Source organism: Peromyscus maniculatus, chromosome 17, assembly GCF_049852395.1.
Source record: "Peromyscus maniculatus bairdii isolate BWxNUB_F1_BW_parent chromosome 17, HU_Pman_BW_mat_3.1, whole genome shotgun sequence".
Taxonomy (NCBI): Eukaryota; Metazoa; Chordata; class Mammalia; order Rodentia; family Cricetidae; genus Peromyscus; species Peromyscus maniculatus.
This window is the reverse complement of record NC_134868.1, coordinates 17,241,070-17,308,205: the sequence shown is the minus strand read 5'-3', so window position 1 is coordinate 17,308,205 and position 67,136 is coordinate 17,241,070. Positions and strand designations below refer to the sequence as shown.

The window sequence follows — 67,136 nt, the reverse complement described above, 5'->3', positions numbered from 1 at the left end:
AAGTTACTGAAAATTATATGCTTCATTATTGTGGTAGGAAATAACATCCAGAACAATACCGAATACAATAGAAGTGCCGGGGAAAACACGATGTATAATGTAGTACAACTTGTGCTAAGAACACAAGTACTTGGTTGGGGAAGGAGCTCAATTGTAGACTTTGTCTCTCCCTCATCCAGCCCTGGGTCTAATCCACAGCACTGTATAAACTAGACGTGGTAGTACATACAAGAAATGTTAGCAGGAGGTGCAGAAAATGGGATCAAACAGTCATGGGGCATTACATGGGAGCATGAGGCCAATCTGAGCTAGAGACTTGAAGCAGAAGGTTGGGGGAGGGAGATGTACTTTCTGGAACTGGATCTTGATCTGATAGTTCTGACACAGACTTACCTATGATAATTTGTGAACTTCACCTACTAGCAATTTCAGTCCATCTCTATGTAAAAACTGGATTCACAATAGTGAACGACTGGGGAAAATATAAGAGATAACCCTTGCAAGAACTTATCACAGCATTTGGCAGACAGTAAATTCTCACTAAATCCTTGCTATTGTTTCTATCTTGAACTTCAATGAGATAATTGCCTTTATCAAAAACATATTTTGTTAAACACAAGTCTTTAATCAGCGTTGCTAATGTATTGACCAAGGCCCCCACACAGCACCATTGCAGCAATAAATACGTGTTAATATTGCTGATATTAGTCCGCCTTAGTCAGTTCCCTAGAAACAGAGATCTGGGCACCAGCGCATGTGCCAACAACATATTTTAACGGTGCAGTCCAGGCACAGAGGAAAAAGTGGGGGGAGCGAGAAGATGGGGGGGTGTCTGTTATTGGACAGAAAGCTTCATGATGAGCTCATCTCATTTTCACACAGTAGCTCCAGGGCACATTTATGAAACAACTGACCTTCTGATCTAGTGTTTTCAGGGTCAGGAGAAGAAAGCAGAACTTCTTAGCAGACAATTATTCCAAGTTGGTTCCAAGGACCTTAAGGCTTAAGGCGTACGGACACATGCATGGGCACCCATTGGATGCCTTAGGATCATGCTTCACAGTGAAGCAAGGAAGCGACAGGGCCAGAACAAGAGGTGTTTGCTGTGTGATGTTCCGTATGTTAAATGTGTTGCTCTGATTGGTTAATAAATAAAACACTGACTGGCCAGTAGCCAGGCAAAAAGTACAGGTGGGACAAGGAGAGAGGAGAATTCTGGGAACAGGAAGGCTGAGCCAGAGAGACACTGCCAGCCACCGCCATGACAAGTGAGATGTAAGGTACCAGTAAGCCACAAGCCATGTGGCAACTTATAGACTAATAGAATTTAATTTAATTCTATTTAATTTAATTTAATTCTATGGGTTAATTTAAGATATAAGAACTAGATAACAAGAAGCCTGCTGAGGCCATACAGTTTGTAAGCAGTATAAGTCTCTGTGTGTTTACTTGGTTGGGTCTAAGTGGCTGCAGGACTGGCAGGTGAGAGATTTGTCCTGACTGTGGGCCAGGCAGGACCAGAAAAACTCCAGCTACAGGTGTTCACTGAGGAGGCTGAGCTGATGCATTAGGACCACACTCATGAACAACATAAGGGAAACAGAGCAACTGCCCTAGAAGCCCCCTTGACTACAGGAGAAGGAACACTTCCTGCTAGGACATTTCCATGCCAGAGAGGCATGGACCAAGGAAGGTGGACAAGTTCACACACACACACACACACACACACACACACACACACACACACACACACAGAGAGAGAGAGAGAGAGAGAGGGGGGGGAGGAGAAGGGGGAGGGAGAGAGAGAGAGGCAGTCAGAGGCACACATGCCCCCCTTATGAGTGATAAGGAAGCTAAGAGTTGAGAGAAAGAGGCTTCCAAGATTAACCAAACCATGTTTCATTCACTTGTAAATTAGCTGAACATTGTGGGCACTCTGAATGGATTTTCTGTGAGCATCTCCATCGTATGCTAAGAACTTTACTGCTAAAACTGATCTTCAGGCTTGAAACCTCAGCTTATCATCTGACAAGTGAAGGAGCAAAATGGAAAATAAGTAAACAAACAAAAACATTTTGCTCCACCACACTATCACAGTGCAGTAACAAAGTATATATATAACCTATGGCAAAAGGACCTCATCCATTACTGTTTTCCAAAGCTCTGCTAAAACAGCACTCATGATGAATAATATTTAGACAGAGGGATCTGTGGCTTCTGTGAGAGTTAGCATTTGACATATGTTTTATCAAGGTGCCACAATCGCTAGACACTAAGCAGAGCTACTTTTGAGTGTATCACACCACTGAAAAATAACTTCCTTATCTCAAAGAAAGTGCAAAATAATTTTACAAAGATTTCAGATGTATTTTAATTAAGATGAATTGGAAGAGAGGTGAAGAGGATTTGAAAACATGGTGGCCCTTTTTAAAAGATAATTCCTACAGAATTCTGCTTCCGCCTATTAGACAAGCTTTAATCAAAAGTGTACAAGTGGCTATTGCAATGAAGTAAGTTTGATCATAAAATGGACAAATGAAATATCAATTTTAGGAAGCAGAGAACTGAAGGGAGTTGGGGGGAGCAGATATTTTGGAGCATTTCTCTGTACTACACAAAAGCTGAGAGATATCTCTTTAAGACATAGAGGCCCTAAAGCAGTAATGGGACTTGGTTCTGGATCTTGGGGTATGCCAGAACCACCAAGGTGACCCCAGTACCGTGACTCCTTTTTCCCACTCTCTAAGTGTGGGTGCACAGGAAGTGAGGGGGTCCTTCATTGTGTGGACAAGGGTGAGAGTGAGCAAGCAGCACTTCTGATTGAGAACAGGAGCCTGACAAAGGGGTCCCTAGTTGAGCCCGCCTTCTAGGTTGACATACTAAGGGACTAGGCAAACTTTCAGACAGTAAGAACGATGGGTAAGCCAAGCGTGTAGTAGAGGACAGCACTTTCTTTTTTTTTTTTTTTTGCTAACTGTCCTGCTCTGGGCTGTCTTGTTTATTTGCATTTTTTTTAAGTAAATTTATTTTACAACATCATTTAGTTCAACATAATAGCCACAGATTCCCCTGTTCTCCCACTCTCGCCCCCCTCCCCCTCCCCCCACCCCACCCCCCATTCCCACCTCCTCCAGATCAAGGTCTCCCCCGAGGACCGGGATCGACCTGGTAGACTCAGTCCAGCCAGGTCCAGTCCCACCCTCCCAGACCGAGCCAAGCGGAGGACAGCACTTTCAGGGACTGCAGATCAGAGTAAAACCATCTAGCATCTCACATTGCATTCAGTCATTCCCCATCTTGCTAACAATCCCATGGAAAGTATGCCTGCAAACTGAAACATCAACGAGGTTTCGTTAGAGATTGAACCTAGGGCCTCATGCATGCAGGGCAAGAACTCTATTAGAGAGCCACATCCCTATTTATTTGTGTGTGTGTGTGTGTGTGTGTGTGTGTGCGTGTGCGCACGCTCCATGGGACACTTGTGGAGATCAGAGGACAATTTGTGGGAGACCATTCCGTCCTCACACCATGTGGGTCCCAAGTATTGATCTTAGGTCACCAGTCTTGATGACAAGGATCTTTACCCAGTGAGCCTTCTCACCTCCTTCCCCCATTCCTTTTTTACTTTTACTTTTTTTTTTTTTTTTGGTTTTTTTGAGACAAGGTTTCTCTGTGTAGTTTTGCGCCTTTCCTGGGACTCACTTGGTAGTCCAGGCTGGCCTCAAACACACAGCGATCTGCCTGGCTCTGCCTCTCGAGTGCTGGGATTAGAGGCGTGCGCCACCACCGCCCGGCTACTTTTAATTTTGAAACAAACTCTAACCAGCCTAGTCAGGCCTTAATCTTGTGATCCTTTGTAGCTGGTACTACATGCCTGAGAAAAAGTGTTACCTCTCAGAGCAAATGGATTATTTCCAAAAAAAAAAAAAAAAAAGATAACGCCTCCCTCTAGTGGGACAATCAGACAGGCTCACAGTCTAAACAAAAACAAAACAAAACAATAACAACACAAAGGCATGGGAAAAGGAGTTGTAATGAGGAGGTGGGTGTAACAGGGGTTGGGGCAAGATTAGAGAGGGTAGGGAGGGGTTACAGGAACCAGAATTTGTTCACATGTGTAAATAAGAATTTGGGTTCCCTAGAACTTAGGGTTCATATCATGCAAACCTTACCACGTGGCCTTCTGCACGTGGTAAGGTTTGCGTGGTGTAGCCTTGGGAACAGTGCAGCTGGGTACTTTGATGCCTCTTGCTGAAAGTACAGAAGTTCTTTGGCATTGACCAGGGAGCATTGTGTCTTCAGTTGGCATCCATGAAAACTCTCAGGTTAACTTCTCAGTTTGCACACATGGGAAGTTCTCAGACCCCTCCAAATTCTCGCTACCAACTTCTTCTTTCCCTAAACTTGGGTCATTGGCTGAAATTTTACATGTTAGACTTTTATTTTCTCTTTATTTTTTCTCTTCTCCAGCGGGGGATTTTCTCTAGTTACAGTTCTTGCTGTGGGATGTTCTGTGTGCTGTGAATGTGTTGCTCTCTGATTGGTTGATAAATAAAACTCTTGATTGGCCAGTAGCCAGGCAGGAAGTATAGGCAGGATAAGGAGACAAGGAGAATTCTGGGAAAAGGAAGGCTGAGTCAGGAGATGCCAGCCAGCCATCCAGGGAGCAGCATGTAATGGCACACAGGTAAAGCCACAGAAAATGTGGCGACATATAGATTAACAGAAACAGGCTGAGTTTAAGTGTAAGAGCTAGTCAGTAGTTAGCTTGAGCTAGTGGCTGAGCAGTTTTAATTAATATTAAGCCTCTGTGTTCATTTGGGTCTGAGCAACTGCAGGACTGCAGGACCGCAGGACCGCAGGAGCCGGGTGGGACCAGGAAAACTTCAGCTACAAGCTCCACTGACCATGACAGTGATGAATCCACAGTAAAAAGCTTACAAGAATCTATTATTTTGAGACAGAGTCTCGTGATGTAGCAGTGGTTGACCTCCACATTGGGAGTCTTCTTGCTTATGGAATACTGGGATTATGGACATGAGACACTGCACCCAACACCTGGTCCGTATGTGTTTTGTACAGGTGAATATGCTGGCATTCATTCAGCACCCCTGCAAATGAGAAGCAGTTAGATCAGTGCTTCTCAACCTTTCTGATGCTGTGACCCTTTAATATGGTTCTTCGTGTTTGTGGTGACCCCCAACCCATAAAATTATTTTCTTTGCTACTTCATACCTGCAGTTTAGCTACTGTTATGATTTATAATGTATATTTTTGGAGGCAGAGGTTTGCCAAAGGAGTTGTAACCCGCAGGTTGAGAATTGCTGACTTAAGTGGATTGGGATCTAGGCTCAAGGTAAATAATGATAACATTAGCACATGGACAGAATGGAGTACATGGGCATGTGCAACAGGAGTTCCTTTGTGTTCTATCCTTCTAGATCACTCATCCATGTGGCACTTGCCTTCTATTTCTTTCTTCCTTTCTTTCTTTCTTTCTTTCTTTCTTTCTTTCTTTCTTTCTTTCTTTCTTTCTTTCTTTCTTTCTTTCTCTCTTTTTCCTCTTTCTTTCTTTCTTTCTTTCTTTCTTTCTTTCTTTCTTTCTTTCTTTCTTTCTTTCTTCCTTCCTTCCTTCCTTCCTTCCTTCCTTCCTTCCTTCCTTCCTTCCTTCCTTTCTTTTAGATTTATTTATTATGTATACAACATGTATGACTGCAGGCCAGAAGAGGGCACCAGATCTCTTTACAGATGGTTGTGAGCCACCCTGTGGTTGCTGGGAATTGAACTCAGGACCTCTGGAAGAGTAGTCAGTGCTCTTAACCTCTGAGACATCTCTCCAGCCCTTGCCTTCTATTTCTTATTATTTTAGAGAAATGAATTTGAGGACTAGTTGAAACTGTTTTAAATGTGCTGTTGTTACCAGATGCTCTTGTGTAGGTCGGAGGACAGTCTTAATCCTGATCCTTCCCCCCTGTTTGACACAGGGTCTCTGTGACTTGGGAGCTGTGCACGACAGGCTAGTTGGCCCATAAGCTGTTAGGGACTCTCTTGTCTCTATCTCCAAGCTCACCAGAGAAATACAGAGATCACAGCACACTACCGTGCCTGACTTGAGGAGAGGTTGGAGGTTTGACTTCAGATCCTCATGTGGCAAGGTAGGCACTTTACCCACGGCGTCTTCTCTCCAGCCCCATGTCTTCTTTAGTGTATTTTCCCCTGCATCCTGCCAAATGACCATTTCCTCTTCTTTTAAAATAATTTATATATCGTTTCTCCTCCTTCCTTCTGCTTAATGCCCCTTTTTCTGTCTGTGTTATTCGACTACTGAATTCTTCAGAAGGGAGCCAGCCCTATTCTGGATGCAGTCCCGCCCTCATAGTGATTTACCTCCAACCACTTCTTATCTGACTTCCTCGCTCACCATTGTAGAAACTGTGCTGCAGTTATCAATGATCTTTGTTTATTGCACCCAGAAGCTTCTTATTAGGTTCCTCTCACCTCAACTTGTTCCTAACTATGTCAACTTCTACTTAACTGAAATGAGTTTATTGACTTTACTGGATGACTTTGGTTTTATTTTCCTATCTGACGTTGTCTATAGTCCTTCTTCTCTTATGAAGCACTTGGAATCTAGTTAATTATTCAGTAATTAAATAAATACTTATGTATTGTTTCTTGTGTTCTGTGCTTGGGCTACATTTTTCTAGTAGAATGTTCACACATTCTGATCTGCATGAACTTACATTCTAGCAAGGGGAGTTGAACATGTAATAAAAATCATACAGTAGATTAAAAGTCCATCTAAGAGAAGAATTGGCAGCATGAGGAGCATCCTGACTTGGAGGAATGTGTAAAGGGTGGCATCAATGCCAATGACAGCAGCCCTCTTGGGAGTACCCAGTGGGAAGAAGGTCTACCCAGGGCCCATCTATTTTTCTGTTATATATTTTGGGGGAAATAATGCATTTTAAATTCTGCAAGCAGCTTTCCACACACAGCCTTTCTTCTAAGGTGAAGTCCTGTTTACATCTTAATGTTATTTATTGATATGCCTGATTCTGAGCATCTATCCTGTGACGGCAAAAGGGATGCAAAAACAAATAATGGCCTTGAGCTGTATGCACTCATGTAGTGAGAGGTACTGTGATTTGGTCCTGCCATCTGGAACCACCAGGAAGGGAATCTGATGATATAGGGGGCTAATAAGAGTGGATATAGTGCCCAGACTACAGAGAGTCACAGAAAGGTTCCTGGAAAAGCGGCTACTTTATTTCGACTTAGCAATCATAATGCAGGCAAAGAAGCTCTGTTCCAAAGCCTAGCCAAAACTTCACAATTCTATTTTAAAAATATTTTTTATTGCACTTACTTATCTATTTATTTTGTGTGTATGCACACAGGCGTGTGCATGCTAGACCACATGTGGAAGTCAGAGGACAAGTTGTAGCAGCTCGCTCTTTCCTTCCACTGAGGGGATCCTGGATTTTACTCAGATTGTCAGGCTTAACTGCAAGCATCTTTGCCCACTGAGCCATCTCACTGGTCACAGGATGTCATGCTTTTAATAAATTTCATCCCCATTTGGCACTATCAGTCTTTCCATTGATTTGCAACGTCGGCCCAATAAAATTGCTTATATTTCTTTCATCTCATTCAAGAAACATCATATATGACAATGTATCATAGCCAGTGTTCTTATCTCTCTAGCAGATAATAAGGACAAGTCTGACTTACTCATATTGGAATTCACTGGGTACATGGACAGTGCTTGGAATACACATGAAATTGTGTCATGAAGATGTTGGCTAGTGAACCAAATGGAAAGTGAAAAATTACCATGAGTTTTTGACTGGTTTGTGTGATTATCCAAATATGCTGGAAGAGTAGAAGATTGATTTAATATAAGCAAAGATAGAAGCATAAGATTATAAACCCTAAGAAATGAATTTGCAAGTTTTCTTACACTCAGCACAGACTCCAGACACTCACTCAGCACATATGCAAGGAAATCACTCCTTCTGCCAAAAGTCTGAAGTGCGTCAAGATTCTGCCTCTATGTCAAATATACCTATGATTGCTTGATTGGTTTCTGTAGGCAATAGTGGATGTCTAGGATGCTTTGCATATGAGTGACTGTTGTTAGGCCGCTCTGTTTGAACTGAGAAATTCTTCGTCATGAGGCAGTTGCCATTACTCATGTAAGTTGAACATGAGAGTAATTCCATGCTGGGTTTATAAGCAGTCTGGGGGAGTGTCTTACCTAAGAGAAAAATTATTATTCTGGAAGTTATATTTCATTTGGATATGGGATTTTTTGTTTGTTTTAGTCAAACAGAATGTATTTCTTTATCACAAACAGATAAATGACCTACTAATGCTTCCCTTTTCATCTTTGCGTAGTTAATCATCCAGAAACAAGTGAAAAAGAATCAGGTAAATTCTGAATATCTGAATCATAGTAACAACACAAATCACCTGCAAAATTTTAATGAAAGATTAGCATTTCTGGGAGACTGTGTAAGCTGGTGTACACTGTCGGTTCTAATTCACGCTTTCTTTTTTTACAAATGCATGCGCACAGTTCTTTACCAAAGCTGGAACCCAGTTCCCACTACAAACTCTTCATGGTTTCGGAACAGCTTTGCCTCCCCTGTCTGTGTGTTCAATCCCACACCATTAGGATTACTTACTTAATAGCATTTTCCTGTCCCTGTTGGATTTTCTGACATATACTAGACTTCTTATTCTCTAAGACAAAAATTGAACTGTAAAACACTTTTTTTTTTTTCTGTAGAACCTCACAAATCTTTCTTTGGGGGGAGATTTTCACTTTTTCGTACTGTCTGAAAGTCAGGAAAATCTCTAACATGCTGCATCTTCCAATGATCTAGCTCCTTCCAGTGACTTCTGGAAATCATTATCTTTGTACTTCGGAGATGAAAGCTTAGTTAAATATGGGAGAGACCAAGCAGATGTGGCGGAACACGTCATGCTGCACAGTGTCTCCTGTCACAGCCACGCAGCCGATGAGCTTGTCTGCGATGGTGTCATTTAGGGAAGTGGGAAAACAGTTGTTTAGAGCAAGGAAATTAGCATCACTGCGATTACATGGCTCGCCATAAAATCTGTGATACCTGGATCCAAATGATACACGCCTATTTTTTTTTAATGCATTTAGTTGAAATTTGAATGTAAAGAGAAGCAAAGTAGAAAACAGACAGTGTTTAGAAAATCCCCACTGTTGATATCCTTAATCGTTTAAAAGCATGTGACTCATTTTAACAAAGACTATTCTGTAAATGATAATGTGCACATTTACCTCCTATCAAATTAGTTTTTGATTGTTATGCTTTTTTCTTATTTGTGACAGTCTCATGATGGAAGCCATACTGGCTTTCAATTGGAAGTCCTATTGCTTCAACCTCAGAGTGCTGGATTAGTGTTTTCAGCCACAGTTGGCAGATGTTATATTGTCACTTTTCACCCTTTCAATAAGATTTTTAAAATGATTTGAAGAATTCTCTAATTCAGAATAGCAATAGCACTTTGTTCAAATAATTTCTTGCCTAATATGTTACAAGATTAGTATATAATATTTTTGAAAATATTTGCATAACAGTAAAGGGAGTCATATATTCCTCTCATCATCTATTATACACCCTGGTTCATAAATCACCAAATTGTGGCTAAAGCCAACCCCTTCTTTCTTTGGCTTCAAAGAAGTAAATAGCCCACAAACTTTTGTGAATTTTTAACATTTCTCTCCCTGAGATTAAGTCTCACTAAGTTGTCCAATCTGGCCTTGAACTCATGACCCGCTCACCTCTCTATCCCGACTTAAAAAGTTGTTGACTTTAGGATGAACGGCCTGGTGTGATTTAGGAACTTGGTGGTGCTTCTTGAGAGAATCAGAATTGATTAAAATGGCCAACCCAGAATCTTGGAAGATGTCCACATTGAGTGTTCAGAAGTTGGATGAAAGGATGACTAAGTTTTATTTTGATAGCAGATCCATTGTAGGAGACTTCTTGGGGTCAAAGGAAGGACTGTGTTTAGTTACTCTTCAGTTGCTGTGGTAAAACACCACGACTAAAGTAAACTTAAGGGAGAGTTCGTTTTAGCTATGGTTCAGAGGGCTAACCATCCATGATAGGAGGGGGAGGCATGTTAGCAGAAACAGGAAGCTGAGAGTTCACATCTTGAACCACATGCACTAGAGACGGAAAAGTAGAAGTTGAGTGAGTCCTTAACCTCTTAAAGTCTGCCCCTAGTCATATACTCCCTCCAGCATGACCATGCCCCCTAAACCTCCCCAAATAGGACCACCAACTATGGACCAAATATTTAAATGTCAGAAACTATGGAGACATTTCTCCTTTAAACTACCACTGTGTGCCCTCCAAGAAGGCCAGATATAAGATCTCTGTCTTCAAAAGAGGGAGGGGAAAGAGGGAGAGAAGGAAAAAGAGAGGGAGGGAAAAGGGGAGGAAGGGGAGATGTAGATGTGTAGGAGGTATGTATATGAAAAAAGGACTAGTTAAGTATTGCTTCCAAATTTCATGTAATAATACAGGTACATATGTTTATAAACTTTGTTTTCATGCAATGCTCTTTGCTATTGATATTTCCTTTGTATTATTTAATTGTTCTCAAACAAATTTAAAACATTGGAGTAAATACCATGATCTCTATTCTCTGGATAATACTCAGAGCCTGAAGAATCTTTCCTGAATCACATGAATGTCATGATTGCTATTAGCATTGGTTCTATCAGCCTTATTCTGATTGGTAGTATTCACATTAAAATAAGTATACATACTTCTTATACTTGGTGGGTCAATAGGCACTTGGGAAAGTTTAAGATTTATTGGCCTTTTATTTGTAAGTGATTGATATTGTGTGTTTAGGTATTTTGTCTGCACTTTATGATTATTATTTTGTTTACATTTGATACAGAAGCTGCCTTGGTCAACATTTCTGCAGGATTTGTAAGCAGGCAAGGATTGTCATTCATGGCAATCTTTAATTTCTAGCTAAATAGTTTTTGCTTTCATCCCTTTCGAAACTTGTGCCCTGCTCTACTCTGCTTGGTGGCACCCAATTATCCTGGGAACCCCCAGAGCTGGCACCGGCAATATGAAAATCACCTAGACAGTCTTCAGGAAAAGCAAACGGCACACGTTCCTCTCCTCAGCTTATGTAAAACGTCTTCACACAACAGAGCTCTTTATTCTAGTTTTTTGTGACGCTCACTATGATTTTATTGGCACTGAAGTAAGAGTCAATACATATTTATGGCCTGGGTAAAGTAGAGAGATAATTGTCAGTGAAGTTAAAAGATTACATAAAAAGCAACCCCGTCTTTGCTACTACTGTCAACAGTTGTAAGAAAACCAATAATCTCCACCAAGACCAATAGTTTGGGGATGTCAAAAGCAGTTTTGCAATTATTGAATCATAGCACCAACTTTTATGTATTTTTTTTACAAGTTTAAAGGATAATTAAACAATACTTTTAATAGGCAATTGTACACTGGAATAGCAAACTTCCATGTGTTCTGGACTATTTCTTAGCACTGAGGCAATTGATGTATGTTAGAAGTAAACACTACATTTTTGGCAAATCATTTAGTGGTTTTTTTGTTTTGTTTTTTAACATGAAGAAGACTGATATCAACTTGTTTGCTTGGCTTAGGAGTCATCAGCAGTTTATGCCTTTTTTGAATCCAGGGACTTCTCCCTCCTCTCTCCCTTCAAAGATAAGAATAGATTTTTGGGCTTGATCAAAATAAACTTTGGGTGACATTTCACTTTAGTGCGGGCTACAAACGGCATTTCTGACTGTAGAGGTAGTGAGGGTAGACATACTCTCCCTTGTTTGAATTATTTTCCAGTGAACTGTGCAAAGTTTCCCTCAGAATAATAATAAGATGAACTTTTTCCATCAGGTGTACTAAAAGGATGATGTGAGAAATGTTTTGATATCAGGAGCAAAAAGCTGATATTTCATTACGCATATTTTTTCCCACAAAGATGCTTATTTTTTGGCTGGATTATAGTTGAGGAGTAGAGTCCTTGCCTGACATTCTCAAGATCTTGTGTTCAATCCAGAGCATTAAAAATATTTTACAAATTACTAATAACTATAATTAATATGTAAGTCACTAAAGTTATCCTGATTAATGGCTGGTCATGATAGCATCAACATATAACCCTATTGGGATTATAATAGCTCTTTTGAATGACATAGGAACAAACAAAGACCTAAGAGCTGAAGCAGGCTATCATAATGATAATTGGTAGTCAGCTAGATACATTTTAATAATGTTAAAAGTGTCGAGGTTGGGGGTAGGGAGATGGATCACCACTTGCCAGTCTTGCAGAGGACTTGAGTTCCCAGAACCCATGTTAACCAGCTCGCGACATGTTATTCTAGCTCCAGGATTGGTCTTCTGGCCTCCACAAGCACCTGAACTTATAATCACACACACACACACACACACACACACACACACACACACACACACACAAATAAAGATAATAAATATTAAAAAAAGTCAAGGATACAAAATTTATTCACAATTGGAATCAGCACAACACATGTAAATTTCCTTGTGGCAACACATTTTAATGAGCAGAGAAGGAAAAATAATTTCAGTGGGACTTTATAGTCAATATTAAATGCATGACTAATAATTATTCCCAAGAGCATTCCTTTAAAATTGAAACATGCAGTAAAGTGAGACAATTGAAAATACTTGACATCATTATAGTTTCAAATTATATCTCAGGAGAAAGAAAGGAGAATGCAATACTGAAGTTCTAGGTTTGTTTCTTTTTTGTTTGTTTTCTTGTTTTTGTTTGTTTGTTGTTTCCTGACAGTGCTACCAGACATCAATAAAGCTCTAGTTTTTAGACCTATTCCAAACTCATGTGCTCAATATTTTTAGAGATGCCATTTAAAACTTGGATATATCTTTAAAGTTCCTTCTTCATTTTTGTTATTGTGCCAATGGACAATATTTCTAGCTGCATCTGGAAGATGTAAGAGACATTCAGCTATTTGATTTATGAACTCTACAAGTGCAGTGTCTAGGGAAGGGACTTTTAGTCCCCAATAAAGTCTTTGAATTCATAAACATCTTCCAAAATCGAATTCTCATGCACACAAAATGTACTTCATCAACATTGGTTTGAAAGAAACCACAGGATAGCAAAAGCAATTATTGAACAATTAGGGCATGAATACTCAGAACTGAAAAATAGTGTAAAGTTGTTGTTGACTGTTTTTTCCTTGCCTGAACTTCTTTTAGTCTTTTGTTTGAGTTTGACTTTTGTTCTTGTTTCTGTTCTCTATTCTAGATGGGTAGACATGCCTGCATAAGGCTGGTAGTCCATCATATTGGCCCAGGTGTTATATTTCATTGACTGATTTCTCTTTGCACCGAACCTCGAGGTAACAAGTTTAGAATCTTGAAGAAAGCAAATTGGGGCTGATATCACACCAGATTTAGGGGACTTTGCACAAGTTATCTAACCTCCTGGGACTGCAGTTCCTCATCAATGTATTGCAGATAATACTAATACGTCTCCCCTAGGGTTATTAAGGGGATGGTAATCCATAAATCATGTGGTGCATTCAACTTAGTAGAGTATCTGACCCAAGGGAAATGGTGAATTAAGGAAACCTTTTCTTTACCCTTCTCATTAACAAGCAGAACACCCTTTCATTTCTCAAGAACTATGTAAACACCATCTCCTGGCACAGGGTTGATTTCTCAGGATGAATTATTTTTCCAACACTTGTTTCCTATTTTTACCTCATCCTTTATCTCCCGCACGATAGCTTCATAGTCTTGATTCACTTTCTGCCTTTACTTAGTAACCAGCCCTCATTCAGGTATATGGGGAATTGGAGGGGCTACTGTGAGACCCACTGGTACATCAAAACCTGGCTATCTTGGGCAACTGAAGGCATTAGATGCTAAAGGGATGGGATAGCTTGCCAAACATGCTTCAGTCTATCACCTTGAGCTGGGTGGCTTATGCAATGGAAATGTATCTTTTTACAGTTCTAGAAGTTAGAAGTCCTGGTTTAAGATGTCACTGGGCCCCCTCTTCTTGGGTTGTGGATGGCTGTCTTCTTTTGTGTTTTCTCTGTCTTGGTCCTTGAATTAGGGCTCATTTCATTTAACTTCATTAGCACCCAGTAGACTCTGCTCTAAGTACAGTCACATTCTGAGGTATCAAGAGTTAGGATTTCAAGATATGAGTGTAAGAAAGACATAATTCAGCCTACTGAGGGAATGAAATGGTAAATGAGAAAGGACCCAGTCAAGAACCTCTAGTTACAGTCTGGGTCAAACAAACAATATAAGGGCAGTCTTGGAAGGTTGTACCAGCAGGAGAAATGAAAGTTTAGCATGCAAAAAGTGAAAAGCTAAAGCTTCTAGAGACACTTCCAGGGCTCCGTGCTCAGCACATAGTTTAAACTTCTTTCCCTCCTTAGCTGCCTGCGTGGAAAGTGGTTTTCCTTTGAATTTCCCCGAACCATGGCCCTATTTTAAGCAATACTTAAAAAAGTCTTTGAATAGTCAATACACCCGTTATACAAATAAATACAGGTATAGTTGCTACTTTATATTGTGGAAATTATTGTTTGTTGCTAATCCTGTGAATAATGGCCATGAATAGTTTATAGGTGCATCAGGATATCTTGAAGGTTGTGAAAGTTCTATGTTGCAGTGGGTTTTACGAGGCTGCTATTTAAGTATTTATATTAAAGTATTTTTACTTAACTTAATCTTTCTTTTCTTTTTTTTTTTGAGAACTTTGCATGAGTATTGTATGCATCACTCCCACATGCCCTTCTTCTCCTCAAACCTCTTCTATGTCCCTCCAAATGCATGGTCTACTTTAATTATTCATATATACTGCTGACACCGTTTAGTGTTGCTTGTAGGTGTATGTGTTCAGGGTTAATCACTGGCAACAAGATCATATATGGGAGCTTCTCCCTGGAGGAAACTGATCCTTTCCACAGCCACTGACAACCTGTAGCTCATCTGTGGTTGGGACTGCATATGACTTAAGTATAACAGGGAAATACATGAGTCAGAGTTCTCGAGAGTAACAGAACGTATGAAATGAATCTCTCTATATAGAAAGAAGTGGAACAGGCTGTGGTCCAGCTAATTCAGCAAGGGCTGCCTATGAAGGGAAGGTCCAAGAATCTACTAGTCATGCAGTCCATAAGGTCTGATGTTTCAGCTGGTCTTTAGTATACACTGGAATTCCCAAGAAGTGGGCTCTAATGTGATGGAATCAACTTGCTAGCAAGGTTAGAGCAAGCAAGCTAAGAGCAAAAGTTCCCTCTTCCATGTCCTTATGTAGGCTTCCAGTAGAAGATCTGACCCCAGTTAGAGGTGGGTCTTCCCACCTCAAAAACAAAAATAAAATCTGGGTTAAAGTTGTGTCTTCCCGTCGCAAAGATCCAGATTAGAAGCGCACCTTTTCACTTCAAACTAAACGAAAATCCCTCACAGATCTGTCCCTTCATTTTTGGCTTTTAGTGAATTCTAGACATAGTTTAGTTGACAATAAAGAATAGCCATCAGAGAGACCATGTGGGATTCTCCCTGTCTATGTTGGCATGTCAGCTGGGTTTATCATTATGAAAGTCTTCTTAGGCAATCATATTGGTGAGATTTCATGTGAGCGTTTTCCCTGTCATACTTAAGGTACACTGTCTAGCAACAGAAGCCCTGGGCCCAGGGGTCTCAAAATTTCTGGATCCCCTCTTCCACAATTGTCTCTGAGCCTTGGGTTTAGGGTTGCATTGCAGATGTATCATTTGGGGGTTGAGCACCCCACAGTCCCTTATTTTGATGAGTTGTGGATCTCATAATAGTTTCTATCTGTGGCAAAAAGAAAAGCCAAAAATTTTTTACTACAGTATGCTAATTGTATCTACTAATTACCGAAGAATAATATATTCTTCACATTACTGAAATATAATAACATGTATGTGGATACAGATGTTGGGCAGCCCACAACAGATTGTAACTCCAGCTCCAGGGGATCCGACAATACACCCTCTTTCATACTCTATAAGCACTTGCACACACATGCATGGACCCCACCACATTAACACACAATTAAAAAATGATAAAAGTAAATCACTAAATAAGAGAGATTTAGTTAAGAAGCCAAAGAAGTGATACATGCAGGAAAGAAATGAGGTTTAAAATCATGCGTCCCCTCTCCTGTTACTGGAAAAGGCACAGCAGATGTCATTTTGTACTATTGATAAAAAAGAAAACTATTTCAGCAACTATTTGTGAATATTTGTACTTGACATCGACTTGGTTGATAAATCTTCCCTTGGGAGAGTCTGTCTCTGGACAGAATCAAACTTATAACTACTGTAAAAGCCATTCCCATGTTCAAAGAAAACACAGCTGCAATAGCTCCTCATTTGACTTCTTAAAAGAAGAAAATCTTAACATTAAGTGAAAGCAATTTAAGGGAGAAAAGAACGCTTTGAGTTCAAACGATAGCTTTCTTTAAGATGTTTTTGTTAATGTACCAAACATTTTGCCACCAAATGTAAATTAAAACATTACATATTACTTGTGTACATCTCCTCTGGCCTTCTCCCCAACCAAAAGGAAGCTACTTAATTTCTAGATTTCCATCAGTATTAAAAGATTCCATTGAGTGTTTAATTTTTGATTAAATTACTATTTGACTGTAGAATTTTTAGGTGGACATTTTTATAGTTACTGAGAATATTTTCTACTGAGTCGTGTGTCTGGTACTTGTTTTGCATTTTATTTAATGATCTAAAGTGAAACCTTGTAAAAAACAGAATTAACGTTATCAAAACAATTATTGAGCAGTCAATAGATACTTATGCTGAAAAAATTTTATATGTGACTAATTCAATTTATTTCTCTATGTCATATATACAATATATGGTGTCTGTGTGTGTGTGTGTGTGTGTGTGTGTGTGTGTGTGTGTGTGTGTGTTAATGCAGGTGCCCATGGAGGTATTGAAATTTCTGGAGCTGGTGTTATAGATGGTTGTACTTCATCAGATGTGGGTGATGGGAACTGAACTCAGGTCCTTGACAAGAGCAATAAGTGCCCTTAACCCTTGAGACACTTCTCAAAGTTATACTTCTAAATAACTATGCGTCTTTTTTGTTTTAAATCAAAACAATGTTTTTGGTTGTCATGAATGAGAAAACAATGGCTTACCTATTACGGTAAAGCATTTATATGGATTTTATGGATTTTTTTCTTCCTCAATTGAAATCAATCCTTTATTTTAATAATATATATTTTTAACTTTTATTTATTTTAAACTTTTTATTTATTCTTTGTGGCTTTGACATCATACGTTTTGATCCAACTCATCTCCCCATTCTTTCATATTCACCCCCTGCCCTTGTAATCTTCCCCCAAGAGTAAAATAAAGGCCGAGCGTTGGTGGCGCACGCCTTTAATCCCAGCACTCAGGAGGCAGAGCCAGGCGGATCTCTGTGAGTTCGAGGCCAGCCTGGGCTACCAAGTGAGTTCCAGGGAAAGGCGCAAAGCTACACAGAGAAACCCTGTCTTGAAAAAACAAAAACAAAAACAAACAAAAAAAAAAGAGTAAAATAAAATTTAAGAGAAAAGAATAAAAAAGAAAAATAAAAAAACTCATTGTGGCAGCTATAATGTGACACAGTGAGTCACACCCTTTAGTCCATTTATCTTTACTTGCAAGTGTTCATTGCAAAGAGTCATTGGTCTGGTCCGAGACCGTTGATTTATGGCCTCTGGTTTCTGCTGCACTATCAATGCTGGGCCCTCACTAGGGCTCTTCTTGGATATCCTGTTGTTGCCCTGTGTTGTGGAGATCCTGCAGCTTTGGGTCTGCAGACCTTGACCCTTCATGTGCTCCGCAGATCATAGGTGGGATGAGTGTTGGGGTGGGCCAACTCATAGGACTGGTTCTGGGCCTGCCGACTCTCCCCCACCCTCCCCACCACAAGGAGCCAGGGACGGGGCAGTTCTCCTGCTTTCAAGCCCTCCAGGCCGTCTCTACACACGGATAGCACCAGGACCAGCTCTATTGTGTTGCCCCGGTGAGGTGCAGGGGCCATTCTCCTGAGTGCTGAAGATGGTAAGGAGCAGGGCAAAGTCTCCCTGGTGTTACAGCCAGGGAGGGGAGGGACAGCTCTGTGCAACCCTATCCTCTTGGCCTTTGGTGGTGACAGGAGCCATGGGCATCATCATAGACTGTGGCTGTGGGAGGACTATGGACCCAGACACGGGCCTTGGCAGCAGCTCAGGCACAGACGTTACCATGGCCGCAGGTGGCAAGCTAACTACCCAACTTAACCCACTCCTCACTGCCTTCACCTCTTCAGATCTGTCTCTCTCCACAGTACATGAATTATTCTATCTCTTGCTCATATACCCCACCATATATTTACTCACCATATTAGGACCCATGTTTTTTCCTTGTGGCCCAGGAGAGGCTACCCTGGGCAGGAGTGTAGGTCTCCTTCTCCTCTACATATATATTTCTATAGAAAGATTTGTTTACACTTATTATACAATGCACTGAAAGCTAATTTCTATTAATACAGTTACTAAAATGTGGTGAGGAGACAACATGTCAGATATTAACGATGCACTGAATTTCAAATGCTAGATTTTAATAATGACATTGAGTTGATTATATGAGCAACTTGAATGGCTTATTTTTATCATAAAATTGTGCATGACAGTATAACTATAAATTTGCTCTTTAAAATTATGATATAATTAAATTAAAAGACCCAAGTGGTTGCCATAGTATTGGTTTCCCCCGTATGTGCGGTTTCCTGTCCAAAATGCAACTTATGTTACTTAAATTATTATTTCCATAAAGGTGATAAAAATCAAACAAATTTTTAGGAAATGAAGGTAGCAAAGTGCTTGGGTAAAAATATATATAAACTTGAAAATAAAAACCATTAAAAATAGTAACACTCCTTCTGTATTATTTAGTTGGACTACAATGTATAAAGAGGAAATATTAGGAGGCTGAATGTGGTAGCATATGTCCTTAATCCCAACACTTGAGAGACAGAGGCAGAAGGCATGTTCTAAACTCTGGGCCAGCCTGGTCTACATAGGAAGTTCCAGACTAGTCAGCCGATCATACTGTGATCCTGTCTCATAAAATTAAACAAATCACAAATCTCAGTCACTGACAACATTTAATAAGAAAGTTAAAATATGGCCAGGCATGGTGGTACAGGCTTTTAATCTCAGCCCTTGGGAGTCCAGCCTGGTCAACATAGTGAGTTCCAGGACAAATAGGAATACACAGAGAGAGAACTTGTCTCAAAAAAATTAAAAGTACGAGAACTAATTAATTAAAAAATTTCAGGCATGGTGACACATGTCTGTAACCGAGCACATGGGCTGCTGAGACCAGATAAAAAGAAGTTCAAGGCCAGCCTGGACTAAGTAAAAGAACGTGTTTAAAAAGCAGAACAAAACAAATAGAACAAAAGGGTGAATGTACAAACAAACCAGGTTAATTTATAGCTTCTTTTTTGTTTTCAAAACTCAGAAAGGAAAAACACCCAGGGAAGTCATATATTATTTGGTTAAAAACTATGACAGAGCAGGTCATATTTAGTATATATATATATATATATATATATATATATATATATATATATATGCATGCAATTACAATTAATGAAAAATAAGGCCACAAATTTGAGAGAGAGCAAGGAGGGCTACGTGGGGGGGCTTGGAGTCAGTAAAGGGAAGAGGGAAATGTAGTTATATATAAAAATTAATGAATAAACTCAGGTGGGATCAGAGTTGGAAAAAAACCCCTACAACAAAAGACACTTTAATCTGCAAAGGCCAAGGATTCTTTTGATGTTTAGGGCTCTGCTCAGATGGAGAGTGCCCAAGTTTTGGTGTGGGAAAATGTAACTTAATAAAGATGATGGAATAAATATGTAGCACAGAAGCGCCACCTTGGTATCATCCATCTTGAAGTGGCTTCTTCAAAGCTGTTCCCCAAACAGGTAACAGTAGCTCTGACTTGTAGAGCTTAGGCAGGACGCAAACGCAAAGGTATAAGGAGCATAGAGAAAGAGGTTTGCTTCAAACAAATGCTTGTGTGTGTTGCCAAACTTATCTGTCTCAAAGTGCAATATTTCATCCATGTGTTGGTCTTTTTCTAAGATGTTAGGGGGAAAAAACAGTCAAAACCTTTTGTGGGGTAAAATCTCTTTGTAACATTCCAGACAAACCCGGAGAAACTGTGGATTTCAGACTGCAGGTTGACTGATTTTTGAAGAGGAAAAAAAAAAAAATCCTTATAAAAAGAAATGAAAAGTGCTCCTACATCATAGAGGTCCCTTTAAGACCTCCCACATGCTGCTCAGACTGACAATTCTGACATCCCTTAATATTACCACAGCATTCCAGCTAATTACTTAGAGACAGATAAACCTACCCAAGGCCAACCAGTAAGTAGGAACGTATGTGAAGAGTGATCTCATCCCGGGATTCTCAGAGAGACAACACAGACATGGGGGGAAAAAAGGAAAAAGACAGAGAGCCAAGAATAGTATTGATGTTTTTTATTCCACCATCTTCATGCTTCTCTTCTTAGCCCTCTGTCTCGATCTTTGATGTTTTATAGCAGATGTACTCCTTCTGTAAAACCATTAGGGTATGCTAACTGCAAGGGGATGGGTCCTTGACTACACCAAAGATCCGGCACTAGGATCCAGCAGTAGAACTTTAATGGACGTGACCTTTGGGATGATATGCATACTGTTCGGAATGTCTCTGGAAACCCGTAAAAACTTAACTGTGGGAAGTTTGGTTTGGGAAATAATTTGTGGAAAGATTATGTTCTAAGATGTCTTGAAAATAGAGTAAGCTTTAGTGTGGTAAAATTTTCATTGAAAAACTACTAACTCTAAGTATTCAATTCAATTAGTTTAGACATATTTATTTACATGTATATCCATATTCAACCACTATTATAGTCCAGGTACCAAGGCCTTTATTCCCAATATTTATTTTATCTTGATCTTTTAAAACCACTCAGCAACCTTGCTTTTTCTAAATCTGGCAGATACTGATTTTGGTACTTTTGTCTTTATTGTTTCATATGAATACAAGCACATATATAGATTTTTTTTTATATATGGCTTCTCTGATCAATGTTTTTAAAATCCATTCACATTGTATATATCATTAGATGGTTCATTTTAATTCACTGAATATCATTCAATTCTAGGATATATCACAGTTGATTATCCATTTAGCATTTAATATTTGGGATGCCATGATTCTACTTTTTAAGCCAAAATTATTTTAGCAACCTATAAGAAGAGAAAGAAAAAGAGTACATATTAGGTACTGCATAATGTATTGATACCTTATACAATGTATAATCATATTAAACATATCTATCTCCTTTTTTTATTGGTGTGTAGTCATTGTATACCATGATGGTTAAGGACACTTTCAGTGTCAAGTTTTTGAACATAGCAATGAAAAGAAAATATTGATTCATATTTTGCATATATATTAAAATTTCTCTGTCTGGCTATGTCTTAAAAATATTTTCTTGTGATGTTTTCCAAAATCTTGATTTTTGCTTTCTTGCATCTAAGGCATAATAATAAAATAAAAGAAAATAGCATAAAGTAAACAAAAAATATCAAATCAGAACAAGACAAAACAAATAGAAGGAAAAAAGCTCAAGAAAAGGCACATTAAACATATATAGAGACAGAGACACAATTGTTTATACACTCAAGAATCCCATAAAAACACAAAAAATGGAAGCCATAATATCTATGAAAAGGACCTGTTTATGTATATATATTCGTGTTTGTAAATATATATGTATATATAAAATAAAAATGATTAAAAAACCCCAACACTACGTTATGAAACATGGAACCTCCTTTCTGTTGGCGGTCTACTGCTGGGCACACAGCCTATGCATAAGAGTAGACGTTACCTGAGTGTGACTCCATTGAAGAAAACTAAATTTTCATTTGTAAGTGGTTATAAACTGAAGAGTTTCTGGCTTATGGATGGGGGCATGTGTCCACTTTCCTTTCAGCTCTAGGACTCCATGTAGTGCAGACCCGTGCATACTGCCCAGTCTCTGTGAGTTCATATGTGCATCAGGCCTCCTGTCTTCAGAAGGCTTTGTTTCCTTGGTGTTCACCTCTTCCTCCTCCTCCTCCTCCTCCTCCTCCTCCTCCTCCTCCTCCTCCTCCTCCTCTTCCTCCTCTTCCTCCTCCTCTTCCTCCTCCTCTTCCTCCTCCTCTTCCTCCTCCTCCTCTTCTTCTTCCTCCTTCTCCTCCTCCTCTCCCTCCTCCTCCTCTTCTTCCTCCTTCTCCTCCTCCTTTTCCTCCTTTCCCTTCTCCTTCCCCTTCTTCTTCCTCCTCCTCCCTCCTCCTTGTTTTTTTTTTTTCCTCCTCTTCTACAGGGTTCCCTGAGCCCTGAGGGGAGAGATTTGATGGAGACATCCCATTTAGGACTGAGTGTTTCAAGGTCTCTTACTCTGCATATTGTCTGGCTGTGGGCCTCTGTATTTGTTCCCATCTGCTGCAGGAGAAAGCTTCTGTGATGACGGCTGAGTAATATACTGATCTATGAGTATAACAGAATGCCATTAGGAGTAATTTTATTGGTATGTTCCTTTAGTAGAAGAGTAGTATTTTGCTTCGCTAGGTCTCTTGGCTACCTAGTTTCAGTGTCTTGGTCACCATGGGTTCTACCTCATGGCGTGCTCCTTAAGTCAAATCAGATACTGGTTGGCTACTCCCACAGCTTTGTGCCGCCATTGCACTAGCACATTATGTGATCAGGACACCACTGTAGATGTAAGCATTTATAGCTGGGTTGGCATTTATGTTTCCCCTTTGGTAGTGTGCAGAACACCTTCTTGTACCAAAGACTAGCATGTGAAGGCTCTAGGTAGGCACTTGCTCAACTTCTCTATGTTCAATGAGCTGTGCAGGTATTGTCTTCAGCAATAGGGCCTTGCTGTCAGTTTATGGAGAACAACCTATATTCTTGGTAAGAACCTGGGTTGTTTGGGAGTATCCATAGGGCCCCCTTTGGTCAGCAACTCAATTAGAGGTAAACCAATCCCGGTACTGGAAGCCTCATTTGGAGATAGATGTTCAGTTTGGCCTCTGTCTCTCCTGCTATTTGGTGATTTTGCTTAGGTTGCCTTTATGTATGTATGTATTTTAAGAAGTTTCTGACATATTAGGTTTCCAGACTACACCTCAACTCTGGCCCTTAATTTTAGTTGTGGTCTTGTTTATATCTTTGATAAGTATTTGTCTACCATAGAAAGCTCCTCCTTTATAATGTCAGGATGAATTACTAAATTCTCAATTATCAGCTTGGAGGTTGCATTTAAGATGACATCTCTCATTTAAATATCAAGGTCTATAAATTAAAGGAAATACACATTTATAGCATTGAAAAAATGCTCATAAAAACCCTCTATCTTAAATATTGCCTGGTGCCAATAAAATCTCCAACTAAATAATTACCATCCTAAGTCTTCTATGATGGAAAATTTTTATTTCAAGTAGATGATTATTATAATATTTGAATATCTTGCGTATTTAAATTGCATTAACTTCATATTTATACATATCTATTATAACGAGCAAAGTGAATGATTTCAAAGTTTAACAACTTTTTTTGTTCTATAATGGGAAGGGGTTTAGAAGTTTATTTGCTGATTATAGTGGCAAATAGTCACATATATTCCATAATATACACAAAAATTCCATGAAGCATTAAATGATCTTATTAGAACCTTTTCTACTTTTAGTCTATTTAAGAGTTTAAGGCAACTTCATTTTTTTATTTTTTTATAATTTATAACTAATTAAGATGATTATGTTACATTCTTGTGTTGTTTGGAGAATAGTTATTTATCTGAATATGTTATTAGCATTAATAATCAGATTACTGACTTTTTAAAAACAAGTAAACCAGCTTAAAGATGGTTTGACTGATGATTTAAAAGATTTCATACACTAGATGAGAATAGGGTGAGTAGAAAGAGTGTTGGATTTGCTTCCTTCCCAATGTGTTCATTTCATGAATTGAATAAAATAACATCTCTCAAAACAGCACAGAATTAATTGTCTGTGAAATCTTTAGCAAGAAATTATTGGGACATATGGTTAAGAAGACAGATTCCCGATCAACCCACACTCATCGGGAATGCTTCCCTCACAAAACAAAACTACCATGTGTGTTGATGGTGCAAGTCTGAGTCTGCTCAAGTCGCTTTAAGCTGTAGATATTTCTATCTTCCTGGAGAACTTATAGATCAGTTTACGATTGGAAGAAGTGGAAACGATAAAAATAATCAAGGGCATTTTTAAAAATTTGAGACTAAGGATAGTTGTGAGATTTTTTAGAAATTTTAATAAATGTAATTTATTTAGGTAGAAGATAGAAAGATGTCTGAATTGTAGGATAATCCTAAATATTAGGACTTGTAGAAAATTAGAACAATCATAATTTGGCTTTCAACAGCATCTCTGGTGACTTAACTGTATTATCTTCTTGAGTTCTACTGCTCTGCTTTTTGGTAGGTCTATAACACTCTACATTCCCTCATAATGATAGTCTTCTATCAGAAGAAATGGAGAGAAAAGCAAAGAAAAACTTTTGTAGCAGTGACAATGAGATTAAAAATATTTTACATTATATATCCCCACTATGAAAGAGCAAAAACAGAAGAAAATTTGGTAGGAAAGCACAAAATAAAAGGTAAATTTATGTGGGGGCAAAAAAAAAAATCAAGTCCTCATCAACACCAAAGCTTGGGGAGATTGAAGATAACTAGGTCACAATGACACTGTGACAGTAGGTCTCAAAAGAAAAGTGTGAAAGGATGAAAGAGTTATGTGGAATGTCTGATGGAAAGGAAGAGTTAGGTACCCTAGGACAGTGTTGCTGGGTTAGCTTGCACTCTTACTGGCGGGAATACTTCTGAAGACTGCAGGAAGGCAAGAGAGTTTCTTTCTGGATGCTTTCAGAAGGACTATAAGTTTGGATCAGTCAGTCCATTGGCAGAGTAAAAGGGGAACAAACAGTACTCTATCTTTTTGTCACTGTCAACTAGAAAAAAAATCAGCATGTTAACCAACTAGACTGGCTCAGAGCTATCTATAAAAAAACAATACAAAAGCAAAATTGTATTCCCCCCCCCCCCCCCCGCGGAGGTGTGAGGGGGAAACAGGCAACAAAAAAGCAAAAGGAAAATATTCAAACCAGATTTTTGTTGTAGTTATCCTGAAATACAGGAAAATTCAAAGTTAAAATTGACTCAAGAAAATCAGTTCCATATCTATGTTAAAAGGTGAAAGGTTAAAAATAACCAGAATAGCTACCATGATCATATGGCTTGACAAGAGGCAAGAGAAAGCATGGGGGTGGGTGTGTAGAACAATAACTAAGGGAAAGGAATAGCCAGCTGTCACTAATTTTAATAAATGATCAGCATCCTCAGTGCATACCAAATAAATCCCTATTATTTCTTGTTAGTAGGAACCAGAAAACTAAGAATAAATGAGTTCTTTCAATTTTGACAATGTCTACTGGAGTTATAAGAATGCTAACCATTGCTGATGTGTGTGTGTGTGTGTGTGTGTGTGTGTGTGTGTGTGTGTGTATGTGTTTACTCAATATGTTTTAAAGGCAAGTTTTCAATACTTACCTCTACAAATGTGTGTGGGTATATGTTTCTAAATGAGGACTGTATTGTTGAATACACAAACCACTTTTCAATATTCTTTAACATTATGCATTAGCGTTGCTTGGCTGAAGAGATACAGTCCAGTAAGTGGCCCATTAACATTGAGTAGAAAAATAGCCTCATTTTTTTTCTGTAACTACTGATCCCCTTGTTAGACATCCCTGGAGTTTGTACTGATAGCAACCACAAAACGCCTCATGGTAACTGCAGACCAGTTCCAGTACTCAATCACCCAGCTTCAGCTCACTGCAGACGTTGTTTACACAATGGCAATCAACAGAGTAAATTTAGAATATCCTAGAATAAATTATGATAAATTCCCTGCTTCAGGACGATAACTTAATGGATCGGACTCAGACTATCGCCTAGAGAGTGAATTGATGAGCGCTCTTTTCAGGGAGCAGTTTTGGTGGGGCTTTGTGCAGCATTCAGAAGAGCATTTCAACCACTTTTAAAAAATGCTAAGTTTGTGCTTTTGGAGTTAGTAATAATAATAATGGTCTTTTGTGGATCAAGGAATGAAGTTTTTGTAGGGAGAGAGTGACAAGATCTTGCCACAAAGATGACGTCTCCTTGTGTGTTTCCTCCCACCAGAGTGACCTCAAGATCTACAGAACGAAACCTGCAAACTGTGCCAGGTATGCGATTCCTAAAATCTTTTTTGTCTATAGTGAGGGTAACTGGCTAATATCTTTGCAAATCTATCAAAGCATTTTTTTTGCATGCTCTTTCTTGGAATTTCACTTCCACATGTGAGACTGAGTCGTCTGCATGGAATCCTTGGCTCACCTTTGACTTCCAAATCTGTACCAGCAGCCTGCGGGGAAGAAAACAGGAGCCTCAGCTAGTCCCAGTTCATCCCCATTTCCCTCCGCCTCTGACCCTTTTCAGTTCCCATCACTTCAGTTTAATGATTTCCTTTTTCATTCTAATGCCTTTATCCATTTGATCGGGATTATGTTTCTCAAAGTGTACGTGCTCCACAGATGTACACACACACACACACACACACACACACACACACACACACACACACACAGAGAGAGAGAGAGAGAGAGAGGTCACAGAGCTATGCTTTTTCTTATTTTCAGTTCTTAGCACTCCAAACCCTACTTGATGGGAGTCAGTGTTGGGGTTAAGGATGCTGTGGTGGGAACACATAACCTTCATCCAGTTTGGAAATGACTGCCCTTGAGGGGTTGCTTTCAGAAGCTCATTGAGCAAGAAGTGTTTCTTTCTGTGACTGGCCAGCTGTTTCACACAGGGGGAAATGATTTGGCTCTGGACTTAGGCAAAATTGGGTTTCCATCCCTGTTATGATCTTGGTTGAGTGATGGGGTGCTCTACTGATTTGGGGTGAGCCCCTTCTCGCCTTTGACTCATATCTGTAGAATGGGATTAATAACAGCGACTTTTAGAAAATGCTTGAAGTGTGAATGAGAATAATAAGTCTGAAGAATTTGGTGGTTAGTGAACACTCAAAAATTATTAAACATAATGACTACTTTTCTGCTTTTAATCCATGATAACCACATCCTTCTGTTACGCATGTCCTCTTGAGCTGTTTCCAATAATTGTTAGCTGGTTATAAGAAAAATCTGGTATGTAGAAGGGGAAAAGTACAATGTAGAGATTTCTCATTGAACGTGCTTTGTAAATTAGAAATCACTACATAAATATTATAAAAATGAGGATGCGTTTTCCTGTTCCATGTTCATGGAAATATCCCAACTTGAAATGTACATCACGAAACATTGTACCAATGTTAAATGATGGGATTGGTTAATGGTAACGAGATGGAAAAGGCAAAGAGACAAAGAAGGAACATGAATTTGGGCTATGGCAATGGATGTATTCTTTTGGTTGCAAGCAACATAAATATAATTCACAGAGGCTTTCTAACACTGTTTACAAAAGTTGGCTCAAATTCACTCTTGGAATAGGCAGAAGAATCAGCTTTATCGCAATTAGTTAGAAAGAATGAAAGCAATGCTTTCCTGAAGAAATCCATGATGATCTTACTGAAAAAAAGGGAACAATGTCAGCTCCTCTGAGGATTTTACATTTCACAGAGGACTCTCAGCATCCATAGTATTATTCTGCAGCAGCAGAACTAATCACCACGTGATTTAGACTTGATAGGCTCACTTATACTTTGAACATTTGCTCAGAGTCAGTTATTAATCCTATTCTACAGATATGTTGAGAGATGCTAAGGAACTTTCTAAAGACCAGCAGATCATAATGACTCAGCCAGTCTCAACAGGGAGGGTGAAATTATCATGAAAACTCAGGTTTGTCTATGTCCAGAGCCTTATTCTGTACCGGTATGGTGCTGTATTCAAGTCTGACAAAGTCTGCTTGTAACATTAATAATATTTCATTCTTACAAAAGCTGGTTTTTACAAAAAATTTAATGGTGGAAAAAAACCACTTAGAAAATAATTAAAGCAGGAAAATAGCATGTTAAGTGTTGCTAATGAAGCAAATGAAGAGTATATTTCACACTTACAGGAAAATGAGGGATTACAAATAGAAGGAAAATTATTGTATTTACAAAATGGAGATTTCTTTCCGCAATACAATAAAGTTCTAAGATGTGTAAATGTCATTTCCCAGGCAGATCCTGATCTGTCAGCTATTTTATAGACAATTAATAGTTGTGGATTCATATTGTAAATAAGACATGACTTTCATTGAAGAATACTGTGTTAGTAATACTTTCTGAGAAAGTGTGCACTATGAGGCTGGAGTCAGGTTTGTGGCAGTGGCTCTTAATACTTTGGGAACCACAGAACCTTTTCATTATATAATGTAAACTATGAACCAATTTATCTTATGGAGATATACATTCATACAAATTTTGTACAAGTATTTTCTTAGAATATACTGAGGTGTCCCATGAATTTATTCCATCCAAGTTCTAATTCCATATTTTTGAGAACACATCGGAGACTTCCAGAATCCCAAGAAATTTCTGTCTTAGTTAAAACCTAGTCATTTACTTGTTTCATTCACACATTTCTCTGTTAACTGATTTATTCATTTTTTTCTGTAAATTATATTAATAATGCCACTATGGAAAGTATTGCAATAAAGCATAGTGAACATGAAAAATCATTTATTAGAGAGAAGCATTTACCGTAAATCAGAATATGGAATGGTACAATTTTGAAGAACTAAATACATATCAAATATTCTTAGGAAATGATATGGAAATAAGGGAAGGAAACCCAGTGGACTGCATCAGACCCTGTATCATACCCTGTACTTATATGTCTTAGTCACTGTTCTATTGCTATGAAGAGACACCATGACCAAGACAACTCTTACAGGAGAAAGCATTTGACTGGGAGCTTGTTTACAGTTTCAGAGGCTTAGTCAATTATCATCATGGCAGGGAGCATGCAGAGAGAGAGAGAGAGAGAGAGAGAGAGAGAGAGAGAGAGAGAGAGAGAGAGAGAGAGAGAGAGAGAGAGAGAGAGGTGGGGGTGGGGCTGACTGGCATGGACTTTTGAAATTCGAAGTCGACCCTCAGTAGACTCCAACACCTCCAACAACAGGACACATCTACTCCAAAAAGGTCAAACCTGCTAATCCTTCTAATCTTATCAAAGAGTTCCACTCCCAGGTGATGAAGCATTCAAATATATGTGCATAAAGGAACCTTTCTTATTCAAACTCCCATACTTATACTTCCTCTTTTAATCCTCCAGCAACTTTAAAAGAAACATTTTCACTATTTGTCAAGAAGGAAACTGAGCTTAATGGAGTGTAAGTTACTTGCTTATGGCTGCAAGTGGCAAGACCAGTGAACAAATTCAATCAGCTTTATTTAAGCAACAGAGCCAATCCAAACTCTTTAAAGAGTTTTATGCAGTGAACTAGTTTTCTAAAAAGTATTTTTATTAGTTTAAGTCCATGAGTGTTTTGCCTGCATGTATGGTTGTACACCATGCTATGGGCAGTGCCTGCAGAGGCTAGGAAAGAGTGTTGGGTGCCCCAACATTGGAGTTACCCATGATTGTAAACTACGAAGTGGATGTTGGGAACTGAACCTAGGTCCTCTGGCTGAGCACCCAGTGCTCTTAACTACTGAGTCATCTATGCTCATAGCCATTTTAAAAAAATGCTACATGTATTATAGAGAGACAGTTTGATCAGACAACTGAGCCAGCCTGTCTAGCAATCAAAGACCTTTCAGTTGAGTTCCATTTTGTTGCTATTTCTGTTTATAAGACTGACATAATATATGTATATTTGAAGGTTTTGATTTCTGAGTTTATACTCAGAATTGAATTAGATGATCTTTCAGGTATTTTGAGCTTAAGGCTTTTATGAAAACTCATTTAGATTATCAAAATATTAATAAAGTTAAATAATTTGAAGATTTATTAGTAGAGTATATCTCACACAGTATTTTTCTCAATCTAGTGGAAAAGAGGGCTGTTTATAGTACTATATTTTAAGATAACAAAAACCTAGAGACAAATAAGAGGCAAACAGATTACTTACTGGCAATGAGTAAGTATCACAAAGAATTTTCTAATTGGAAGTCTATCTAATAAAAAGTTCATTTAGGGGCTGTTAGCATTTACTTTAGTAAGTATTTGCTGGCCAGAAATATCAAGAAGAACATAATATAGTTGTTTTGAAGTAGAATGCTCAAATCAAATAAGAATGATAAATTTGAAAAAGGACTTTGCTTAGTTTTATCTCTTCACAAATGAAAAGAATAAATGTCAGAGGCAAAATAGTCCCTACACTTAACATCTAGTCAGTGACTTTAGTGGCGCTCAAAGCAGAACTCTACAATTCCAGCAGCTCACATCAAGGCTCTTCCCTCAGCTCACACTCAGTTTCCTACCCTTCAGCTAATCTCCTGTCCTGTTTATATGAAGGCTCTCATACAGATTTATTCACCATCTCAGAAAAAACTACCATAGGGAAAATGTGACTTTCATATCACCATTCCTCTGCATTTATTCCCTGGTGTTACCGTCTGTGGAATACAATTTAAGTTTATTATTTTGTATTTAATCCCTACTGCAATCCATGGCCTAATTCTAGTTGATTACTCAGTTCTAACTTTTTTTTTTTTTTTTTTTTTTTTTTTTTTTTTTTTTTTTTTTGGTTTTTCGAGACAGGGTTTCTCTGTGTAGCTTTGCGCCTTTCCTGGGACTCACTTGGTAGCCCAGGCTGGCCTCGAACTCACAGAGATCCGCCTGCCTCTGCCTCCCGAGTGCTGGGATTAAAGGCGTGCGCCACCACTGCCCGGCAAGTTCTAACTTTTGTTGTTTGTTTTTTTGCATTTCTAATTTCACACAAGCTTCAAACCTGACAGTCGTGCCTTTTCATTCAGAATTAGCCCTAGCTAGAGTAGTGTCTATGCTTGGGATATGTCTGAGGTTAGAACTCTCCCATGACAAGAATCATCTTTACCTTGTACTGTGGTTACGGGTTCACTTAGGAGCACTTTGCATTTCTCTTGTTACTTTTAAGACTTCTTAATTATGAATTCTAGAGAAAAGTGACTATTTCAAAGCCTGGTGCTTTGGAGACAGTAAATATGAATTCCTCCTTCAAACACATTCTTCCTTTCCACTTCTTCCCCACAATCTTTCAGACAGAAGGAACTCAGGTGTTTTTGTTGGTTTACAGAGGGTGGATGTCGTCAGTCAATTTCTGGAACTGAAAATATTTTCAAATTCATCCTCAGTTACAGCTGTTTGTCTGTTCTGACTTCTTCATCCCACTGGTCCATGACATAATATCTCTGCAAGGTCAGTTTCAATCCTATTACATCTCATGCACGGGACTAGTATCACACCACCTCTCCGTCCTCGGAACTCTGTGTCTGATTTTGACATAATAACGTCTAATCCTGTATTTCTTTTGCTTTCATGAAATGTTCATTTGCCCAGTCTTTGCAACTTGATGCTTTTCCTGTGCAACACTTACTTTTCGACATGTCTTCACATGGAGCATGCATCGATCTTAGTGAACACAGAGTGTTTTAATAACATGTTTGCAGCTTCTGACAAGTGTATTTATTCTGAAATACTTTGTTAGAATTTTGGTCTCCTAAAATAGTTATTAAAGTTGCCAGGTTTCTTTTTTAAATCTCATCTACTTGGCTGGTATTTGTTAAACCTCTGCAGGTATCACTGCATATCACCACTGCAGGGTAGTGGTATACGAATCAATGCTGGATAAGAGACACAGGTATGATCACCATTGCTGGGGCATTAGTCTCACTGCTTTTGAATAGTTGTAGCTTATTAGGATTTCCTAGAAGCACAGACAGGAGACTGACTAGTTCCACTTATAAAAACATGGGGGAATCATACGGCTATAATCATACATAGCTAGGCAACATAAAATGTGGAATAAACAGATGTTCCTTTTAGGGCTGAGCAGTCTCAGGTAACACTGTAGAAGGGGAGAGAGAAATAGTGTAAGAGCTGAGGTGTGGGTATGATATATTTCATTATATGATGTATAGAATGTTCAGGAATAAAGAGAAATAGGGACTGGAGAGATGATAATGACTAGGAGGACCCGAGGTCAGTTCCCAGCACCCACATGGGATAGCCTATAACTGCTGGTGGACTCCAATTCCAGAGGATCCAACGCTCTCTTCCGGCCTCCCTGAACAACTACACTCAACTATACATAGCCCCCTCCACCCACACACGTGTATTTAAAAATAGGTCTTAAAATGATAATGAAAAATGAATATGAAGAAAATGAAACAACACCTTTCTATCTGGCTCCAAACATCCTTTATGCCTCTTTGATGAGGTTGGGCAAAGTTATAAAGAAGAACGCAGACTGCTCCAGTCATTCTCACCCCTACCGGCGGTATTTTTGACCTGGACAGATTCATTCTAGAGACAAGTAGTGGACTGAATATTTTTCCCAACCTACAAATTCAAATTGGGGAACCCCAAGCCCCCGTGTGATAGCATCAAGAGGGGAACCTTTGGGGAGTAATTAAATTGTGAGACTGACTCTCTCATGAACAGAATTGCTGACTTACAGGACAGATGCCCGCTCTCTTACCTTCTTTCCAGCGTGTGAGGCCCTAGAAGACAGCCTTCACCAGAACCCAGCAGTGCTGGCACCCCAATTTCAGCCTGCAAAACTGTAAGAAGATAGAACTCTATTATTTAAATCCTTATTCTAGAATTTTTTTACGTTAGTTCAAACTGATGGTGACATAATTTGTCCTCTTTATGTGACTTCAAGGTTAAAAATTAGGACCTTGAGAGAACTTACGAAATGAATATATGTTTTCTTTATGGTTTGGGATACTGGAAACTTCAGGTGACATTTTAAATTAGTTATTGTAGGGGACTATGTGTATGTGGAGTAGCTAGCAGAAGATTAAGGAACTTGAAGAAGAGCTGTTTATTAACAAAAGAAACTAAAAATCACAATTTTTAGGAATGTGTTTTGTTTAATTATTACTAAAATATCTTTATTATACACGTGTTTTAAGCTTGCCTCAAGCTTGCTATGTAGCCAAGGATGGCTGTTGAACTCCTGGTCCTCCTGCCTCTGCTTCAAGAGTGTGGGAATTACAGGCACGTGGCACCTTTTTCTTTTCCCTCTTTTGTAAGAAAAATTACACTGTTCACTTTTTTTTCCTCTTTCGTCATTCAGTAACTATTTTATTTTTCTACTACTACATTTATAAAAATCAGTCAGTCCATCTTATTGCCATGTTATAATTTTAATTAACATTTTTACTTTTATTAAATGCACTGTTGACATTATTGTTGTATGTTTATCAATGCATTTGGTCGTACGGCCACCTGTGGAGAAGACAACAGTGACTCAAGCTTTGGTATATATTGATAACTAAGATGGTCACAGCCTAAGGCCATGCCTTCCATGGAAAAATATCACATGACAAAATATATGGCTTTTAGAATTGCAAGTCAGTCTAAACAATAAATAGCAACTTTTATGTTTTTAGAGGTTCATGGTCTTATGTGGTATAACTTACAGAACAGAGTTGAGAGACAGGTTGTCCTCATTTACAGAGATGTAAAATTATTCATGTTCATATGTGTCTTACTATTTTCCACATGTTTATATGTGTCTTACTATTTCCCATTACACGGAACTTGTTACACTATGGAAAGTCAAAACTAAATGGGGTAACCATGAATGTGATGGAGAACTTCACAAGCAGATAAGTCTTGTTGACCATTTGCCAAAGGCAAATTGGGCAGTTTATTTTCAGAGAAGAATGGTTATCATGCCTACATGCTCTTCCAGCATGCCTCCTACAAGACTTTTGTCTAGAAGGGCAAAACTGCCCAACTTGATTTTAAAACAAAGCTTGATCTTTATGAGGACATTAGAGTATGACATTTCTGTCCCAACTGTTGACATCTATTTATAAAGAAAGAAGTTGAATTTGACCATCGTATTGTAGGCCAGTAGATCACTAAATGACACCACTCAAAGAGAGTTGTAATCCGCATTGCTATGTTATGCTCATGACATGGAAAACAAGTGATTACTCAAATGTTTGTTGAATCAGATTGTTCCCACGCTGAGGTCTATTTCCAGAAACATTCACTGCGGGTGTTTTCATGGTGCTGCTAGAACTACTGAAATAACGTTTCTCACATCAGTGAGTTGTGGGACATTCAGGCTGCTGGGCAGAAAACTGAGTTGTCTGCACGATGGTACACAAACAATTAAGTTTCTAAAATTAGACTCTAATCATCAAGCAAAGAAAGCCTTGGGTACACGAAGTGTGTTATCCAAAGTAAATTGTTTTTATAAGAAATAAATTTAGAAAATGAGTAAAGTCAGTGTTAATCATGGTACAATCTTGGTATATATTAAAATTTCATTTTAATATTATATCTTAGGGATCTTTATGCTGATTCAAAATAATAAAATGTTAATTTTGATGACTATGGATATATCTTAGTCAATAAGTACATGCTGTATAAACATAGGGCCCTGAGTTTGATGCTCAGAACCCATGCTAAAACATGAAATGCTAGGCACAGTGGCACATGCTTATAATCCAAGTGTGGGGAGGCCGAGAGAGGCAGATCCATGGCCTACTGTTGAGTTTCAGGCTGATGACAGGTACTTTTTCAAAAAAGAAAAGAAGAAAGGTAGAAGCCATATGAAGAATGACTGTTTAGGTTGTTCTTTGGCTTCCACATATACATACATGCATGCACTTGTACACATACCTTCACATGCAGCTACACACACACACACATGAGAGAGAGAGAGAGAGAGAGAGAGAGAGAGAGAGAGAGAGAGAGAGCAAGCACACTGTTGAAATAAATTTAAAAAATATTTTCACATTCCTACTGATTCATAGAGAAATTGGTGGTTGTTGGATGTTTCTAATGAAAGAACTAAGAAATGGCTTCATTTGAAAAGTGTTACTTTTTTCTTTCAAAGAGTCTGTTTCAGTTTGCAGGACTGTTGTCATGTTCAGAAACAGTCCATTATAAAGTTAGACACTAGGTGGCAATAGAAATCCCCTTACTGGACAAGCTTTGGTCTTTGTTACCCTTACATTGAAATAGTTTATTCTGATTGACTTCATGAGTTTCATGGAGAAATTAGAAGCAGGAAAATAGTGATATTTCCATTACTTCTCTTTCAACACAATTGTCCCTCTTAAGGAAAAATTGTATTTTAAGTGAAACAAAACATTTAATCTATGTGTTACAAGATTTAGAAAATAAATTCAGTAGATTCATTATATATACATATGTATTTAGTTATGGAGAAGTATTGACGTGTCTGTTGAATGTTAATAAATGAATCATCATTTTATCATCCAAAATTGAGATGTATGCGTTATGGACACATCTGAACGTGAAACATTAAATCTGTAAGATTATAATGTGAGGGTTTGGTAGAGCGTTAGCACCACATTTCTAGTAATGTGAAGGTTTTCTTGCAAGCAGTGAGTTAATTTTCAACAAACATACACTTTTCTTAAAATCTGACAACTGGGAGGAAGGGAAATATTCTGCGAAGGAATATAAATTTAATATAACCACTCATTAATGATATCTACGAAACTTCTGCTGGAATGTGTTCAAATTGTTACAGAAATGACTGTCAGGGAGAAAGAAAGGCAGAGAGGGTTTGAGCAATGAGGAGCCAATCAGAATAAATAGTACGTGCTTGGCTGACTCTTCTGTTTCAATAGTTCTACTGTTAACTGTGAGCTACACACAGGAACCTAATCACCGGTTTACTTGGGGGTTGAGTTTTAAGTACAAAACTTGATATATGGGGCCTGTTGCCTTAAGCTCCAAGTTAGTTTCAAATATGCTGTTCTTATTTCTTATTTATTTATTTATTTATTTGCTTCACATCACTTGAGATTAGTTGAGTTGGAGTGTTCCAGGTGATATGATAAAATATATTTTTGGGGGGCAAGGGATACGGACATGTCTTAAAAGTTGCTTTCATAATTATCCACTGCCAGTATTAGTTGACGAGTCTCAGGACTAATTTTTGGAATGCATATTCTCATTTTATCAAGGTGACAACTTAGTTCAGATTAAAATAGTCAAAAGACTCATATAAATGTATAATTCTATATATTATGTAATTCTTGACTGGATTCTAAATTTAAAAATAAATCCACAAAGCATCAAGGAAGAACTGTAATTAGATGATAAATTTCTTGGGGATATGGCAATGTGATGGCTTTATAGCAGGGTGCTCTTCATTACATCAATTTCAGGGAAGCTTCAAATATGACAGCAGAAAAAGATATCTCTCTCCCTTCCCTCTCTCTCCTTCAATCTCTCTCTCCTAAAGAAGAGAGAGAGGGGGGAAGATAAATGGAGCAAAATATTTAAAAAGGGTGCCCCAAAGTATTTGGTATTCTTTGTATGTTCTATCAGTGTGCCTAAAAGTTTGCTATTTTTCAAACTAAAAATCTAGGAGAAAGAAGTCAGTCATTTCATCTATTGAAACACACTACAGAAACTAAATGGTTGCTATTCTTTCTTACTTGCCTGAAATGAATCTACCCCTTAGATGTTCTGTCATTCGATTATTTGCTTAATGTATTTACTTGGTTTCTTATGAACGTTGACTTCTGTCTTATGGATAAGAATGATCCTTGTTCCTGCAATAGACTGTAGTCTTGGACAAGGAAAGATTCTGATATTTCACTAAGCAAGCCAGTCACTTCTACCATAGTCCCAGCTGTGCTGAGCTGAACAGTCTTCCAGGCTGAGTCATCCATTCTCATTGCAAATCGAAACTATGAATCTAAAACTGAATTTTCTAATCCAAAACAGCGCTTTCAGGCTCCTATGTGGTGTGTTGTTTTATTGAGTTATCATCTAAAGAGTTTTCTCATGGAATGCATCTTTGTAACAATTTAAATGTCAATAAACAACTTGAAGGGAAATTATTTTAGAACTATGGAGCATTGATGTCCAGACTTCTAGGAGATCACAGAAGTGACAGAAGCGGCCGGCTTCGTAGAATTTGTATTAAGCAAACAGCCATAAATGCCATTTGCTCCTTAGTAATTACACCTCATTCAATAAAAGAAGGCAACAAACAATAAAAAAATACTTTAGATATGCATATCTTGAAGAAAGGAAATTGTACTTGTTACTTTAGCATAATGTTGGAGCACAAAAAATATCTAAGTCTGTATCAGCCTTTGCACAAATTAATAGAAATTCAGTGTCAATTATCTGCCGTGTGTCTTCTGGATGGAATCATAAAAGTAAAAAAAAATATGTTTTAGCTTTACTTGCTCGGGTTTGCAGTATATGCTTTAAAAAAATGTATCACACTACTCATTTGCTTATCATACTTCTATGTTCTGCAGTTTTCAAAATTACATTAGCTTATAGGCATATTAATGCTTGGAACCATATAAAAATGGCTTCTAAACACATCAACATTTAGAGTCATTTTAAAACTATGGTACTTTAATAAAACAACAGGCTTTCCAGGTAGACCCACTAAACCGCCTGTCTCAAACATGGTATTTTTTACACTTTAATAGCTGCATTATATTTCTATACTACTTTTCTTGGAAGATTGAAGTCCCCCTTCTCTGAAGCTACTATTAAATAATTGGACTCTGAATATGGAAGGAAGTGTCTACTTAGTTGCAGTTTGATCTACCAGAAGGACAGAGTTTTTAGGAGCTAAAACCATATCTCTGTTTTTCCATATCAGGCATACAGGCTATCATGGTAATAGGGCACCAATGGTAAATTAAAGACAATGAAACTTAAAGATACAACTTGAAGTGATTTTTAAGTGTATGCTTTCAGTCAACAGCTGCTATTGAAAGCTGTCTGGTAAGGAACTTCCGTATTTTAGGAAGCACAAGTCGATTTCATGTCATTATGCTTATTCTTTAGATGGTTCTGATATGCATAAGAACAGAAGAGAAAGAGGGCAGGAATTGCGTTGCCTCAGGAGAGGAGGGAGGCTTGGTTTACAGGCAGCCGTTTGCCAAACTAAGAGGGGAGGTTGTAATTCGTCCCTTGCTAATGAAAAGACAAACCTAAAATTCCAAGGGGCCGAAGGTTACTTTTTGATTTTTCTAGAACCTGGAATCTAGACAGTGAAACTATGTCTTAGAGGAGTTACAGGGTTTTTGTTTTTGTGTTTGTTTTCTCTGTTTTTAAGCATGCCATAATGTCTGTTTTCAGTAGTTAACAGTGTCCGGCACCCTCCTCCCCATCCACACCATCCCTGTGGTCCAATGGCTGCTTCCTGCCCAGTTTGCTGCCAAGCCACATGTTCCCCCTCATCTACCCTACGTGGCAGGCTGGCCTGATACACAGGTGGGGTTTCTTGCTGCTCTTTCCTGTGGGGCTGCCTCACTTTATTCTGAGAGGTCTCCAGTAGAACACCGTCAATTTAGGAGAATCTGAGATTGAGTCTTAGTTTTGGCCTGTGTTTTGATTTGAATTTGTTATCAGGACTTTAGAAGTTGGGTGGGTTGTTGAGAATCAGTGTGTAAATGCTGCCTTTCGAATTTTCTTTTCGTAATTTTAACCTAGGGATCTCCATGTAGGCTATGCAGTCCCTGCCCATATGTTACATTTTTTCCCTGCTTACAGAGCAGAAGCAAACTTTCCTACATTTCAGGCAAAAATAGAAACAGGAAGACTTTGAAAAGAGTTTGGCTTGCTTATTAGAAGTCGGAACTCTTTGCAAACTGTCCATTTTGAAATGTTTGAGGAGATGAAAGACAGTGATTACAGATAAGGAAACAGAATGGGGGAAATTGTAGCTTGGGGTACCTTTTGAAGAGTGTAGTTTGGAATTAACTCCACCATTTTTAGCATTCCATTTTCTCATTTCAGTTTTCACCTTGTTTCCAGGCTCACCCTTCTTGCCAGTCAACGTTTACTGTGCATTTACTATGTGAATACTTACTTGTGTGACACACTAGGCACACACTTTGTGAATCTGCTTTTCCCTAATCCTCTGCACTAGCAAAGTTTGTTTTCATAATAAATTCTTACTATGAACTCTTCCCCAAGGAACAAAAATATTTCTGCAAATCCAAGCAGTTTGACTAGGACCAAAACAAGACAAAGATTTCAATGACCGAGATTTATTATACCATAATACTGACAGAGATAGCTATTTATTTTGATAGGGTCTCATTACGCAGCCCTGGTTGGCCTGGAACTCCCTAAGTCTGTGTGTGTGTGTGTGTATACATGCATGCATGCACACATGTGTCTATGATGTGTGTTAGTGGGGTCACATCCATATCATAGTACACATGTGAAAGTCAGAGGAAAACTTTCAGGAGTCAATGCTCACCTTCCACTGTGGGTTACAGGACTTGCACTCAGATCACCAGACTTGTGTGGCAACTGCTTTAAGCCCCCAAGTCATCTCATAGGTCTCAAAGTACAACTTATGAACTAACCAAAGATCCCTGAGACTTCTTGCAGGTCTCTGTGTGCCTACTTATTACTTGGCTATTCTGTCTTCTTTTGTCATTATCAATCATACAGGGAAGGAAGCACAATTTTTTAATAGCATATCTTTAATTAATTCAATGAATTCTCTTGCCAGAGCCTCTTCACCTCACCAAGATGGAAAGCCAACCCAGGTTTCTGCTCTTTGCACAACACGTTAGACTATGAAAAGTATATTACCTTTCCCAAAGGTGAAATCAGAATCTACAGCCGTAGCTGTGACCTTTTGATTCAACAGAAATGACAATCATACTACATTATGGCTGATTTTGTATTATGTATTTATCGTGGCCTTCTGGTAACAACAAAAGGCATGGAAGTTGCTGGGCAGTGGTGGCGCACGCCTTTAATCTCAGCACTGGGAAGCAGAAACAGTGAGATCTCCGTGGGTTCAAGAGCAACTGGTCTACGGAGCGAGTTCCAGGCCAGGCTCCAAAGCTATACAGAGAAACCCTGTCTCGAAACAACAAACAAACAAAAAAAGAAGAAAAAAAGTTGTATGTTTCACAGGTTTGAGAAAAAAATCTACATATTAGTAAAATTGAAAATAGAAAACATTTATCCATAGATAAAATAGCTTTTGTTAGAAATGGAAAAGGGTAGCAGCTGTTTTTCCAGTAGGACCCGTGAGTCACCTTTGGGACCCCAGTGTCTGGAAGGGACCTTCCCTCACCTGTCTGGGTGTCGGGGGGATGTGGGAAATCTGCTGAGTCCTGCAGGGGTGAAGGCACTGTGCTGGCTGAAGGAAGCTTAGTTTTTGGCTTTCTGTACATCACCGGTTTTGAACATTTTCCCCTCAGTTGAAAAAGTCAGGGATTCACTTCCTTATGATTTTCTTTTCTTTTACTTTATTATATCTTTTAAAAGCATCGGACTGTTTTATTCATATTTCATGCATCATTAAAAAGGAGATAAGGTAGAGAAGTCCCCCTGTTTATAATTGGATCTTTTTCTTTTGTTATCCTTTAACACCTTCAACTTATTCAGACATTTATTTTGCATTTTTTTCTTGCAAACTTTCTCAGTTTTATTGCAGTAACCCATTCTACCCTTCCTCCCGTACTCCGAGTCCTAAGTTAGTGCACTTAAAAATCTTTCAGTGTATGACATCCAGCTATCTGCCTGTTGGACATTAGGGCCCCATCCCTTTATCTCACCGCCAATGAGAATTTCATCTTTCAAAAGGGATGAGGATGAAAAATTTTAGTAAACGGAGGGAGGTAAAATCCTGACATTTTGGATTGTGGAGATCCAACTTCCACACCCAGCTTTTGCTTCCCGTTCAGGAAACATGCAGCGCATCAGGAACGGGTCCATGCTTCAAACGAAATGCAAAGCTCCACGGGGCCTATTTGCAGACGTTCTTTTTAAAGCAGTAGGCAGGCAGGCTGTTGCTGGAGCAGTAAGTTCTGAGAAAAATAAATGATTCAAGAAGTTTAATAAAATGAGCTTTACTTGCAGGATAATAAGAGTAGCCTGATCCAGATTGCAGGATGAAATATTCCAGGAAAGAAATAATTTCACTTTCCATGTCCTTCTCTGCTTTCTGTACTAAACATTATATTAGCACTTGAAAGTGAGAGAACGTTGTAGTATTTTTGCCATGTTTTCTCATTTTTAACTGGGAATCATCTGTGGTTTCACAGTGGAAACATTTGACATAAAAGCAAACCTAATATCTAATTTTAAGTGAAATGCAATTAAATAGAAGAGGGAAATCTGACATATATCTTGGCTAAATACAGATTTCTTTCTTACATACTTTTAAGCCTAGTTTCTTCTCTCTCTCTCTCTCTCTTTCTCTCTCTATCGTTAATTTTATCTTTTTATACCGTGATTTGATTTTACAAAGATTGTATTTCAAGCTCATCTTTCCTGATTATATTCTAACTAGTAACATTCAATTACAATGGGCAATTCTAAACACTGACCTTCATAAGCTTTAAATTTTGGTTTTAGATGAGAGAGATGGGGAGGGGGAGGGAGGGAGGGAGGGAGGGAGGGAGGGAGAGAGAAAAAAATAACATAAATTTTCTTCATCAGCAGAATTCGGGTCTGTTCCTCTCCATAGCAAGGCCACGTGGTTGTCTTACTTGTATCCCTCTACGAGTCTCCTTCACTGCAGTTGGGACTATTGCGTATGTTTTGGGTTCCAAGACCAGCAGTGACTGGCATCTTCACCATCCCTGGGAGAGGAGTACAGGCTTGCACATGGAGCTGATTTTCATGGTGTGCAATTGAAGAAGCGCTTGTGGAATCAATTGTAATGAGTGATCAAGGCTTAGTTCTCTGGGGGCATGGCAAAGGCTGCCCTGCTTGCCACTTGGCTGCGGAATGCCTGAGGAATATGCTTTCTCTTTTGGCCCTTTCTAAGACCATATATTTTACCATTTGATAAAGTACCTAGAGAGTGTTAATAACAAGCAAGTTCTGTAAAAGGTCGACATCTTCAAATGGGGGTGAGTAGAAATGATGACACTGAATCGAGATAGTGACTTGGGTTTATTTTAGTAGAGGTCTATGGTAAAATTTAAAAAATAATAAAACTTTCAGGCCAATAAATCATATCATGTCACTTAGACATTGATTCCCCCTCCCGCCCCCCATCACATCTATGGATTGGAGATGCACTGTGATCAAATGGGGTGGACTGAACTTCTGTTTATAAAAAGAGAAGTTGGTTAAAACAGTTTACTTCAATATTAGTGGTAAAGCATCTCCATGTACAGGAGAAAGAAAGGCATTATTCCCACGGTTACTGAAGTTAGGAGCAAACTTGTTGGAGTTGAACTAAGTGAATCTTCCAGACGTCGTTCTGAATACAAGAACTATGAACGTGCTTCTGGGTGGACACACTTACGGCATCGGCTTTGCCATACAATCCATTTTCTGGTGGACTAAGGTGGCATGCGGCTTTAGCATGCAGAGTTCCCATCAAGAGGATGTGCATTCATTCCTTTCGAACACAGGCTCCATGAAAGGAACAAATAACTTAGCAGTAATCATTGACCGCCTCCACAGAGAGCACTAAAGGCTTCACCCTTGAGAAGTCTTTATTAATTTAAGAATTTTCTAAAAACATGAACGTACCAATAAGATCTTCTGGACACTTGTGGAGAAAATCCCTGGTATCTATAATGCTTCTGACCATTTCACAAATTACCATCAGTATTTTATCTCTTAGGTTTAGAGATCCGTGTCTACAACACACCACTGCAATACAGGTGCTCCCGATAAGGCACATTATCAGACTGTGTCAAGTCCCCAAAATTAAATATCATCTTACGTGGTAACAGGTCAACCTGGAGTACGAGTGAGTTTCACTTCTGTCTCTAAAGAACTCTAAGTCACGTGGGAATATCGGAACATCATAGGAACTGTTTTTGGGAAAGAAATGTATTTTGATGAAGCTAATCTGGCTTTGATATCTGTCTTTGGATGCATTTCCCTCAAACCTGATTTGCCCAAAAGCTCTGTGGATGGGTGGCAGAAACTTACTTGTTTTAGTTAATATGCAAGATGAAAAACAGCGGCACATAGGACAAGAAAAAGATGGTTTAAAAATTCGCATTCTAATCCATTACCCATATTGTAATGTTCAAGCCTCAAAATTAGAGACTAACTGAACTGGCCTATCTATGCTTAATTATTTCCAAAACCAAATGGCACACCATGACAAACCCATAGCTGCCCACTAAATACGCACGAAGGGAGTATTCAGTCGATAGCGTTTTAGTATTTTGGTCAATGCAAGACCCTACTACTTGTTGCTGTGTGTTAGCACTTAGGAGCCAAAATAATCCGAGTTAGCAAGGAATCGCTTTAAAAGAAAACGCTAAAACTATTCCTTTAAAACCACAGAGTAAAAGCTGACATTTTCAAAAGAAAGTGACACTTGGCAAAGCCCCACTCTCTTGATGTGTTAGCTATGTTTAACTCTGGTACTTTCTTTTCTTTTCTTTTTCTTCTTCTTTTAACAAATGACTAAACCTGAACCCTGCATTTCTGGGGCCAAGACATCATCTTTTATGACACATTTCTACACAAACATACTCCCGCCCAGGCCATCACTCACCTTCTTAAACACCAAAGGATCACAAGCCAACATTTTAATTTACAGAACAAATTTATACGTGGGACTGAAAGATACGGCACTCCTACTGAGGGCTGCCGCTGGACAACAGGAACAGATGGGGAGACTCAAGGCAGTGGGAAATTCTTTTATATTTTGCCCATGCATTTGCTCTCGCATTCTTGCTCCCTCTTAACCTCTCTCCTCTTTGCAATGGTCGTAAGCAATGCCAGCGCTCGGCTTGAAAAAGCATGAGGAGTTGTTAGAAAGAAACCATGTTGGAATCGTGGGTCCTCGCTGTAGAAGCAGAGAGGGAAAAATATGCTTAAGGCATATGGACAAAAAAAAAATTGGCTTTCATTATTATGCTTCACCAAAAATAGTTGGGACCACAGGCAGATTCCTGAGCCTTTGAAATTAAGAATAAGACAGCATTACTAGCTGCTGGTTCAAAAGCTTCACTGCTTAAAAATACTACTGTGAGGGACTTCATTTCCTAAATAGATTTTCATTTCCATTTGCATTTGAAATTCTGTCACCAGAAATAGCTTTGATCCATTTCCTTGCTTGTCTGGTTTGTTTTCTCCCTCTCCCTCCTCTTCTCTCTCCTTTCTCTCTGCCTGCCTCATCCCCGAAGAACCACTATCTTTTGAAGGGAGTCTTAACAAAAAAATGAAGGTCAATTTGAAAAATAATCAGAATAGGGCACAGAGAATAATAATAGGAAATAATGTCTGTGTAGGAATGAAGAGAGGAATATTATAAAGAAAAGTTTATCAGGCACATGATCAATTGTCCTTGGGCATATTTGTGGTTGGATAATTCAAAATCATGTCCAACGCTTCCCACCATGACATGTGTTTTCACGCTCTCAACAATTCTCTTTCATTGATATGGATGGTTAAAATAGTCTAGTATTTGTCTTGGTTGACTAAAAATACTTTCTGGAAGATGTCTCAGTTGAATGTGTGTGTGTGTGTGTGTGTGTGTGTGTGTGTGTGTGTGTGTGTGTGTGTGTGTGTGTTTATTCTTCAGATCACTTCTTTGATTCTGTCCCAGTGTCTTTTAACCACACATACTTCCTTCTTGCACTGAAATTATCTCTATTTACTCTTTCATCATTTACTAAATAAAGGGGCAGCAAACTAATTTCATTATCTTTGCAGTGGTAGGGATTGGGGGTCCATCCCAGGGCCTCATGCACGCTAGGAAAGTGTTCTAACACTGATCTATACTCAAACCTAAAAATTTTGCACAAAAGGTAACTTAATTCCAATAGAGACAGCAGATTCTGTCAGTTGTTTTTTCTAACTTTGATTTGACATGGATGAGAAAAATACAGTGACTTTGTTGTTGTTTTTTTTTTTTTTTTTTTTTTTTAACAGAAGAGCTAGTTTGTGTCCATCCATTCAGTCATTACTTAACATACATTTATTGAGTTTCTATTGGGACCTGGACCTGGGTGTGGATGTAATCATTGACACATGGGAGCTCCATTTTAAGTACTTCCGTTAGGTTGATGTTTTAGGTTTTTAGATCATTCTAGGTTGTCTGGTATTTATATTAACTTGTTCTCAGCTTTTATGTGATTTCCCATTGTGTCTGGTATTTTTTTAAAGAAAGAATTATTTTGAACTCTATCTGTTGACCAGTAGAAGCCTGAAAACTTCTTGGACTTAAAAAAAAAAAAAAACCGTAAATATATTTGGCATGGTTATGTATACTGTAACTGCTCAGGAAATACATGACAATATTGGAATATCCAAAGTTTCAAGATGCTATTCAGTCATGCAAACAATTTAATATTTAAATTCCAGTATTTCACATTTAAAAATAGCAAAATTTCTTTTAGAGAAATTTATTGACAACGTTCCACGCTCTTATGGTGCTGCTGGGTTTACTTAACTAAGCATTACCCAGAGCATGAGCATGGTATCAGTAGAGGCTTGTGAGCTTTGGATCAGGCTCTGCCATGGGGACACAGCCCCTCACAATCACAGTCGTCCTAAGGATGTCCTAGGCATCCAGCACTTGCCTGTCTTCTGCAGCCACCAGCGTGCTTAGCCAGGAAGATCACAGAGAAAAGGATGGCTGAGAAGTAGGGCCTTGGCTGCTTTTCATTTGAGTGGGCATCTGCTCCAGGCAGGAGGAAGGTGCACCAAGAAAAGAAGAGTTGAGGAAGTACAAAGGAGAGAACATGGTGAAGATGGCCCAAAGAGACCAGGGTCAAAACCAGACCTCAGGGTCAATCCACGGTAGCCCTTTCATGGAATCAAAGGAGCGAGAACTCCTGTAGAGAGAAAACATAGACTTACAGAGTCGGAGAAACTTTGATCCCAGCTCGAAACATCTACAATGTCTCCCAAGTACACTTTTGTTTTCAGAGTCTTGCTGTGTTGCTCTGCTGCTCTGATGGCTCTCTTAATTTCTCACCCTCTGCCTCAGCCTCCAGAGGGTCAGGGGTACAGATGTGCACCATCACTAAACCCTTGCACCCAAGTTGTATACCAGCATAACCTTTTTTTTTTTTTTTTTTTTTTTTTTTTTGGTTTTTCGAGACAGGGTTTATCTGTGTAGCTTTGCACCTTTCCTGGAGCTCACTTGGTAGCCCAGGCTGGCCTCGAACTCACAGAGATACGCCTGGCTCTGCCTCCTGAGTGCTGGGATTAAAGGCGTGCGCCACCAACGCCCAGCCCTTTTTTTTTTTTTTTAAGGAGGAGTTTTATTTTTGACAAATATTTATGCCAGTAGTCAGGAAACCCCAAAGGAATAACAGACAAAAAGCCTATATCCTTTAACATCTAAACTGGCACCATAAGGTTAACCCAAAATAGGCCCCCTTAACTGGATAAAAGGAGGACAAGTGTGGAGGAAAGTACTGATATGGAAAAGCTGAGTTAGTCTCTAGCTTTGAACACCCACAGAGACTCCTAGACTGCAAAATTCACACATACTAGGTTCTAAAGTTACACTTTTACATGCTGATACTCTGACCTTCATTGACTGTTTTTAAAATCCCCAAATGTGTCATACTGTCCCTTGGAAGTACCTGCGCAGTGAGTTTAAGAAAATTCGGATTTGATTCCAGATTCCCTTATTTAATTTATAGTGACAAAAATAGGTTTACCTGCATGTAACTTTTCAGTCTGTGGATATCGGTGCTGTGTGTTGCTATGTAGTTCTCCACATTTCTTCCTGAGGTAATTCATTTTAAGTCTGTTTCAGCATTGCGAAATGTAAGTGAGTTCTTAGATCCGTGGGTCATGTCTTACAAATCACCCGTTCAAACCATGTTGAAGATCTGTAGGCTGCACATCTGGTGGTTACAGGGTCTTCTGTGGTTTGGGACACCATGATTACCTTTTCTAAATTCAAATGCTGTTCCTTCCTATTCCAGCTCACTTGCTCTTTCTCTACTGCTCCTTAGGTGTCCAAACCTGGTGAAACCAGGAGGTCATGATCTAGGAGTGTTTGAGATCCAGTTGAGAAGTTGGACAAGGTTCACTTGCTTCTGACGGCCCAGCTCTGGAGAACTTGCTTTTTTGGCTACGGACAGTGAGTCCTGGTAGCTCACTTGCTTAGTTTGGAAATGATGTTTCTGAACCCAGTTCCTTTAAGTGCACCTTATAGGCTTGCACTTTGATCTCCAAGGATGGTTTCTACAAGTCGCTGGATTGTAAACAGAGTGATCTTCTCCCTTCTACATACTGGCATTTGTACAAGGAATTTAGGAAACATTTTGAGTGATTCCAGATTTTCGTTTTCCGTTTGTTAAACAGGAGGAGATAAGGATGACATTTTGAAGCAGCAGTGTTCTCTCTGTGGAATTTTGATGCCATAAGCTTTGGGGAAATGGTTGATCAACCTTCCCAATCAGAAAGTACAGGAAATCTGGGATTTCAAACCACTGACATAGGGACAGCCCCTTCCTTCTCACCCTTATAGTACCAATTCCAAAGGCTCTAAAGGGCTGATCTGTTCTTGGCTGGAGCTTTAAATCTTATTCCATTTCATGGTTGTTGGTATTAATACTATCTATTAGTTGTGTGTCTTGGCCATCTGAATGAAGGTTGTGAATATACGGGACTCAGGGCAGTGTTCAAAAGTAGGAGCCAGTCCTCACGTTCAATCACCAATGCTATGGGATAGATACATGCAGTCTGTTATGACTGTTATGACTGAGAAAGGAGGATAGAAGAAAACAAACTAGTGCTTGTAGAACATACACCATACACCATGCATAGTGCCAGATGCTTCTCATGGGCTAGACCTACACATGCTCTGTTCTACACCTGCCTACTGGTAGTCAGTACTTGCCAAATGCCATAGTGTAAGGGAGAAAATAATTCCATTTACAACCCTGAAACTTGTAGAAACTGTTGACTTAAACCCAAGTACCAATGTCTAAAAGTCCTCCTAAAGAAGGTGAGCATGGATTTATGTCTCAGCAGGTTAGCTTCTTCTGTTTCACTTTGTACCCATGGAACACAGCAAGTTCTCTAGAGTTATGCAGCCAGATGTTTGTGAAACACAACAATTCATGCCCATCAGTGCTATTATCACAATTTCTGAACCATGGGGTAACACAGAAGGAAGGTAAGGAAAGCCCAGTTTAAGGGGTAATTGGGTGAAAGCTGTGCAGATGCAGAGATGCCCGTGACCTTTCAGAGTCATTTTCTTTCTGGCACAGCTCAGCTCAGCAAGGATGACCTTGTACCTGATCTAGGATGGAAGCCCCCTGCTCCCGAAACCTAGGCCCACATTCCAGCCCCCCAAACCTTGGATTGAAATGTGTCCTTCACTCTCATGAGTTGCAGAAAGTCTTCACAAAAATGAGAATTTTTGCTCAGCTGTAGGGAGACCATGACTATCCTGTTAGTGGTAGTGGGAATAGGCCAGATACTGCTGGCTTTCGCCAGAAGAATTCCTGAACATAGGGGATTCTCCCTGGGCATGGCAGGGATCTTGACTTTCGCTGCTGAAGATAATTTTAGTGCAAGTTAGAATAAATCAGAGCTGGGTTTATTAGGGAAAGATAAAGGAAAGAGATAGGACAGGCTTTATGTTTGAACACAGACCTTCAGAGACATGCTCAAGTGTCTTAACAGCTGCGCATATGTTTATGTCTTTTAAGTTGCATTGCTCAAAGGATATAATTTATAACAATGATGGGGCATAAAAAGGGCATGTCTAATCCTAGCGTTTGGGGTTTACAGGCAGGAGGATAAGATGTTCAAAGTTATCTCCAACTACACAAGAAGTTCCAGGCTAGCCTGAGATACAAGAGACTTTGTATCAAAAACAAAACAGAAGAAAACAAAGCCAAACGAAAAGCAAAGAATGAGCAAGGTTTTGAAAAGTAAAGTTTAATTTAAAACGAAACTATGTATGAGAGTTACGGTAGGATATCTTTCGAGATAAAGTGGATAGGGAGGCTGGTGAATCAGAACATGAGTATTCCACAGAGGCTGTGTTGTTATGGGTACTGTGCACTAACTTGGGTACGTCCCATGCTTTGATCTCATTATGGCTTTCAAAATTGAAAATCCAGATTTCATAACAAAGGATGTGAAAGAAAGGCTCAAGAGATAGCTCCGTTGATTAGGTATTTTTGGTGTAATGAGGATCTGAATTTCATTCAGGCAGATCCCTGGGGCTCATTGGCCAGCTAGATACTCGGAGCTCTAGGCCAATGGGCTCCTTCTCCGTCCATGCCTGAATGTTGATGGGCCTGTTCTTGTGTGTACCCTATGCGGGAGTTATGAATTCATGGTTGTTATGGTTGTGTCTTGCCTAGAAAATGATACTAGCAGTCCTTCTTAATCCTCTGACTCTTACATTCTCTCTGTCCCTTCTTCCAAAATGTTCTCTGGGCCTCAGAGGAATGGGTTTAAAATGTTTTGATTAGTACTGAACACTCCTCTGTCACTTATTCTGAGCACCTTGGGCAGCCATGAGTTTCTGCATTCACTGCCATTCACTGGGAAAAGGACTGAGAGCATCTGTCTGTGGGTGAGCATAACTATAAATATTCGGAGGGCAGCTCTCTCCTGTGCTAATGCACTAAATAACAAAATTCAGTCCCATCTTTGTATTGCATTTATTTATTTGTGTCGGGGGCTATGCATGTGGAGGTCAGAGAACAATTAGTGCTACTCAGTTCTTTCCTACCATCTACCATGTGGGTGGCAGGGATTGAACTCAGGTGGCCAGACTTGGCGGCAAGTGTCAGCGTCTGCTGAACCATTTCACTGGCTTAGAATAGTCACGTTAAAAAACACATAGTACTAGGTCACTGGAACTAGTCAATAAAACTATTTCCTTCCTTCTTTCCTTCCTTCCTTCCTTCCTTCCTTCCTTCCTTCCTTCCTTCCTTCCTTCCTTCCTTCCTTCCTTCCTTTCTTTCTTTCTTTCTTTCTTTCTTTCTTTCTTTCTTCTTTTTGGCCTCCTTCCTGCTTTTCTTTTGGGAGACATCAGTCTTGGGCAGTTGTTTCCCCCAAGGTAACATTCAGGAATAGAAGCCAAAATATGAAAAGCATGATTACACCAAAAGAGATTTATTTTTGTTTAGCAAATATTTGTGCTTTTTATGTGGCAGGTACTGATCTAAGTACTTTAGAGAAAAAACAAATCATTTAACTCTTGAAACAACCATATGAAGGGCTCCAAGTGAAAGAATAAGTATAACAGGGCGGAGGTTGCCTGCCTTGCTTCTTAGCTATATGTACCCGGATACTAGACAGTCCTGTTCTGCTCCCTTCCCTCCCTCGGGAGACGGTGACAATCATTTCCACCAATGAAGGTTCTTGGTCAATGGGAGAATGATCTCGGGAAGTCAGAGGAAGTTCAAAGAAAAATTAAAATGATATGCATGGGAGAGCAAAAGAGAATTATTCCCAATATCTCTTAAGTAGCATCTTGTGTCCCGGCCCCATGTCCATCCCGCCACTGCCGTCTCTGCATTAGGAGCAATCTGATGCGAAATAGTAGGTTTTTCAGGAGGAAGAGACATTAGACATGCAAGGTCTATCCTCATTTATGGGAAAGGACAGAAATGAGAGAGGTAAGTAATTTCTCTACTCCAGGTTCAGGACAATCAGTTACACATTGCCGGGAACTTTCAATTAATGTATATTAAAATAAGTAGAAAATGTTCCATGATGTACTCTAAGCACCACAGAATGCTTACTAGTAGAAGTCATATTTTTAAAGCCAGAAGAGCCATTAAGTTACTTAAAATTTTGGCCTCCAGTTTTATAATTAGTCTCTAGAGTACAGACCAGGTCTCTTGTGTTTTTCTAGGTTCAGAATACTCCACCTATGGAACCATTTTGATCTGTCTTTACAGTAAGCCAAAGGACTTGTTGGAACCATGTTCAAATTAGATAGATAGCATGATAATTACAATAATGTGCATGATAAAACTTCTATAACCAGATAATCTCTTGACAGATTGTCATGTCCGGGCTGTCAGCTGCTCCCACTCATACGACATGGCAGACTTCCTTTATGCCTTTTCCTTCTTTCTCAATTTGAACATCATATACTTTGAAGGAATGTCATCTGTGTTTGCAGTTTACTGAGGGACTTGGAAATTCTACTTTGAGGTTTACATGTAATTGATCTGCACAAAAGTGTGCACCAAAATATGTGCACAATTATATTAAGAACAATGTGTCTTGCAATGGTGTAAGAGTCAGTAGTAGACATGTATGTCTCTGCAGTAGACTAAATCGCAGTATGTGCACATGACTGAGTACTGTATAGCGATGAAAAAGAATGATGATCTTTGACCTGCAGCAGCCAAGACAAATGTCACAGACGCACCATTGAACAAACAAAAACCATCATACAAGAACCGCCTTGTAAGACTGTACTTGTAAAAGCTTCTAAAACAGCTGATTTGTAGCTTTAGCTGTTAGACTGTAATTATCCTAGGAGATGAGAATGAGGTTATGACTTGGAGGCACCATGAAAGTGTCTTCTGACATGCAGATATTAGGTACTGTATTGATCCGAGCATAATTTACCTGTATTTACATTGTAGAAATTATGCTGCATACATTCTGCCCATGTATTATACTTCCATAAAGTAGTTTTGTGTAAATGATATGAAAACCTAAAACAGCCTACTTACCTTCTAGCTCTACTAGGCTGAGTCACTAATGGAGGCTCAGTGTACCAGTGGTTAGCAGAGTACCAATATTGGCTTTACTTCTCTAGTTTTTTAGGTTCTCAGTAAGAAAACCTGTTTTTCTTTTTTTGTATTGTTAAAAGGATTCATTTGTGATGTGACATAAAAGCCCTTATGATAAACTACTTCAGGTAATATTCCCAGGACATCTATTTTTTTTTTCCTTCTCATGCAATGATTTTTAGTAAGTTTTTTTTTTGTTTTTTTTTGTTTTTTTTTTTTTTATTTTTTTTTTTAAGGAGCCTGCTATGAATTGAACCCAGGGTATAGGTCCATGTTCCACTCCTGAGATAGTCACTTTAGAAGATTAATTGGCCCTTATCAAAGGTGATTTAGTGAGTCTCCTGTGGTACATCTTATTGAAGATCATATTGGCACCCAGAAAGAGTTTGGATGTTTTGGAAGCGAACTCTGCGGTACTGTGTGATTTACAGGCCAGGTTTTTGGAAAGCAGTTTGTTTTATTCTTTATATCATTCTATTATTTATATATGGCTTCAGGACAAGTGAAACATATAGTCTGGTTATTGTCAGGATATGGAGGGAGCCAAAACAGTGTGGAAATGTAACTTTGCAAATTCTTTCATGTGACAGTTGTAAGCATGACTTTCCAGAGTGTATATACAGTGTGCTTGGATATCCTGTCCTGGGGAAGAGGCACTGTCACTTTTCAAAAGGAAGAAGAAATAAAACCAGCTCTGGAATTGGGCCAGATCCCATGAGGGACACCTCTTGGCAGTGCCAGTTTGCTTAGCTCCTAATCTCCAGCAGCTCTTAAGCCAAGGTTTCAAGAAAGTTGATCCTGGTATTCTAAAAGATAAACAAACTTACAAAAGAACCTTGATTCCTCCAGCCTTTGGATTATTACCTACATCTTTTGGCACAGTGGAAAATACAAGATATACAGGTCAATGTGCTACTGTGGTAGCCAAACATAATCAAATTCTAAAATACCCCAAGTCCAAAATCCTCTTTGGATAATGGCCTTCTCCTCCTCCTCCTCCTCCTCCTCCTCCTCCTCCTCCTCCTCCTCCTCCTTTTTCTTCTTATCTCTTCTAAGATCTATTTATTTATATTTTATGTATATGTTTACCATGTACATGCCTAGTGACTTTGGAGGCCAGAAGAAGGTTTTGGGTTCTCACTGGATCTGGAATTACAGACAGTCATGAACCACAGCTGAACCTGGGTCCCCTGCAAGAATAGCAAGTGCACTTAACCCTGTGGTGGTTTGAATAGGAAGAGTCCCCATGGACTCATGTGTTTGAATGCTTGGTTACCAGGGAGTGACACCATTAAGCGGTGTGTTGCTGGATGTGGGCTTTTTTTTTTTCTTTAAAATTTCATGCTCAAGCCAGACTCAGTGTCAGTCTCTATTCTTTCCACCTTCTGATCCAGATGTAAAACCCTCAGCTACCTTTCCAGCGCCAAGTCTACCTGCACGCCGCCATGCTTCCAGCCATGATGATAATGGACTAAACCTCTGAAAGATATACCAGCCAGGCCCAGTTAAATGTTTTCCTTTATAAGAGTTGGCACAGTTATGGTGTCTACTCACAGGATTAAAACCTGTGATTAAGACAACCTCCTCAGCCATCTCTCCAACCTTAGTATTAGAATTCTTCTCTCTTTCTCTTTGAGACAGGGTTTCTCTGTGTAGCCCTGGCTATCCAGGCTGACCTGGAACTCACAGAGATTAGCCTGCCTCTGCCTCCTGAGTGCTAGGATTAAACGTGTGTGCCGTCACATGCAGCTTTGGAATTTTTAATTGAGTTCACGGCAGTAATCGAATTGTGAAGCACCAAACTTATGCTAAATGATCAATTTATACCAAATAATTTTATTTTTTATTTTATTAATAATCCTTAACATAGTCTAAATAACTGTCTTTCTAGAAGCAGTTTTTCTAAATAATTTTCCATGACAAATTTAAAACTGGCTAGGAAATTTGTTTGTATATTGGTTAAGACATCAAATTCTATGCTAGTAGAAAAAAATTGTGGGGGCGCAGAAGTGGAAAACAAAACTCCCTTCATATAGCCAGGCAGAAGGGAGGGATGCTGTGGCCAGATGGTCCAACGGAGGGTTTGATGTAGACATGCAGTTTCCCTACAAAACCATCTCAGCATCAGTGCTTCCAATGGGTTGCAATGCATTTCCAGTCCATTGTGAATTCTAAATAATGAGCACAGGTAAACCTTTGAGGTTCAGCTTGGCTTGAAGCAGGATTCCCATGATTAAATGCTTGTTCAAAACTCTTTCATCTGGAAGCCTTACAAGAAGCCTTGCTTGGTTTTACTGCCTTTCCTAAAGTGTTTCAGTATTTCCAGTTTGACTTTTCCATCTCATTGCAGAGAGTGAAAAGACATTGGGAATGATCGCTCTTTCGTGGATTTCAAAAGAGGATCTGGGTTTGATTTTGAGTAAACATTTGGCTTTGTTTTCAATTTTCTGACCCGGATGCCTCAGCCTTTGGAGAGATCCTATAAAATATATAATTTTATCATTCTGACGGTGACGGTATTTACAAAATAAGTTGGGGGAATTGAGCCAGTTGGCCACATATTTCAAGCTGGAATGTCATTTTGTCTTAATTACATAGATGTTTCATGAAATTGAGGATTTGAAGAGAATGCTTAGTAATTGCTCAAATTGTTCACTTTGCATGAAATAAAATTATTTGTTTATGTAATTATTTAGTTCAGTTTTAGTTATATTTTCTCACATACGAATGAAAATATAATTTTTAAAATCTTACAATACCTCAAACAATGATCAGAAGAGATAGCTCAGTGGTTCAGAACACTTGATATTCTTGAAGAGGACCCAGATTTGATTCCCAGCATCCACATGATGGAGCACAACTATTCTAACTTCAGTTCTAGGGGATTTTTTCCATATCTTCTGATATCCACAGACACCAGGCATGTGTGTAGTGCACATACTTGTATGCACAACAATCATATACATAAAATTATAAATAAATTCTAAAATCCCAAGCAATTAATTATTCTTCTACTTAAATTCCTTCCGTGGATAGTATTCACATGTTGGAGAAGGTAAGCTGCCTTTGCTTGTTCTTTATTTTTATGTAGCTTCTTTTACATAGAATAAGAATACTCTAAGGAATAATCTATATGTTATAAATAAGAAGAATATATGACAGCAAAGGTATGTTAGATGATCAAATGAAAAAAATGTATAAAAATGAATCAACAAAAAAAACACAACAAAAAAATGAATCAACAAGGAACTTAATTGTTTATTATTAATGCATAACCATTAGTGGTGAGGGATCACACTTAGTCCTTGGAACCTTTCTGGAAGCACAGACTTGAAGAACTCTGCTAGGTGTCTCGGCTCCCTTGTCAGCTAGGACCGTGTACAGTAAGTGGGGCTGTCCTACTTTTCTCAGGCATTTCTGAGCAGCTTCTAACAGACAGACCTAGGGAAATGAACTCTAATGGAGTGAGTTCTACTTGAGAAGGTAGGTGTTTAGCTAAGGTGGCCAGAGTACAGCAGAATGGCCTGGAACAATAAAGGAGGCCTCACCAGTGGGAACATCACTAGAGATAAAGACTGGAAGGGCAGGCAGGAAGCTAGTCAACTTCTTAGCTTGCTCTGTCATAGAGAGCAAGAACAGCCTTCCTGGAAGCCACCGAAAATCAAGTTATCCTAATGAAACTCTCCTTGTGTGTCTTCTAATATGTTGCTCATTTGCATTGATTACAGCACCTTGATAACAATATTACATAATCATTATCAATACTACTTTTGTATACTCTTTAATTAAAAACATTTATTTTAAAGGCATGCAAAGTACCACATCTCTTTTATTTTGTGTTTCATTTCATGTTAGCCGCAGCATGCTCTTATTTAGGGGTGGGGGTTCCCCTGTTCACTTCCTTTAAGTGTATTTTGTCAGTCATTTTCATGCCCTAGTAATATATATGAAGAGCTCCATGAGTTTTAAACACTCCTTTGTTAGTACTTCTGTTGTCCATGGCTTCCCTCAGTCAATATCCAGGAACCCAGTGTTTCAATATTTCAATGGTCTTCAAGCTTGCCTAACTTTGGCTACACAAACAAATTAAATAATAGAACTTGATCTTAGAAATAAACAAAAAGTGTGACATGTTAATAAAAGATTATTGCAAGGACGAATAGTTGAGAAATGTTTTAGTCAATGATCTGGAGAAAAGATAAAGAATAAATGTCTGCACACATTTAAAACTGAATTCTTACTCAGCCTTGAAATATTAAATCATGAAATGTTTGGGCGTATTTCCTTAGTGATGAAATCCAAATATCTCACTCTGATCAGAAGAAAACTCCACTCGTGATATGGATTCCTGAATTTAAGGATACAGTGTTAGCTGTTAAACCTCTAGAGGACAAATTGTTTAAGCCTTGAGGTCAGACAAATACATCAGTGATAGTTTGTGGGAGGTAGTAACCAAAGGATCCCCTGGCTTTGCTAGGGAGCTGGGTGTCTTTTTAGGAATTCTTAAGGCAGACTCCTAACCATTATATAAATCAACCTCAAAAATAAATTCCTTCTCTTTCCTAATTGTGGCTGTAAATGATCATCTGTTATTTTGGATTCAGTTTTGTTCAGAGAAGCAGCAAGAACAGTCCTTTTATGGTGTGTCATAACTGGCAAGGCTGGTACAATAACGTCGCCACGCACTCACAAGCCCGATCCGATGCTGCGGCATCTGTGCCGTGACCTCACAGATCCGAATGCGGCCTGTGATGAGGTGGTAAGTGTGACATATCACATTAACCAAACATCTATTATTCACTCAGGAGTGTGTTGAGCAGTTCCCCCACGCTTCCTCACTTCCTTCTCACAACCCAGAAAGCATCCAGGTAGTTATTGTCGTACCAACTAGGAGCTCAATGATGTACACCATGAGTCAGCAGGGCCAGAACCAGGCCTGGAACTCAGGCAGGGCGTGTTATGCTAGCACAGACATTAATTCCTAGGTTACATTTCCTCCCTACTCTATGATTTATGACTGTGTTATGGCTGTGTAAGGGCCTTGCAGTCACATAGGAAGGATGAGGAATTTTATCAAGAAGGCTGAAGGCTTGGGGGGAAAAAGGAAATGGAAAAGCACAGGGGAGATGTTTCCAGGTTGCCTGAACAATGTTAGAGATGTCCATTCATCTAACTGCTGAGCTGTACCAGAATGGCCCTCTTTTTATTTCCTTTTTTTCTTTAAAAAAAAAAAAAGTCTTATAAAATCTAGGCTGGCTACTAACTCAGAGAAATCCTCCTGCCTCAGCCTCGAAAGTGCTGGGATTTCAGGTATGAGCCACCATGTCCAGTTGGAATGGACTTGACACTTGTATTCTTTTGGATTTTCCCTAAAACACTTGAGAACCATGTCAGCACTTAAAGTATGGACAGAGGCATGTTTTTTTTTTTTTTTCTTTTCTATTTTGGAAATATGAAGGCAGAGGACATGATTTGTTATTTCCATGCTTGGATCTCTCCAGGCTTAAGGTGTGGTTCGATGAGAAACAGGTCTAGATTTTCTCTGCTTTTGGAGAGAAATTCAGTAATGCCTCCCTGGACTGGCAACGTGACCTCTGCTGAATTGTAAACAAACGAGGCCTCCCTCTGGCTTCTTCAGTTTCTTCTGTGAATTTTTATTTCTTCATCTTCAGCTTTTCATTTTTTTAACTCCCATGGATGGTGGAAAAGAATTGAATTTAAATGGATCCCTCCATCTAATTTCTCCAATAAATATAGAATGACTCTGACAGTGCTTACATAAATTTGGGGAAAAAAATAACGTACTGCAGATTATTATATTTCAACCCAAGATTCTGTAGGGTTATGAAATGGCAACTTCTACTATATATTTTAGGGGAAACAGGTTAATCTACATAGTTTTCCTTCTGCTTTCTTGACAACAAATGTACGAATTTGTTTTTTTTTTTTTTTAATGTTTGTAAGCCGCATGTGGTGGCTTATGCTTGAACCCCAGCATTTGAGAAGTTGAGGCAGGAGAATCACCATAAATTTGAGGACAGCCTGGACTACAGTCAGTTTCGGGCTATCCTGGACTGCAGAGTAAATCTCTGACTCAAGACGAAACCCCCAACAGAACAAATAAATAAAACTGTTGATAGAAAAAGATGCCATAATTGTGAGATTAAAAAAAATCCACTAGTTTCTATCTACTACTATAGCAACATAAATTATTCTGTGTGTTACCTTGAGCAATACACATAAAACAGTAGTAAGTCATAATAAATCATCAATAAACATGAAGTTCATGAGCTAATGAAATATTATACAACATGCATATCATCTAATCACCCATTCACATATTTTGTGATTGTTGTTTTGAGACAGGGTATCACTGTTTACCTCAGTCTACCCTTGATATCAGGGTCCTCCTGGTTTAGGCCCCAAGTGCTAGGATAAGAGGCTGCCACCCACTCTATCCAGCTAATAATATTGTTTGAGTCAAATTTAATTAAGAAAGAACATTGCATTAGTCAATTGTATTTGCTAGTGTACATTGTATCTACTTTACAGCATCTATTATGTATATATAATTTTGAAGTAATGACCATTAATTAACCTTGGATATTATTATAGTTTCATGTTCTTTGCCATTAAACTAAAGCGATGGATGGGGCAGTGAAATTTATAGTCCCATTCCAGTACCTCTTTCAAAATTTTTCATTTTTTTCCCCCTGAAAATCCTTTGTAATTTTCCCGAACTTACTGAGAACTTCAAGAGATTGGAAAAATGAGGGATGCCAATGTCATATGATCAAAAAAGGGAAAAGAGGTGGGTCCATGGTATTAAAATTTAAAGAAGGAGGAAAAAGAGGGGCTAGAACTGAATATCGTGTTCATCATGCATCGGGGAGGAGCTTATGAAGCCCCTCCCTTCCTCACTGAGTAACTATTGGTGGTTAACAGTTCTTGGGAGAGGGCTTTTCATTTCTCTCATGGTCTACCCACTAATACATTACTTTTGTTCCAGTAGATAACCCCTCCATCCTCACGCAAGAAACTTTAATTAAAGTCACTGGGTCGCATCCATAAAAAAAAGCCATTGAGTAGGAGAGGGCTTGTGGGGAAGAAGGGTTCAAGCAGAAGAACGGGGTGTGAGAGGAGATGGGGGTGAACGGGACTACAGTTCACTATGTAAGTGAGTGAAACTGTCAACAATAAAAGAAGTTGAAGAAGACACAGACTCATTATCTTCGCACATCATACAAAATCTAGGATATTGAACCTTCATACTTTTTTAGACTGAATTAGTTGATTTATGTAAAAAGGTTCCATTTTTTGCCCATGCTGTCTTGTTGCAGAACTTATCTGGACAATGGATAAAATTATGAGCTTTTATGGGAAGATGAAATCCACAGGGTGAGAGAGTCGTGATAAAGTGGGCCATTAAATTAGAAATATAAGTTCCGACTTAAAACACAGTAAAGCACACGCAGCATTACGAGGTTTATGCTTTGGCAGAGAAACCTGGCTGTAATCTGTTTTCAAATAAATAGATTGTGTACAGCTGTCCTGATATCCCTGGCAAAACGACCGACTTAATGTTGATTAGGAGAGAAGGCCTTTGAAGTGAGCAAGGCAGCAGCCCCTTCAATGTCTTTAGTGATCATTATCAGTCTCTCCCTGAAGGATGACTTGGAGCCAAAAGCTCTTTGCTCCAAGCTGGTTAAGGTGGATTCGGGAGCGGAGGCTTTGTAAGTCTGAAAAGGCCTTCTCATTCACAGGCCTCTGGTGTCTGATCCCTTTAGGATCGTGAATGTCTGAGACTAAGCAGATGCGGCCCTTTTCAGAGAAGGGCAAGTCCGCATCGTGGTATTATTTATTCATCATGAGAACAGCGAGTGAACACGTACTCTGCAGAAAAATCAAATCAGTGTTCATTTTGTGGAGCAGCTGCATTCGGCAGAGAGAACGCATTTAGTTCTAACTTTGGAAGCAGAGCAATTATAGATGTTATTAGTTGGAGATGCAAATGAGCGGCCGCATTTTCTTCCAAGTTGTATTTCCCTTGTAATGCTGAAATTCAAATCAGTTCAGCACTGGTAAAAGTGGATTCCTGACTGCTTAGAGAGGCTGGAGCTTTGTCCACACACCACTAGTTTCACTAAAAGTATTTATGTACCAGTTAACCTTGGGGACTGAATCTGCATTTCTTCATATTGAAGGGTTAAATGGATTTTGTTCAAGCCATTGTCCCTGGCTGCTACACATTGATTATTTGCGCCGAAGCAGAGATTCAGATTGTGTTGAACATACACGATTTTAAGTGCTAATAAAATTAATTTGTGGATTGCAAGGATATCTTCAGAGAATGTAAAGAATACATAACTTGGACATATATGATCTGATTTGTGAAAGGCCAATATTACATAGAATTTTGAGAACATTTTCTTTTCTTTTGTTTTTCGTAGTGCTAGAGATGGAACCTGGAGCCTATTGCACAAGTGTCCCAGCCCTGTCCTCCATCACCAGGCCCCCAGGAACTTGCTGTAACTACTTGGTCTATAAGTGCCTACCTTTGAAGTTCTGGGACCTTGTATGGGTGTAATCTCAGAATTACAAAAAGAGGACAAAAAGATGCATTCTGTGCAAATGGCTAAAAACATTAAGAAAGCACATGTCAAATATTTTGAATAATGGCACGACACATGTATGTATGTATGAACCGAGTAAAGCTTTATCAAATCTGAATATGTGTATAATAATTATTGTTGTCTGCCTATCCATCCATCACTCTACCTACCCTTCGTTCCATACTGCAATGTAGTAAAACTATCCTTTGGGGGACTTGTTATTGATACTGTAGTTAGCAATGTTTGTTAATTCATGCTTATGCAGCATTCTAGTGTGGATATTTTTGATAGTATATATATATACCGGCTTTTGAACTTTAAAGCCTGTCTTCCTAACTTGATGATTAAGAAAAAAAATCAAAATCTGAAATTTTTTCACTATTTTATCCATACAGTCTCTTTATTTGCAGTCCACAACAATGCATTAGTAATGTTTTCAGAAAGACATTATTGAATGAGGCTGAAATCCTGGCAACGTAAGAGAGCAGCTCCAGGCTTCCTGTCTTCCCCTGATCATCCATTGCCATGGCCACTAGCTTCCAATAGTAAACCCTCACGAAATTTCTTGAAGTCATTGGTTCCTTCAGTTCAGACCCTGGCCTGGTACGTCAATCTCTCCAATAGACTCGAAGTATTTTCAATGACTTTATTTTTCCCCCATGGTTTATTTCTTATTTGTAACAACTCACTAAGTTCTGTTCCTTCATCTGCAGACATTTTTTGGGCTCTCCTCTGAAGCTTCCATGCCTATATTTTACTTTCACTTTGAGATTAAGCTGGAAGCTTATCTATATCATTAAAATGCGCACGTAGTATATATTCTGGAGCCGACTGACTACAAGATGTGCTTAACTCATGGAATGTAAAGAATTTATTGTGTGCAAATGGAAACATTTTGGAATTGTACACAAATTAAGACACCAGGCATCTGCAGTCAGTCCTTATGTAGCAAGTGAAGAAAGGCTAAGGTTTTAATGTGTGCCTGCACTAGGGTGAGGGCAACTTTCAAGACTGCTGTCAGTGACATCAATGTTATGTATGCTTTTCTGCAGGATATACTTACTTCTTGTATTTTTACCTATAACCTACTACATTTGAGTCCACCTTATTTCTGTTTTAATTTTCACATTAAAAATTAATCTTACAAATTGATTGAAATGGAAGCTATTATTATGCCCCCTTACATTTATTTATTTTCAGTCTGCTAAAGAAACATTATACTATTGTTTGCAAAGTCTCATGTACACAATAAGGACTCAAAGGTTATGACTCTAATACACTTAATCTACAGATGTATTCTAGGAGATGATTCAGACCTTCTTGAAAAAAAGAATCGAGATATAAAGGATAAATGATTTTTTTAATTGTCCAGTGGTTTATAAAAGTGCTCAGCAATACAAATTCCACATGTGCTGCAACTGCAGACATATAAAACCAGTGTGACAAGGAAGGATCATTAAGCAATCTGATTTTCTTGTTGGGAGAGTTTAATGCTGTTGGGTATAGTATTAAAATGTAGAATTTGATAGCATGTCTTAAACTTTTAATGATGTGTTCATGAATATAAAACATGCTTCTCCTAGTGACTTTATGGCTTCTCCTCTGCATAATTAGTAGTATCTGTTTTATGGGCTTACTGTTGTTTCCTTGATCCCATGAAAATGTGAAACCACTGTAATGATTTACACCATTCCAGGGCTTTAAAGATATGAGCTGTTTCTTAAAATAAATAACAAAAAAAATCCACAAGTGTAAGCCTAGAATGGAGGTTATAATGTCCGAGGTTTCAAAACAAACAGGATGCTTAAATAAATGTTTTGTTTTAGAAGATTTGACTTTTATTAAATAGAAACATGAACTATATTAGTATTTATTAATCACATAAAGCTCCCTTCATTATACACAAATATTCCTTCCTTACATTTGGAACATTTGGGGAAACTCTCTTTGAAAAATGATTATTTGGATCATGTATACTCTTAAGGTTATGAATTCAAGTAATAAAGAGATACTCATTATTAAGCATTAAAGTTCCACATATCCAGGCAAACTCTATTAGTCATTTAAAAATTATTAGTAAATGCACAAGAGTGCTTCTATACTGGTGAGTTTTAGATTTTAATTAGCTTACTACTTATGATATAATATAAATTTTTATGTTGTCTCAAAAGATGAAATAACCATGTCCTTTTTTGGTTATTTTCATTATTTAGCATCTGGAAATGTAACATTTTCAGAGAACTTTTAACTATATTCATGTTTTTCTTCTAAGTTAATGAGTGGTAATGAAGTTTTAGAAGTCAATAGGCTACATATTACAGTCATATTAGTATCTTCTTCAAAATAGGAAAATAGTGAATTAGCACAATTTGCATATAATTATTGTTAGACTTTCTGTTTTGTTGGCATGGAGCTGTGTGTATGTTTTGAGGGATACATGAACAATAAACTTTTCCACTCCAAAAAAATGCTTTGGATTACCTTCTTTAATTAGATTGACATTTGAAAAATTAATTAGTCAATTATTTGATACTTTGTGCAACCTACATAACAGTAAGAATCCTGTAGCTATTGTAGGCTGCTGTTCCTAAGGTAAGAGTTAGTATGAGGTTAATTAAAGAATAGGTTCCAAATTGTGTGTTTTTGTGACATTCACTAAATAAACATAGCATTCTAATTCATAATTTAAAATAATCATGACATTGGATTATTTATAGTGAGTTATATAATTGGTGGGCTTCCACCACTTTCCTTAACATTTTAATAAGTAATTAACATCAGTTTAGAATTACCTTAAAATATTTTTGAAGTAATCGCATGGTACAGAATTGGGTTTCTTGGAATGCAGAACCGATAGCAGAAAGATGAATCTGTGTTTTATTTACTTTGCATTTAAAGTTTGCTTCCATTTGAAAACATAATTTACAAAAGACTGAGTTTAGAACTCTTTGATGTAGAAATATTTAAGATGCAAATATGGTTCATATATTCTATTCTTGGAAGTCTTTACAAACATTTTTTTGCAGCCATTTCTCAGTTTTCAACTGAGAACACCATCCAGTGCCTGAGGTGAGAGGATCGTTGGCTTGGACAACTCAGTTTCCACTGCCATTCCTTGCAGTTTCACTCTAATATCTCACACCAACAGCCGGTCAAAAAGTTGTTCTTTGTGACTCAGAGGGATTAGGGCCATGACTTATCTGAAGGAAACTCATTCCAAATTTAGAGACATTAAGACCTAGCGGAGTTGTGTAGGCTTTTATTTCTGGTTTCAACCTACAATAATTTATTTCACTACTCAACCCCTTTCTAGATGAACATTTAATAGCCATTGCTCACATTACTGAATTCAATCCACCCAACTACTGAATCGCTACCTTTAACAATGACTGGAAATCTGTAACCAGAAAGAGAAATTCTATTGACTCTACTTGTAGCATCTGAGTGTATTGTAAATGAAATTTAGCTTCAGATGAAGTAAGAGAATAGTATTGTAAATAAGCTGTCCATTGCCACCCACATCTTTTTTTTTTTAAATTATTTCTTTTTGTTTAATGTGCATTGGTATTTGCCTACATGTGAGCATGTTGGATCCCCTACAACTGAAGTTACAGACAATTGTGAGCTGCTATGTGAGTGCTGGGAATTGAACTTGGGTCCTCTAGAAGAACAGCCTGTGCTCTGAAGCACTGAGCCATCTCTCCATCTCTGCTACCCACATCTTTGTTTCAAAGAGCAAATATAAGTGATAGAAATTGCAATTTTGAAAAGATTATTTTATTTTTAACTATGAGCATGTGTGTGGGGTGGTGGTGGTATTATATGCACATGATTGTGGGTGCCCATGGAGTCCAGAAGAGGTGTTAGATCCGCTGGAGCTGGAGTGAACAAGGCTGTTGTGAATTGAGTTCTCTGGGAGATTAGCATGTACTCCATTTCTCCAGCCCTAGAAATGACAAGGTTAACACAATGCAAGGTTTTAATTTTAAATAACCCTTGACTACCATAATCTCATTTTCTAGTACCATTCCTGAAAGTACCTCAGTTTCCCAGAAGTAAAATATTGGACAGTCTCTTATTTACCTACTAGCTCTGGGCTCTTAAAACTGATGATTTCTCTTGAGCAATTTTCAAGTAATCCTGGGCATAGGTAAGTGAAATGTTATATAGAAATCAAACACTTACTGATATTAAATCATAAAGAATTAAATTTTGGCCAGAAAATACTGCAGGATGTAGATCACCTTTGACATTTTTTTCAGTCAGTCACTAATTGATTTTATAATCATCAATGCTGAGGTTACTGCTTCACATATTGCTTCCACATAGCAGACGTATGTTTAGAGTCATTTCAGAAATTGTTGGAAATCAACGTAGTAATATAAATGCAATGCAAAAAATATACTAATTCAATATATGCTGAGGAATGATGATAGGAAAATGTTATGTTTTTGTTTTCCACAATGAAACATGCTGTATAAGCACAGAACAGTTTATATGGGCAGTAAAACCTTTGCAGTGCATGACATGAAACAGTCTCAGATCTGAGCTTAAGTATTTTAGGCAGCATTTGAAGGTGTGGTGAAGTGCTGGTGTTGTGCGTCCAGACCCAAGGCTGTAGTGAGTTCCTGTGACTTACCATGTGTGAATGCTGCCAGAAACATACCTATTCATTATCAATTTGATTCAGAGTGAGTGAATATTTGGTCATCTAATGTTCAGGAAAATTTTAACATTGACAAATTTTTCCAGCCCTTTTATTCAGCTGCATAACCCCACATGGGGTTGAGATTCACAGTTTAAGCAGGGATCTAGACTGGTATTTGGCACACACTACATATTCATTATATGTTTATCTCAGTTATGTATGAATGAATTTGTTGAATTATTCGTGTACCCTCTAAACATAACACCTTATAGTAAACGATGCAGTGCACATAGCATATCCATAGACCTACACAGAATTCTCTTGGAACCCTGTGCTTTCCCATCTTGGTGTAATTATTTCTTCTTTCCTGGAAGCAAGCACTTAGTGAAGCCACCTTTAACTTTTAAATAGGACCTGTCTGACATACTCCATCCAGATTCACTTCAAAGGTCATATTCTTTGAAAAGACATACTTTATTTGAAACAAAGGAGAAAATTAGGATTATTAATTGATAAAATCTCCCCAGACTGGGAGAATTGCTTGAAAGTAGACACAATTCATTCAAATAGCCATTGGAGGTTGTAGATCATGTGCTGTGGGATGTTCTGTGTGCTGTGAATGTGCTGCTCTGATTGGTTGATAAATAAAAAGCTGATTGGTCAGTAGCCAGGCAGGAAGTATAGGTGGGATAAGCAGACAAGGAGAATTGTGGGGAGGCTGGAAGGCTGAGTCAGTAGATGCAAAAGCAGCATATAATGGCATACAGGTAAAGCCATGAACACGTGGCAACATATAGATTAACAGAAATGGGCTGAGTTTAAGTGTAAGAGCAAGTCAGTTGCAAGCTTGAGCTAATGGCCAAGCAGTTATAATTAATATAAGCCTCTGTGTGTTTACTTGGGTCTAAGTGGCTGCGGACCAGGTGGGACACAGGAAAACTTCAGCTACAATCACGCCTTTGCTAGTCCATGGAGAAATGGCTCCAGATGGATGAGTCATGTGATGCTTCCCCCTTTTCTACCAGGTGTGTACAGAGGAAGATCTCCATACACCTGTGATGAGAATAAGGATTGGACTTCTATAAATACCTACTATTTAATCCATGTGAATAGTTACATCGTGAAAGACATCACGGAACCTAAACATGCCCTGTGATTTCTCAGAGACCCTAAGGGATTTTTCACTGGGGCTGTCAATATACCCTCATCCCTTCTATTTTCTCATTAATATGATCTTTGCTCTCTTAATTGTTTGACTTGTGTTATAGGAATGTATCCTGCTTCAATTTATTTGAAGCTTGGCTGGGGCCCTTGGCACATTGCAAGGACTGTGGGCTTTGAATTAGGAAGGGAAAGTAGGATGCCTGCCCAAGGCGAGAGATAAGGAAAGCCCATGAACACTGATGGAAATGGAGAGGAACAGACAAATTTGACAGCATTTGAGAAGTGATGTCTGTCTAACATGGTGCATTATGGAATTTTTACATTGGTATTAACCAAATACTTGAGAAAGCCAAATTTCATAAAGTTTTTGTTTGGAATATTTTCAACTGATATCAGGATAGAAAAAAATAGTACAATGGCTCACATATATAACACTTGCCAGAGTAATCAGCTAGAAAAGTTTTCCTACATGTGTTATTTTAACTAACTATTAAATCTTTAGAATATCACCCCCATATGCTAAAATACATGGGCAGAAATACAGATACAAAAAAATTGAGAGCTATGCCCATATTATTTAGTAGCTAATACAGAATTAGGTTTACCTGACTTAAAAAT

The 67,136-nt window shown here is 38.6% G+C and overlaps 1 long non-coding RNA gene across 1 annotated transcript; it reads left to right on the top strand.

Annotated features, from left to right (window-relative positions):
* Positions 1–26,204: 26,204 nt before the first annotated feature.
* Positions 26,205–60,838, top strand: LOC143269102 (uncharacterized). Its single transcript, XR_013045460.1, has 3 exons — positions 26,205–26,472; positions 56,699–56,853; positions 60,545–60,838. It is a non-coding gene; the product is annotated as an uncharacterized LOC143269102 (long non-coding RNA).
* The last annotated feature ends 6,298 nt before the right edge of the window (positions 60,839–67,136 follow it).